The 50636-nt window shown below is 36.0% G+C and overlaps 9 protein-coding genes across 18 annotated transcripts in view; 7 read left to right on the top strand and 2 right to left on the bottom strand.

Moving 5' to 3' along the window:
* The first annotated feature begins 18792 nt into the window (after window positions 1-18792).
* LOC106344729 (trimethylguanosine synthase) lies at window positions 18793-24277 on the top strand. Its single transcript, XM_013784046.1, is given in 7 exon segments — window positions 18793-18830; window positions 18883-18910; window positions 18912-19031; window positions 19075-19166; window positions 19253-19332; window positions 19335-19374; window positions 24220-24277. Coding segments are annotated over 7 exon segments (456 nt in total).
* A 188-nt stretch (window positions 24278-24465) lies between these two features.
* On the top strand, window positions 24466-26800 carry LOC106295036 (N-acetyl-D-glucosamine kinase). Its single transcript, XM_013730797.1, has 7 exons — window positions 24466-25008; window positions 25173-25320; window positions 25411-25602; window positions 25831-25959; window positions 26129-26298; window positions 26387-26517; window positions 26593-26800. The coding sequence occupies exons 1-7, from the start codon at window positions 24783-24785 to the stop codon at window positions 26659-26661; spliced, it is 1065 nt and encodes a 354-aa protein (XP_013586251.1). The 5' UTR covers window positions 24466-24782; the 3' UTR covers window positions 26662-26800.
* LOC106295033 (WPP domain-associated protein-like) lies at window positions 26665-29599 on the bottom strand. 3 transcript variants are annotated; one of them, XM_013730792.1, is made up of 5 exons: window positions 29356-29599; window positions 27657-29219; window positions 27459-27585; window positions 27201-27302; window positions 26665-27112 (listed from the first exon to the last, which is right to left on the bottom strand). In XM_013730792.1, exons 2-5 carry the CDS (start codon window positions 29051-29053, stop codon window positions 27044-27046), a joined length of 1695 nt encoding a protein of 564 aa, XP_013586246.1. In that variant the 5' UTR covers window positions 29054-29219; window positions 29356-29599; the 3' UTR covers window positions 26665-27043. The 3 variants fall into 3 exon arrangements, with proteins under 3 accessions (XP_013586246.1, XP_013586248.1, XP_013586247.1); XM_013730794.1 differs by having other exon boundaries at window positions 27459-27576; XM_013730793.1 differs by having other exon boundaries at window positions 27657-29058.
* A 218-nt stretch (window positions 29600-29817) lies between these two features.
* Window positions 29818-32575, bottom strand: LOC106295035 (2-succinylbenzoate--CoA ligase, chloroplastic/peroxisomal). Its single transcript, XM_013730795.1, has 10 exons — window positions 32263-32575; window positions 32073-32145; window positions 31730-31901; window positions 31554-31652; window positions 31360-31457; window positions 31052-31245; window positions 30852-30979; window positions 30392-30762; window positions 30104-30309; window positions 29818-30027 (listed from the first exon to the last, which is right to left on the bottom strand). The coding sequence occupies exons 1-10, from the start codon at window positions 32460-32462 to the stop codon at window positions 29898-29900; spliced, it is 1671 nt and encodes a 556-aa protein (XP_013586249.1). The 5' UTR covers window positions 32463-32575; the 3' UTR covers window positions 29818-29897.
* Window positions 32576-33072: 497 nt separating this feature from the next.
* Window positions 33073-34912, top strand: LOC106292773. 6 transcript variants are annotated; one of them, XR_001260252.1, is made up of 4 exons: window positions 33073-33252; window positions 33361-34014; window positions 34103-34185; window positions 34428-34912. XR_001260252.1 is itself a non-coding variant. In XM_013728425.1 (4 exons), exons 2-4 carry the CDS (start codon window positions 33552-33554, stop codon window positions 34382-34384), a joined length of 402 nt encoding a protein of 133 aa, XP_013583879.1. In that variant the 5' UTR covers window positions 33073-33252; window positions 33361-33551; the 3' UTR covers window positions 34385-34912. The 6 variants fall into 6 exon arrangements, 1 of the variants encoding a protein (XP_013583879.1); XM_013728425.1 differs by having other exon boundaries at window positions 33361-33836; window positions 34351-34912; XR_001260250.1 differs by having other exon boundaries at window positions 33361-33789; window positions 34103-34912.
* Window positions 34913-36889: 1977 nt separating this feature from the next.
* On the top strand, window positions 36890-37470 carry LOC106293736. Its single transcript, XM_013729390.1, has one exon. The coding sequence runs from the start codon at window positions 36903-36905 to the stop codon at window positions 37386-37388; it is 486 nt and encodes a 161-aa protein (XP_013584844.1). The 5' UTR covers window positions 36890-36902; the 3' UTR covers window positions 37389-37470.
* A 2260-nt stretch (window positions 37471-39730) lies between these two features.
* On the top strand, window positions 39731-41933 carry LOC106343230 (ferredoxin--NADP reductase, root isozyme 2, chloroplastic). The gene is made up of 4 exons (XM_013782385.1): window positions 39731-39971; window positions 40263-40322; window positions 40575-40919; window positions 41014-41933. Exons 1-4 carry the CDS (start codon window positions 39948-39950, stop codon window positions 41731-41733), a joined length of 1149 nt encoding a protein of 382 aa, XP_013637839.1. The 5' UTR covers window positions 39731-39947; the 3' UTR covers window positions 41734-41933.
* Window positions 41934-42594: 661 nt separating this feature from the next.
* LOC106293364 (nuclear transcription factor Y subunit A-7) lies at window positions 42595-45183 on the top strand. Of its 2 annotated transcripts, none has more exons than XM_013729036.1 (7): window positions 42595-42667; window positions 42797-42861; window positions 43035-43150; window positions 43636-43728; window positions 43796-43960; window positions 44030-44252; window positions 45026-45183. In XM_013729036.1, the coding sequence occupies exons 2-6, from the start codon at window positions 42834-42836 to the stop codon at window positions 44177-44179; spliced, it is 552 nt and encodes a 183-aa protein (XP_013584490.1). In that variant the 5' UTR covers window positions 42595-42667; window positions 42797-42833; the 3' UTR covers window positions 44180-44252; window positions 45026-45183. The 2 variants fall into 2 exon arrangements, with proteins under 2 accessions (XP_013584490.1, XP_013584491.1); XM_013729037.1 differs by having other exon boundaries at window positions 42614-42663.
* A 4921-nt stretch (window positions 45184-50104) lies between these two features.
* The window catches only part of LOC106295996 (homeobox-leucine zipper protein ATHB-9), a 5155-nt gene continuing 4623 nt past the window's right edge, over window positions 50105-50636 (top strand). Inside the window, exons 1-2 of one of the 2 annotated variants that reach the window (XM_013732033.1) lie at window positions 50105-50120; window positions 50324-50589. In XM_013732033.1, coding sequence (XP_013587487.1) covers window positions 50372-50589 — 218 coding nt within the window. In that variant the 5' untranslated portion in view covers window positions 50105-50120; window positions 50324-50371. Of the gene's footprint in view, window positions 50121-50179; window positions 50590-50636 lie in introns of those variants that run through there. The other variant, XM_013732032.1, reaches the window with a different exon arrangement.

Here is a 50636-nt window from a genome sequence, read left to right as displayed (position 1 = left end):
ATAAACTTAGAAATGTGCTATTTTGGTCATTTTGGTTTTAGAGTGCTATTTTTGTGATATAAACTTAGAAATGTGCTATTTTGGAGATTTGCCCTATATTTAAATATTTATTTTGACATATAAATTAACATATTGTTTAAAACACACAAAATTATTTATACGATTTAATATGTTTCTTTAATATTTTTTTACAAATATTTTTTTTTGTTAAAAGTTAAAACAATAAGCTGACACATACATACATAGAGATATAAATAGACTAACTTTACTATTCTAAAAATTGTTGACAATAGAAAACATATACTCTTTCCGTTTAAAAATTATACATGTTTTAGTTTTTTTTCCACAAAGATTAATAAAAATATATTAAATTTCAATATTTAATGCATAATTTTCTGTGATTATCTATTTTCTATAATTTTAAGCTTATAAAAATTCAGAAAATGAAAATACAATTAATTTTCTTGAAATTTATAATTAATCATTATTAGTTGATAAAAGGTGTATTGAAAATTAAAAAATGAATCATTTTGAAACAAAATTTTTTTCTAGAATATGTATCTTTTTGAAACGGAGTGAGTATAGAAGAGAAAATTAAAATATGCTGGTGTTTGTAAACTAGGCAGCTTGACTCATCTCATATTTTCGAAAGTAGTCTTTTTTGGCTTTTCGTTTTCATATCTTGCAAGTAGTCTTGAATCAAGAAAACATCACTTGTAAGCAGTTTATGCTCTGTTTTTTTATGCCGACTACTAAGTGTAGACTACTTCGTAACCTCTGGGCAGTAAAGATCGAAATGCATGTGTCCTTCGTTCGTATTGGGTCCAAAGTTGTGAAGTGACTCGACCGTGTGTCCTTTCAGAGTGTAATTGGGTACGCAGTTCGGTCACATGGATTTTATTTAGCCACAGATCCAGAAATATATTTTATTGGAGGTATTAACAATTAAAAATAACTAGGAAACGAAGCCCGCATTCGCATATGGATTCTTTAGTAAAAACTTGGATTTTTAACGTTAAAACCCTTCAACTAAATTTGTTTTGGGTAAAAACTCTCAAACTAAATATTTAACGAAAAAACTCTCAAACTAACTTTATTTAATGAATTAAGCCCTATCAGGTCATAATTGCCATTACTACCGGTAAATTTTTAGTTTAAGGGTTTCTATGTTAAATAAACATAGTTGAGAGGGTTTACCACTAAAAATCAAAAAAAAATTCAAAATAATGCCATTATAAGGTAAAAGACTCATTTTCGAAAAAAGAAGAAAAAAACAAAGATATTTTCGTGAATAACTCGAACTTCTAGAGTGAATAGGTAAAAAAACAGTTTCAAAAAAAACATGGATTATTTTTTTGTTTGACTTGAAATTTTAGGTCATATTTGAAAAATCCCTTAATTAAAAATGGTAAAGACATCATCAACATCAAATTTCTTAACATAATATATTAATGTTTTGGATTCAGCTCACCCGGTTTGGTTCACAGAGTCAACATGAGTCTGTAATGCTGATGACAAAAAAAAAAAATATATATATATTAATGTTTTAGAATAAATAACAAAATTTAAAAAAAATCTAAAATGGGCTTGTGTAAAAAATAAGAACAAATATTACAGTGTCAAAACTTAAATTAAAAAAATTACAATTTAACATACTACATACAATGTATATATACATATAACATATAAGGTCCAAAATTAATCATCACTTTATTTGTTCTCTCACATTATTTCTCAATATTCATAGTTTCATTCTAATCTTTTCATCTCGTTCTTTTTCATCTACATGATAAATCTACACAAAATATTTTTTTTACTCCATAATCATTCAACAATGCTTCATTATTCAACACCACAATCTCAAAAAAATATTTTTATTTCGTATTTACATCCAAAGATTCTCCGGATCACTCCTCTGTGATCAAGACAACGCGTCTTATCCTCCATGCACATCTCGATCCAGCTTTGGTAACGAGGCTTTTTTTAAAACAAGACATGCCATGGTTTAGCTGGCTAATACATTTATTATCTTTGCGTAGTTTATTAGAAGCTTTGCCTTTCCTCTACTAAAATGGCCACCTTATATATAAGGATATTACAACTATTTTGTATTGAGTATGCTAAATTCTTCAAATACTATATGGCGATATCTATAATAAGTTTAAACGTTAATATGATATATCAAATAGAAATTCTATGATAATATGATAATTAGTCATCTAACATTAGTTATTAATGGTTAAGTAATATATTACCCATGTGGTATTGATATGTTTTTTGTATTATATTTAATGCTTTTATTTTGAGTAGTTTTAGCTTGCCAATAGTTTTATTGTCATTTGCAGTAGGTGAAGTACATCCACTATATATTGTTGATCTTGCAAATTATGCTTCGAGTAAAGTATGTCATATGTGTGGAGGAAAAGTGGGTCTGGTGGTCCATCCCGACATATCGAGAAACATTGGCATATTACTGATCAGATATCAGTCATAGGTGGTAACCACAATCAGTTTCACCATTATTTAAAAAGAGAGAGAGAGATTTGTAAAGAATGAATAGAGTGATTACATATTTAATAATATTAATTTTTTGGTGTGATAATTTAGTTATTTTAAAAATATATATATTTGCAATTTCATCTTTCCTAGATACTAAGGCACAAAGAGTGTTGGTCATGATATATAAAGAAAACCAGAAGAAGACTTAGGATAACTTATTACATTATGATTTAATCGCCATTTACAACCAATATTAAAACTTCGTTGTTCTTATAAAGTTTTATCAAGCTAACAACTATTTCAATTACATGTTTGAGAGCTACTATTATGTTTTACCAAATTCTTACCTCCACATTATAAACCTTAAGACCTAAACACTAAATCCAAAGGATAAACTTAAATCTTAAACCCAAACCCTTAACCTTAAACTTAGAAGATAAACCCTAAACTCTAACTTTTAATCATAAACCCAAAGGATACATATTAAATCCAAAAGATAAACCCTTAACCCAAACCCATACTATAAACACTAAAAACTAAACCTCAAATCTAAAGAATAACCTTAAGACCAAATGATAAACCGTAAAGCCTAAACAAAAATAATACAGACTATTCATATATCATTATTGTTAGTTGGTTTTTCGATTAATGTCGGGTATAATTAGAGACCCCAAACCAAATATTACACATGTAACAAAATATTATCTTCCCAGTATATAATTGAAAATGGATGTTAGCCGGTTAAAAGTTTCTAAACCCAATTGCATTACATATATTATTTTCTTTGAGTGAACCAACAAACATCACATTATCTACTCGAATAATCTTTGGGTTGAGATCTATATTTATAACAGATCACTGATCGAAAAAATCAACTAACAATATTGATTTTCGGATAACTAGTATACATTACTTAACATATTATATATGAAATATCTGTTAATCAAATGTATGTGTTATATCATTCAAGTTTAAAGAAGTATTGGTCGTACAATAAATGTGTTAACTGGATATTGTTTCTTTTATCCCTATAACGATTGTCGTGATTTATTGTTTAGGTTTATCCTTAAGATATAGATTTAATGTTCACCCTTTGGAATATGGTTTATCTTCGAGATAAGAGTTTAGTATTTATCCGTTGGGAGTAGGGTTCAGTGTTTATCCTTTGTGTTTAGTGTTTATCATATGAGTTTGGATTAATGGTTTAGGGTTTATCCCTTGGGTTTAGAGTTTATCTTTTGGAAATAGGGTTAAGCTTCACCTTTTTGAGTAGGATTTATCTTTGGGTTTAGTGTTTATCCTATGAGTTTAGTGTTTATCATAAGGATTTGAGTTTAGGTTTATCTTTTGGATTTAGGGTTTATCTTTTAAATTTAAAATTTAGGATTTAGAGTTTATCCTTGGATATAGAGTTAAGGTTAACCTTTTGGAGCATGGTTTATCTTTGGGTTTATGGTTTATTGTTTATCCATTGGGTTTAAAGTTTAGTATTTATCCTTTGGGATTAGGGTTTTGTATTTATCCCTTGGGTTTCATATGTGTGTTGGGTTTAGGGTTTATCCTTGGGATTTAAAGTTTAGGATTTTGGGTTTATCCTTTGGTTTGGAGTTTATCACATGAATTTGGTTTTAGGTTTAGGATTTCTTGTTTATGGTTTAGAGTTTATCTTATGGGTTTGGCTTTTTAGGGTTAATCATGATTTTAAGGTTTAGTGTTTATCATTTGGGTTTAGAGTTTACTCTTTGGTATAGTGTTAAGAAATTTCATTGGATTTTAGGTTTAAGATTTAGCGTGTAGAGATAATAATTGAGTTTAACATTCATTCATATAACTAACCGACCACTAACTTAAATATTCAATAACAGTTAGAAATAACTGAATAATTGGTATTACTATATCAGAATCGTCTAATCTTGATTGTTACACATTTATGTCTATCGTTTTAGTTTTAAATAGTTTCATCCTTATTTGATTTAGCACAATATGAATATATAAAAATTATATTTTTTATTATAGTTAATCGAATATGAATACATAAACAAACATGTGCAATACCACAAAATAATATTAACACACATTTTAGTATATGGCTACACTTTTCAATTTTGGATCCTTATTCGATTTAGCCGGCTATTTTTACTTTCTAATAAACAATAAAATACATATTGGTAAAGATAATATGTGTAGCACATGAAGTATCAGGCTGTGAGATAGCATAACCCTGAACGATATAAAATAATTTTGATTCAGTTGTGATTTTGTAGTAAAATCACTCGTTTTTTCTTTAAATTAAAATTTTGACAGGAGGCGAGAAACATGAAAAAAAAAAGAGAAATTGTTTTTCTAATAGTTTTGTGTTTGGGTCTAAACCCAAAGTTATATCTATACATACACAAATTATATATTACTTACAAAATCTTAATCAAATCATAATATATGTCTTAGTCTAAGTCTAGGCCCTAGATCTACCTTATCTATTTAGAGTAATTTAGCTCAACTAAAAATGTTGTCTAAGTCATTTTACACCTACTTTTCACTATTTACTTCAATTTTCCATCCTTGAATATGACATTTATTTGTGTATATTGAGCTAATTAACTATAAAAAAATTCATTCTTTCACTTCATTAGGGGCCAAACTGTTTACACTCTCTCTTTGTCCACGAGAATGTACACCGCGAGCAGGAAGTGGCACTCAATATAATGGAAAAGACAAAATGTGATCTATTATGTAATGGACTCTTGATGTTAATTGAAAATAATATATTTTAATTAAAAAAATCAAAAATACATCCAATCGAGAATCAAACAACCATTGCTCGGGGACACAGACAAATTTTTATTGGGGGTTAACACCAACTAAACCAATGAATATTTGGTTATTTAGCTAATAAAATTGTTTAATATTTGAAATTACTAGGGCAGCTGCCTCCCCCTCCCGCTAACGTAGTTTCATCCATATTTTATTCATTGTATTTTGACAATTCATGTTTTATCAAAGAGATTGTTTTCAATTAGTAAATATGGTTTCGGAACCAAATGAATTACGCAACTTACTTCAAAAATATTTGACGGCTGCATGAGAGTTTTAGCACTTTTAAACTTACACATGTACTTTGGACTAAAATATAAAACTATATAATATTGCCAGTAGTGCTTGATGTCAGTCGTCCTTTTCTTTTCTTCATATGGACATGAAGTCTAACAGTTTGGTTAGCATATTTTATAGTTTACTAGAGGGTTTTCCTGTTAAGGTGATCTTGATCCAGCCTAAAATGCATTGGTGATAATAGGAATGGTTGCAAACCAAAGAGTTCAAGTCTCCATATGCGCCAAGCTCGTGGTGGCAAATTGCGCAGATGTCATCCTCTTCGCTAGGGATGAGTTCTCTTCGGTTGCTTTGCAGGTCGTTTGATATCTATACTATTAAAGCATGATTTTATTTTGAAAATTTGGGTTTCTGCCCTTGAAATTTCATCATATTTACATGACAATAGGAATATCTTTATATTTATAGTATCATTAAAAATATATGAATTTAAGTAATTAAATAAAAATATTATCATTAAAAAATAAAATGTGTGAAAAATAATATTAAAATATGCAATGAAAAAAGATCATTAGAAAATAGATATAACAATTTAGAATAATTAAAATTAATACAATGGTGTAATTATACATATCACCATCTGTTTCAGCCATTTAGATTTGTGGTTAAAGACTTTTTTTGTCATCGGTTAAAGACTTTATTATGATGCGTTTTGTTTGATCAGTAACCATTTTAATATCATTGGTTTAGTGTACTATTGTATTGTATGGTTACTTAAAACCAATATGACCCGGTGTTGATTTTGTTTTCAATTTTTAACATACATGGTCTATGGGATCTATGTGCCAGAGGTTCACCACTACATAATTCACAAACAACCAATTTTTAACAGACATGATCTATGGTATATAGGGGATTCATAGGTTTCACAAAAAAAGAATGATGAATTAATGTAAAAAAAAATTGTTGGTCGAATCTTATAACCAGTAACTTGAACCATATAATTAATTTGCTCTATATTTTAATTACTTGAAACAAAATGATAATGATGCAATTTTATCGCCTCCTCATTTGAAATTATTGTCTCAAGTGAAAGTTTTCTATATTGTTATTGCTAATTATGAATCATTTACGCAGAAATTTACTCTTTAATATAATAAAAGTTTTGTGTATCTACTGCTTGGCAATAACTCATAGCTTTCTCATCAAGGCTTAGGAGTACTCTATACATACACTATGTTCTTCGCCAATAAAAACCACAAATACCATAAACCTACCAACCTAAATGCAGTGTTCTCAATTATAATCATATACTTAATACAGCCATATCATTCTATATACATTTTAAATGTGTCTATTCATTATTGTAGTTATAAGGAAAGTATATAGGTAATTGGTGACCCGTGCATTGATTATATTTCGTGATAAGGAAAGTATTTATGTAATAAACAGCACTAATTTTGGGATAATAATTTGTGAATATTTCTCTATTATTCTGATTTCCATATAATTGTAAAATATAAATATAAATATACAAAAATATAGCATATCTAACATGCATCTATGATTATAACGTAAACAATCAATAATTTTTAAATGTATATAATTATTTATGTAAAAACACATAATTATATAATTAAAAAAAATATTATTATAAATTATCTAAAGAGCGAACGCACACAAACTGGAATAAGGATTTGTGTTACCTGCAATTTGGACAGGGGGTAAGAGGTGGGTTCTCCATTCTGTTGATATGGCGATCCTTAGATTCAATCCGATGGTAAATTAGTAATTTGGAATAGGTATTGTATTTTGTTGGCTTATTATAAATTCCTACACTTACACTGTTTTTTGGAGGATTGACTGATATGAGCTTAGTTAACGGTTCCAGTGATGATTTCTAAACTGATTTGGAACATGTGAGAGAGGAAGTTTTAAGCTAAAAAACTGCGGAAGTAGAAGTTAAGTGTTTCCTTGCTTTGGTTTATTTTTAAAGAATGAATTTATTCTTTAGGAGTGAGGAACCGTATATATGTTGTTTCCTTACGTTTTTGGAAGAAGATAGTATTTAATTACTTGAATTTGACTTGACGTCTAGGTGATAAAATTATGCCCCCAATCACGTTTGTCAAGGCTTGAATAAATATGTAACTTTCAAAGACGTTAGTATTTGTTGTGATCCTAAATTTATGTTGGATAACATCATACCAAAAACATAACTGTCATTGAAATTACAACCGTTTGATAGAGGATTCAGACACAAGTTACTTGACAAAAATATCATATATTAGTCACATTCGTGAAAGAGTGATGGACCTTACAAAAAATCACTCGACTGCTAAACTAATACAGCCTACTATATATGTCCCCTTGGTCCACTTGTGTCACCTGCTAATCCATAGATAGGGAGACCTCTTCCAATAGGTTCTTCGTCTCCTGGTAACAAAGGAACCTCTTTTTGAAGCATCAAGAGTTGATATATGAGGTTTGGAAAAATCAGGTTTGTGTCCCAGTCTGTTTTGCGGGTCATCTCGACCACTTGGTCATACACAAGATGACCAAAGTTAATATTGTTGCGATTGGCAACAGCATAAAGAAGGCGGAGTCGGTTTTTGATCATTGAATCAGAGTCAGGACCTGGAAGCCAATTCAGCTCACAAACACGGTATAGAACTTGGAAGGGATTGGGCAAAGCATTGAGATCGAATCCCGTCCATCCAGAGCATTGGCCTCCAGTGAGGTGTGAGATGGCCTGATTCAGATCAACTTCTTTCCACTCAAAAGAGTGTTCGACAGATGGTGTCATCATCAATCGGTTGATCACCGAAGGGGTAAACTGGAACACATATCCCCGAATAGAGCACCCTCATCGTTGAAGGGTTTGTTTGAGATAAAATCTCTCACAACCCTAGGACAGAATGGATGCACATGCATCACAGTGTAAGACCATCCTATGCTATCGATAATCCTAAACACATCATCTAAAACGGGATCCTTAGGATCTAAAGAAACATGAACTACAAAGCCTCGGAGACAAAGATAACGATACCCGATAGCGCTTCCTCATTATGATGACGGCGAGAATATCCTCCGATGGTCGGAACGGTATTGGAGAATAACAGTCGGCTTCTTTGGAGACGATCGTTGAACGATATGAATGGAACTTGAGATCGGAAGTGATAGTGCTCTCCGAATGAATAATCGACCTCACTGAACCTCCGACGTCTAGATCGATCAGTAGAAGAATGACTTTGTTCAGTCATGGCGGATGAGATTTGATGAGAAGACAGTGGAGAGATAGAAGAGGAAGAGTCTCGAGTTTCCCTCGTTAAAAGGAAGAAGAAGCACTCAAACTTTCTGAATTGACGTGATTGACAAATTCTAGTGTCTTCCGGCTGTTGATTATATGTAATATGTCGGGCATAAATTTTTCAAAGTGTGTCTTTACTCTAGTGGTAGAGTAGCCCTCGTATATGATCCTGGACCAGGGTTCGAACTCTCCCACCAACATATTTTTAATTTTCGGCCATTTTCCATTTTTGGCTTCTAGTCTTAAGTATTCTAGGACCGAAAGAGCTAAGTGATATTGTAAACAATCAGAAAGAGTTAAGGTACTTAATGGTTTGGCGTTGTAGTTTTTAATATCCAATAACCAAAAAGTTCAGGACATGTAAAAAGTTCCCAAAATGAAAATATATAAATATTTATTGATAGAAAGTGAAATATTATTCTTTGAGTGATGAAGAATATTGTTGTAGACTTTGGCTCACAGGTTAGATAACCACTTCAAGAATGATTACTAACTTTGTTTCTCCGGATGAAGCTTTGTATGAGATCGATAGAGCTGTCACAGTAAAAGCGAGTAGCAGGGGTTGTGGCGAGAATCAGTTTACCTGTAGTCATGTAAGAATAAAAAGGTTAACGATGTGAATCAAATTCTATGATTTATAGTTTTTTGGTTTAATTCGTCTATCATGTTCTTATCAATTGTTCTATGAGCAGACAACATCTAGTTATATCCCTAAAACAATTAATAATTACTACCTTTTAATACTCTGGGATTGATGCTTGTAATGAGTACAAATATGTATTTCATTACTGTCTTGCTATGCAAGTCTCTAAACCAAGCAGACACATTGTCCATTAATGTCAAGCGGACCATTTTGGATCATCACGTACAGATACATAGTATAAAGGAAAATATGCTAATCATCACGTGCCATTAAAAATATCATAATAGAACAAGTAAATTGCTTAAAGAGATAAGAAAAACCATATAGTGAAAATTATATTCAAAGAAACAAAAAATCTCCAATGCACAAAAGTCTGAAGATTGAAATGGAAAGAAGGCAAAGTCATTAGGTAAACATAAAAACGGAACTTAAACTGCAGCAAAAACAATCACTACGTAAGAGGAAAGGTTGAAGCTATATTAGCCACTCTTGGAATGTTTGGCTTCATTTGATTCAAGACTCTCAGAGGCTTTTCTAACCCTATCACCCGCAGAATCTTCAAAGCCTCTGGAAGGACCGGATTCCTCACTTCCAGTCTTCAAGATATCATCGGACGTTACTGGAATAACGTCTTCTTCCAAGGGTGCTATAGGATGTGGAGCTTCTGGTGGGAGTATCTTTGTGACAGTTATGGTTTGAGTCTTCCCTGTCAAATTATGATCTGAGACTTTCACAATGAATTTGTGTGTCTGCCCTATTGTATCAAGTAAAGCATGTGGTACCGACACGCAATGGTCAGCTCCTACTCCCTCATTAGACTAACATTCAAGTAAAATATACGTGAGTTCAAATAATATGGAGCTATGTATAGACAGGTTTCAAATTACCTCAAAGTAACTGGCAATTAATTCTGATGCATGCTTTCCAGTCAACTCTTTGCCAGCATCACCAAGAATGACAAAACTGCTTGTTCACTCTTATCATAAACAGAAATCCTCGTGAGGTATCTGCAATGAGAGAAGATTAGCTATTAGTGCTGGCAAAAGGTAGATGAAACTGTGTATACAACACTTACTGAGCAACGCCTGTAACTTCACTTTTTCCACACTTCTTATTGTTACAAATCAGAGAGGTAAGCCCTTTGACTGCCTTACTATTACACTCATCGCATGAAATATAATACCAAGCAGAACCCTGGACAACATCATCTATAGTTGCTGTGCATTCAAACCAAGCAACCTTCCATAGTGAAAAATAAAATAAACTCCATTAATACCCAAGCATATCACAATGAATGTGAAAACAGAACAACTAATGTACCTTAGCAGTTTCCTGCTTGAAGTAGGAGAATAGTTCCTCTAGAGTCGATGTCTAAGGCTTAGTGACAACCTATGCATTAATCTTATTAGCAATATCTGAGTTGGAGCTCAGCCTGAGAAAAATGAGAAGCCAAAAGAATGTTAGAGCTGAAGTCGCATGAAATGCCAAAGCAGAAGTTGCATGAAAAATATAATTGAATACAAAAATGCCTACCATCCAAGATAATCCTTGCTAGGCTGGACATCGGTATCCATAAACACTCGAGATGATGCCATAGAAGTGAGAGCAAGGGTTCATGTTCAAAACACATGAATTGATTATTACCAACCAAATACGTAAACGATGAAACAATAGAATTCAAATGGTGTAACATGTTATATCACTGTCTCACCTAACAATAAAAAAAATGACTTAATACAGTTCAGTTTGAATTACCACAGCTAAGTTCTAAATATGAACACACCAACCAATTACGGTAAACGATGAGAAACAATAGAATTTAAATGGCCTAACATGGTATAACAATGTCTCATCTAATCTTAACAATATAATGAATTAATACAGTTGTTTAGTGAAATGCTAACCTCCAAGATGTTTAGGGGTTACTGTGGTGACCAAAAGAACGCTTGGAGTGCTTCCATACGATTTGAATTTCTGGCAGAAGTCGGACGCGGCCTTGTCCCATAGATAGAGCTTCATCACTGGTCCGCTGCATAAGTTTAAAATCATGTGTTAAGCATAACACACAAAGAATGTGTCTGACAATTGGACAAATTTACTCATGTGTCTGAACATGAACACATAGATGCCGCTTCTCTGCTATGTCAACTTCGTCAAGGACAGTATGGCCAGTGATAGTCTGCCCATTCACCAGCTTCATGTGGCCAACATAATCTGAGATAGAATAATTCAAAGGTCAACTTAAAGATTTAAGTATAATCACCAACAATAGTTCAACAATGCTTACCATAAAGGTCAACTTTGCGGTCACAGTTGGCCTGAAACTCCTCGTAGCTATGGAACCTGAACCTATCTTCGTGAATTGGAACCGGAGGGTTCTCAAGAGTCGATAAATCAGAATTCCAAGCGAATGTAACGGTGGCGCTATGATCAGTAACCCGATACTGAGCTTTGTTTTTGGAGCCGAAAAAATTGCTCAGTTTATAAACAGAACCTGGTGTCAGTTTATATGTCCCAACCCGTCCTGCTGGAACAAAACCTTGAATAACAGTTCCCTATAAATCATTTGAAATTGATGATTAATAGAAATATCTCAATCGAGAAATATTAAATAAGGATGAAGAGTAGTAAAATATTCGTAGATGAACCTCTTCGTCGATAAGGAGCATCTCCTGTCCAATGAGGATTTTCGTGTTTGGATTTCGAGCCTCCCAGAAATGAATCAGATGAAACCTCAAGTCGGCTTCGTGTGGGCGGAGTGAAACATTTCTGAAGAACATCACTTGGTCGCCATGCGCGAAGGAGAGAGCGGTAGAAGCGTTTGGTTTCATCAGAATGGCAGATGAAACAGCAGACTTCCCGTTAGGTTTCATCACAATGGCGTAGGAAGCGGTGGACTTCCCGTTTGCTCTCGCAGTCGCGGAGGAGGCGACGGTCTTCTTGTTGGTCTTGCGGTCGCTGAAGATTGAAGAGTTTCCTTTGGTTTCCATCGGGATGATTGTCTGAGAGAAGCTTTTCAATTTTAATCGAGACATAAGCTAAGAAAACAGATTTATAAATAGACAAATGGAGAGAAAGATGAAAAGAATCCATTGAATGAGTTCAAGCAAGGTTTGATTAGAGCAGTTAGTGGTGAAGGTATGCGTTGAAACGGATTTGGAGAGAAGAGTAATGGAAGATGTGGAAGTCGAAAGGTAAGAGAAGAACGGCGGAATCATCAAAGAGAGAAGAGAGAATGAGTTGACAAAGCTAAGAGAAGAAGCCTAAAACAAACTAAGGAAAGGTAAAAGAAGAAACCCAAAACAAAATACGAAGCCGAAATCAAGATTAATCAAAGATGACATGGATGATTGCTGCAATATTAGTGGTTAATTTTTCCATCTGATATGGATATGCTAAGAGAGCTTCATATTCCTCTTTTAATATTGTTAGATGTCGTCAAAAAAAAAATTCCTAAAAAGAAAAAAAAGATGGAAATGCCAAAATCGTAAATAGTGGCCCTCATAACGTTACGATCCAATTTCGGCAAAGGCCCATTTAACTCTAATTCCGGTTTTTCCCAAACCGGTCGAGATTTAAGGTTTTGTTTATAAAAAGCCAATTAATCCAAATAATACCGAAACCGAATGTTTCGATTTACGGGTGGAGCCATACACACACTGAAACAGAAGTTTGACTCTTTTGACTCACGAGCTAACAACAACACGACACCGATGAACGTCAAGAAACGATCGCGCTTGGAGAAAGGTCAGGTAACTATTAGGAGGATATACATTACATTCCGACTTAGGAGTATCTACGCTAGATTTACATATATATTAGTTGATAACTCCAAAGAGTCCTTATCTCTTACGGTTTACGTTCTTTACGTTGTATATATAAACAGAGCAATTGCTCAATGTAACATCAAGTTAATAGTTCACAATACAAATCTTCACCTTACATATACATTACATTTCGACTTAGGAGTATCTACGCTAGATTTACATATATCTATCTATCTTATTAAAACTCAAGTACAAATTAGGTTTGTTCGAAAACATGTATAGCAATTTTTTTTAAAAAAGTTTGTTTGAAAACATAGATTATAGTTTAAAAAAAAAGATTGTTTGGAAACATGGATTGCAGTTTAAAAAAAAAAAGATTTGTTTGGAAACATAGATTGTAGTTTTTAAAAAAAAAATTGTTCGGAAACATGGATAACAGTATATTAAGAGAAAAAAAAGTAATGGACTTATATTTTTAAGAAAATTTGAAAGTCCATTATATTGTGAGAACCTATCTATCTGGTACCGAATCGGGTTCGGTTCAGGTCTGTTTGGGTTTTAGGTTTCAGGTTTCTGGGGTCAAATATTTCAGCCTCATTCTAATATTTCTAAATTTCAGTCTAGATTCGCTTCGGATTTTTGCGGGTTCGATTCGAGTTCGGATAACCCATTTAAATTACTTTTAAAATTTTAAAATTCATTATATATTTATATACTTTAAATTTCTCAAAAACTATAAACAAAATAATATATTAAATATAAATTTGTATAGAATATGTCAGAATACCTAAACTTAACATATAAATTATTTTAGTTCAAATATTTGGATAGAGAATCAATCATTATTTTAAGTATTTTTGGTGTTTTACGTATACTTTTACTATTTTATATATTTACTATTGATTATTTGTATATATTTTCAAGTGTTTAAACTAGCTTAAAAGTATCATATATATTCTAGATGTTTTTATATATATTAAATCTAAATATAATTAATATATATAAGTATATAAATCTATTTCGGATGTATTCGGGTACCCGGAATACTTCGGTTCGGATCGTATTCAGTTTCGGTTCTCCAGAAACCAAAATTTTGAATAATTCGGATATTTAATCAATTTCGGTTTAGGTTTGGTACTACTTTTTTGGATCGAGATCGGATCGGTTCTTCAGATTCGAGTATTTTGCCTAGCCCTTATATTATTGACATGAAAAACAAATAGAAACATATTTTTGAAAAATATACCCGCGCGCGGGTCAAAGTCTAGTATTAGTTATAGATAACTCCAAAGAGTCCTTATCCCTTACGGTTTACGTTCTTTACGTTGTATATATAAACAGAGCAATTGCTCAATGTAACATCAAGTTAATAGTTCACAATACAAATCTTCACCTTATATGGTATCAGAGCAAATCAAATTCTGAATCAATTTTTTCATCGTCTTTTTAGAGAAGTTCTCTTAGTCATGTCTGACGGTGATGATTCTTCCGCAAGTAAGAGTTCATCGGCTCAAGTTGAGCAAAGTAAAAATGGTTCGTCAGCTCCTTATTCGCTACATGCATCAGACAATCCTGGTGCCCTAATAACATCTGTGATGTTTACGGGTGATAATTACAACGAGTGGTCCACAGAATTGACAAACGCACTCAAAGCCAAGCGAAACTTAGGGTTCATAGATGGATCAATACCTAAACCGTCTATAGACGATTCTAACTTTGAGTTGTGGTCGTCAGTTAACTTGATGATAGTAGGTTGGATTTGTTCGTCTATTGAAGCTAGAGTTCGATCAACTGTTACTTTTATATCAGATTCTCATAAGTTATGGGATAATCTCAAGAAAGGTTTTTCCGTGGGAAACAAAGTTCGTGTTCATCATCTGAAGGAGCAGCTTTCGTCTTGCAGACAAGAGGGTCAATTAGTGATGGAATACTATGGTCGTCTAGTTAAGATGTGGGAAGAGCTGGATATGTATAAATCAATTCCGGCTTGCTGTTGTAGTGCCGCGATTGAGTATGAGAAGGATCGTGAAGAGGAGAGAGTGCATCAGTTCGTTATCGGTCTTGATGAAGATCGGTTTGGTGTTGTCTCTCAAGGGATCATCGCCAGTGATTCCTTAATTGATTTGGGAGATGCTTATGCTAAGATAGTTCGTGAAGAAGAACGTCTCAACTCTACTAAAGAACGAGAAATCCAGCAGAATGCAGTTGGTTTTACTACCAAGAAAGAAACAGTGGACTCGTCTAACACATCTCAAACAAGACGTTCCACTCAGTGTTCTCATTGTGGTCGCAGTGGTCATGAAAAATCATACTGTTGGCAATTGGTAGGATTTCCAAACTGGTGGGAAGAGAGATCAACAAACAGAGGAGAAAACAGAGCTCCCAGAGGTCGTGGTCGTGGAGGTTCCAACAGAACTTCAAGTGCGAGAGTTAATAATGTTCAAGCTACAACCTCGAATTCATCATTATTTCTGGTGTTTACAGAGGAAAATTTGAGAGCACTTACACAGATGATCAATGAGAAAACAAAATCGTCTGATAAGTTATCTGGTAAGAAGAGACATGGTGATCTTATTCTTGATACAGGGGCGTCTCATCACATGGCAGGAGATGTCTCATTGTTAGAAGATGTTAAGATTATTCCGCCTTGTCTAGTTGGCTTCGCGGATGGCAATAGAACTTATGCTACTCATGTCGGCATATTCATTTTAACCACCAAAATAACACTGTCTAACGTGTTATACGTTCCAAATCTCAATTTCTCTCTCATCTCAATGTCGAAATTGCTTCATCAAACGAACTGTTTTGCACGTCTAACAGACATCATTTGTGTTTTACAGGATCGTTTCACGAGGATGCTGATTGGAGCAGGTGAAGAGCGAGATGGGGTTTACTTCTTCAAGGACGTCATGGCTGCACGAGTCTCCGTTTCTGATAAGTTTGTTCGTTCAGTTGATCACGACCGTTGGCATCAAAGGCTAGGGCATCCTTCGTTTTCAGTGTTGTCTTCTTTAAAGTTGTGTTCGCTTTCAAATAAATATGTTTCTCCACTTCCTTGTGATACTTGTTTTCGAGCAAAACAGACTAGAGAAGTTTTTTGTGACAGTTCTAATAAAACTAGAGATTTCTTTGAGCTTATACATTGTGATGTTTGGGGTCCTTATCGCACCAAAGCATCATCAGGTGCGGTTTACTTCCTAACTATAGTAGATGATTACTCACGTTCAGTATGGACATATCTACTTCTTGAAAAGTCTGAAGTTTGTATGGTTCTTCAGAACTTTGTTAAGATGGCATTGAAACAGTTCACTAAGGAGGTTAAGATGGTAAGGAGTGACAACGGTACGGAGTTTATGTGTCTCTCCTCTTACTTCCGGGAGAATGGAATACTTAATCAGAATTCTTGTGTTGCTATACCATAACAGAACGGTTGTGTTGAGAGGAAACATCGCCATATACTTAATGTAGCAAGAGCTCTGTTATTTCAAGCAAGTCTTCCTATAAAATTTTGGGGTGAAGCTATACTTACGGCATCACACCTTATCAATCGTACGCCATCATCTGTCCTTAACGGAAGGTCTCTATATGAACTACTTTATGGCGAGTCACCAAACTATGGTCATCTTAAAGTTTTCGGATGCTTGTGTTACGTGCATCTCAAGTTGAGAGATAAGAACAAATTCAGTCCAAGAAGTGCTAAGTGTATCTTTGTAGGCTATCCTTACAGTCAAAAGGGATGGAAGGTTTATGATCTTGAAAAGAAAGAGTTATTTATCTCAAGAGATGTCATCTTCCATGAAACAAAGTTCCCTTTAGCTTCCATCACAATTGTTAAGTCACCTGCATCTCCATCAATGTCTCAAATGCCTCCAGCGAGTGATGACGACTGGGAAATAACAAATGTCCCTACTTTCAGTGAAAGGGGGAGCTTAGAACAGTTCGATGGTTCTCCAGTTGTAGAAGAACAATCGCAAGCTCTACCTCAAGAACTAGAGTTGTCTGACCTAGTCATATCTCCAATAGATCAGCCGCTGTCACAATATCCGTCTCAAGAACCAGAGACTTCTGATCAAGCTGTTGCTCCAGATTCTGTTGCTATAACTGCACCTCTTGAATCTACTGAACAGTTAGGTAGAGGGCAAAGAACACGAGAACCGTCTACTAAACTTCGAGATTATGTAATGTACAACGCTCAATGTCCAAAAGAAACCCCTCTCGCTCACGCATCTACTCCATCAACGTCGTCGAGAAACAATCCAAGTAACACACCCTACCCGCTGGATAATTATATTACTGACATGAATTTTTCAGTATCACACAAGGCGTTTCTAGCTGCTGTTACTGCCGGTGTTGAGCCCAAACGATACTCTGATGCGATTAAAGAAAAGGTATGGAGGGACGCAATGAAACATGAGGTAGTTGCGCATGAAGAACTAGGCACATGGGACATTGCAACTTTACCTCCTGGCAAAAAGGCTATCAGTTCCAAGTGGGTTCATCGCATCAAGTACAATGCCAATGGAACGATCGAAAGACACAAATCTCGGCTGGTTGCGTGTGGAAACAGACAGGTTGAAGGTGATGATTATGAGGAAACGTTTGCACCTGTTGTAAAGATGTGTACTGTTCGTGGTCTCCTAGGCATTGCTGCAGCAAAAGGTTGGGAAGTCCATCAAATGGACGTACATAACGCCTTTCTTCATGGCGATCTTGAAGAAGTCTACATGAAATTACCACCTGGATTTACTCATTCTGATCCTAAGAAAGTTTGTCGTCTTCGCAAAGCGATCTGTGGTCTTAAGCAAGCACCAAGGTGTTGGTATGCCAAGTTATCTAACGCTTTGATCGAGTTTGGTTGTCTGCAGTCTTATGAAGACTACTCATTGTTCATGTATACAAAAGGCCAGAAAGAAGTACATGTGCTGGTATATGTTGATGATTTAGTCATCGCCAGTAATGATTTTGTGTTACTCGATCAGTTCAAGGAATATTTGAGTAAATGCTTTCGTATGAAAGATCTTGGTGAGCTCAAGTACTTCTTAGGTATTGAAGTTGCTAGAGCTCCTGAAGGAATATTCTTGTCTCAACGTAAATATGCGTTAGACATTGTCGCTGATTGTGGTCTACTAGGAGCCAAACCGACCTCTACTCCGCTTGAGCCTAACCATCATCTTGCAACTGATAAAGGCCCTTTGTTTTCGGATCCTAAACAATACTGACGCCTAGTTGGCTGTTTCGTGTATCTCTCCATCACGCGTCCTGAACTTGGATACTTTATTTATCTGTTGTCACAATTTATGAAAGCCCCTCATCAGGTTCATTGGAAAGCGGCTCTACGTGTTGTTCGTTTCTTGAAAGGAAGCCCTGGTCACGGAATTCTCCTGCGAGCAGACAGCAATCTTGAGCTTTCAGTGTATGTCGATGCGGATTGGAGCACCTGTCCGATTACACACTGTTCATTGAGTGCATATGTAGTTCTTTTTGGAGGATGTCCCATTTCGTGAAAAACTAAGAAACAAAAGACAATGTCGCATTCTTCTGCCGAAGCTGAGTATAGAGCGATGTCAGCAGCAACAAGAAGAGTCTGTTTGATTAATGGTTTTTGTAATAAATAGATGTTCTTCTGTTGTTGCTATAGACATTGCATCCTGTCAAGGTGGAACTGGCTATGAGCAACAAAATGGTGTATGGAGTTGGTGATCGTGTTGACTTTGTCGTTGGTGACTTCATCCAATTAGCTCCATCTATTTTGTCATTTTTATATGCCAATAAATATATATTGACTGGCCGTTTTGTTATTGTGCTAGGGAGATTTTTTGTTTCTAGCGCCACCATGGGGAGGACCAATGTATAACAAAGTTGAGACTTACACGATGGACATGCTCCAACCAATAGACGGGTAACTATTGATGGTAGATTTGTGTTCAAAATATACAGCTATTGAAGTACAACACCAGTTGGTTCTTTTGATCAAGTTTTGTGTAGGTACAAATTGTTTCAGATTGCTCAGTCCATTACACCTAACATGATAACGTTCCTACGAGGAAATGTTGATTTAGGGCAAGTGGAGAGCTCGCTTGGCTCTCGTCTCCACCTCTAGCTCTTGAGAGCACCATCAACCCAAATACACTAATTGGGTCTCTTAAATTTTATTTAATACTTTTTTTATTGAAAAAGTGGATTAAGAGACCGGATTAAGAGACCCATTAATTTTCGCGGTGCAATGCAAGTCTCTTATTCATGATTTCTTAAAAAAAAATTAATTAAACATAATTTTTTAAAAATTTTTATTATTAAACTTAAACTTAAAACATAGGAAAAAAGTACAATTGAAACATAGATTGTAAAAAGATACATAAAACATAAAAACAAAGCTTATCAAAATAAACGAGAATAATTTGAAAGAAACATCCGAGCTCAGTTGTTGTCTTCATCGGGTCCAAATTTACGCCACACATGTTCAACCAAATCAGCTTTCAGTTGTTCATGCATCTGTCTATCCCGAAGTTTAGTTCGAACACTCATCATATTGGCGATATTTGTAGGGATATCTGTAGAATACGTGAGATCGACATGTGAACTTCCGTTATCTTCTCCTGGTAGAAACTCTGAAAGATTAAATAGAGTGTATCCATCTCGTTCGTCTTCTACTATCATATTATGGAGTATGATACATGCTCTCATAATCTTCCCAATTTGACTTTATCCCAAAAAAGTGCCGGATTTTTAACAATGGCAAATCGAGCTTGCAAGACTCCAAAAGCAAGCTCGACATCTTTACGGACAGCTTCTTGACGTTGAGCAAATAAAACGGCTTTTGGCCCTTGTGGTATTGGAATAGATTGGATAAAAGTTGCCCATTTTGGGTAGATACCATCAGTGAGATAGTAAGCCAAATTATACTCTCTTCCGTTGACAGAGTAAATGACTTGCGGAGCTTGACCTTTTATTATGTCATCAAAAACAGGAGAGCGATCAAGAACATTGATATCATTTAAGGTACCTGGAGGTCCAAAAAATGCATGCCATATCCAGAGATCATATGAAGCAACCGCCTCTAAAACGATTGTTGGTTTTCCCGAACCACGACAATATTGCCCTTTCCAAGCGGTGGGACAATTCTTCCACTCCCAATGCATACAATCGATGCTTCCTATCATCCCGGGAAATCCACGATGATCTCCAATATCAAGTAGACGTTGAAGATCTGCTGGTGTTGGTCTTCTTAGGTACTCATCGCCGAACAAATAAATAATTCCTTCAACAAAATTTTCCAAACATGACCGAGTTGTAGTTTCACCTAGCCGGAGGTATTCGTCGACCGTATCAGCTGCACTACCATAAGGCAAGACACGAATGGCTGTTATACACTTTTGGAGTGATGAAAGACCAAGCCTTCCCAGACCATCTCTTCTTTGAGAAAAGAAGTGAACTTCGTTGGAGAGTCGATGAACAATGTGCATGAATAATCTCTTGTTCATTCTAAAACGTCGTCGAAAATAATGTTCAGGATACGTCGGAGTTTCACTGAAATAATCATTCCATAAACGTACATTGCCTTCTTCTCGATTTCTTTCTATATAAGCTCGTTTCTTTCTTCTTTTTCTCCGTTCTTTTTGTTCAACTTGAATGGTCAAATCTTCAAAGGCTTGATCAAACTGCTGATCAAAGACCTCATCAAATGCATCGTCAAACGTATCATCTACATTTGTTTGAGAAGAAGAAGCCATAATGATTAAAGAGTGAAGATGAGTTGTTTATTTAAGAGAGAAGATGACTTTGGTGTTTAAAATAGAGAGAAGATGGGTTGTTTATAAAGACGAGTCGAGAGGGATGATGAGTTTTGATTCTTACAAGTTGATAAAGAGAAGGTGAGTTTGGTTTGTTACAAGTCGAGAGAGAAGGTGAGTTTGGTGTGGTGACAACTCGATTGAGAAACTGATAATATATATAGACAGAAACATACAAGTCTACAAATCAACATATACAAGTCCGTGACATAAAACAAGCTTTTTGTGTTTGTTACAAGTGGTCTTTCAAAGCCCGTGAGCAAGTACAGAAAAAAAAAGTGGTCTTTGGAAGCCCGTGACACACAAGACACCAACGTCTTTTAGTCCGTGACATAAGCCAATGTCAATGCTCCCAGTACAAGACATAACGTGTGACCTGCAACAAAATGAGCATATTTATATTTAGAACAAGCATAATTATATTAACCAGAGGACAAGATAAAAAGATAACAGAACATAACAACAAGCACATTTATATTTAGAACAAGCATAATTATATTAACCAGAGAACAAGATAACAAGATAACAAAACATAACAACAAGCATAATTATATTAAACACGAGACAAGATAACAAGAACATAACAAGCACATTATACATAATGAGCAACACATGACCGAGAGTTACAATTTAACTAGAAATCAACTCATCTATGAGCTTCTTCTTCAGAACTTCTTCATACTCAGAACTTTTGTAACAAGACACTCAAGTAACTTCATCTTAGAGAGCCTTTCCTTGATTGCCAAATCCTCCCTCTTGATGGTCCACATAGACTGCAACTCAGACAGCTGTTTCCCCTCACCCATCGGCCTCTTCCCACGGGCCTTTGCTGCCTTAACCCCAGCTGGACGATACCTTCTGTTATCATCTTCAGCAGCAGCATTTACATTTACATGAGAGCTCGCTGAATGTGATCCATCCACACAGTTTCTCTTTTTGGAGCTGCAATCAGTTTTAGCTGTAGAGACTTCACACCACTTCTGGTCATTGCGAAGCTCATGCCAAGCATGTTCAAGTGTGAACCTCTTTTAATAGTTGGAGAAGAAGATTTCATGGGCTAATTTTACAACATCATTCTCGTTCATACCACTGGTTCTCTCTCTTGTAGCTGCTTCATACGCCCCACAGAACTTGGAAACTAGATCATTTAGCTTGTGCCAACGTTGCTTGCACTGAGATCCCTCTATTTTTTCACTACCAGCAACCTTGGGACTCGCGGAGAAGTATGCTGCGATTCGCTTCCAGAAAGCTATTGACCGTTGCTCATTCCCAACAACGGGGTCTTTGCTCGTGTTCAACCACGCACTTATAAGCACTATATCATCTGTTGGCGTCCAGGATCTTCGTTCCTTACGCTCTGTAGTAGCCTCGTCAACTTTTTTTGGACCTTCCGGTGATGGGAGTGGAACGGTATCTGATACGTTACCAAAGAACACTTTTTGTTGACTATTTAATAGATCAACAAAGTTTGCCGAGTTCTGAAATGGATTGAAATCCATTTCCGCAGTGAAAGAGAGAGGAGAAACAGGAGACAGAGGAGAAAGAGACACAGGAGACAGAGAGGAAAGAGGAGAAACATGAGACAGAGGAGAAACAGGAGACAGAGGAGAAAGAGACACGGCAGACAGAGGGGAAAGAGGAGAAACAGGAGACAGAGGAGAAACAGGAGAAAGAGACACGGGAGACAGAGGGGAAAGAGGAGACAGAGGAACCCACATTCAACTTTCGTATCTGGAAGAGGCACACAGAGGTTTCAATTTATTCAAGAGAGAGGGAGAAAAGAGAAACGCATTCAACGCACTCAACCAACAAGACTATCACCCACCCAACAAGACTATCTAAATTAAACATCTTTTTAAAGTCATAATCTCATCCATTTAAAACACAGCTGGAAAGAGGACATCCTATGTTCTGAGTTGACATAATTCTAACAACAAACAACAAACAATGCAACCATTTTTTCAACCACAACATCAATTCCATTAATTACCATTTCATTATAGACCAGAAGCTACACCATTTCCTCAGACGAAACTCTTAAACTAAAGCAACCATTTCATTTCAACGCAGATGAAAGAGTAACACTAACCTGTGTAGTTGCGTACTCCTTTGTCCGATGACCCTTGCTCGGCTCTCTTGATACATCCATCTAAATACACTAAGACCAAACATATCAAATTAGATTTCATCTAACCATCTGATGACACAAACACATAAGCATAGCAGAGAGGCAATAGACACAAACTATCACAACAACCAATGAAAATTGAAACCATCGATGCGGTAAAAAAATATAATTTGATCCATCCATCTAAGGTAACAACATACATAATCATTCATGACACAGGATCGAACACAGCAAACAAATAAAAAGTGTAAAACCTTGAAGAACATGAAACGATAAGTTTTACCTTTCCACTCCCCGACAGACACCGAGACAATGGTCCGTCACCGTCAATGAGAGCCACAGGGAGACAGAATCAGCAGACAAAACAAATAAAACATTAGATCAGACCAAGAACAATCATAATCTAAAACATGCAAAAACAACCAAACAACCCGTTTACCTTTTGATTTTAGGAGAGCCACAGATAGAGGGTTCCGTCGCCCTCGAAGAGAGCCACAGAGAGATAGATCACCGAAAAGAGAGAGAGAGGTAACAGACGAGATGATTCTGGAGAGAAGGCCAAAGCGATTACTCGACGAGAGGAATCGAGAGAGATAGAACGGCGAGGAGAGATAGATCACCGACGACAACCACCGAGAGAGATAGATCGGAGAAGGAGGAGCCACAGAGATAGATAGATCGGAGAAGGGAGGAGTCACCGATGAGAAGAAAAGAATCAAGAGAGACAGAGGTTTCGTAGAAGAGAGGAATCGAGACAGAGAGAAAACGAGAAGGTCGACACCATCTTCTCTCCACCCACTCTTGTTTTGACACATGTCAATAAGCGACGTCCCTTGCGGGCATGAAATAAGAGACGTGTTTTCCTCTTTTTTTTTTTTCATTTTTTTTTTCTGACAATTAGATGAAGAGACCCTAATTATATACTCCGTTAGTGGTGCTCTGAGGTACCACATTTTGTCAAAGGAAGAACACAATGAGAGCTCATTTATTTGCAAAACTTTTTACTTGACGATTTTCATATGTTGTGATTTTCGGATTGAAGAAAATTGTGTTGGAGGCAAATTGAAAGGCATAACGGCTTATTTTAGTTGAGAAATTGCAACTATATTGTCTCAGGAGGAACTATCTCATGTAATAGACACTTGGCCTGGGACTTGTTACAGAGACATAACTAGGAGCCTAAAAATCAAAATCACAACACTCTGTCTCTCTTCGTATGTACTTGAGACTTGGTTATTTATCTATAAAATTATCTTCCTGTGGGACTTGTGTGTAGTTCCTAGCTGCCACATTGCTATATTATTCCCACACCTAAACAAGCTTTTGAATAAAAATTGTCAAAAATATAGACTTATATTATTGAAAGGGATAATATTAGGTAAATTATAGAGTGAGATTAAATCTTGAACCTCAAATTAAATTTTCACGTGGATTTTCTAAGGTGATGTAATTGCTTTTTCATTGTCAAAGAATGAAAGATCTATCTATCCTTGGTTGAAAATCGAGGGGATCCCAATCTTTGATCTACCGATCGAAAGGCACTGACTTTCCGACAACCCATTTCTCCATCTTCCTTGATCTCTTCTGGGTTGGTGAAATGAGGAATCCGCATAGCAATGGAAACGTTCCGAAGCTGGAAGAAGCTGATGATGCAACGGAGGAGAACGGCTACGGAGATGGCGTAATCTTGGGCCTTGACGGTGGGGCCACCTCAACGGTCTGCGTCTGCGTGCCGTTTTTCCCGTACGGAGATCGTTTCCCGGAGCCTATTCCGATCCTCGGTCGAGCCGTCGCCGGTTGCACCAATCGCAATAGCGTAGGAGGTTCCCTCTTCTCTCCCTCCAATTTCGAAGGACCTTCCTGGCTTTTAATCCTATGGAATCGGGATCTTTAGTTGTCAATTCTATCTATTGGCTTTCATTGCAGCGACAAAATATGTTTGGTTTTATACTTGTGTGTTTGATTCTAGTCAGTACATTATCTACAGAGACTGCAGCGAAAGATTCACTAGAGCATGTTATTTCTGAGGCGCTTTCACAGTCCGGTTCAGATAAATCACATGTCCGCGGTGTTTGCTTAGGTGTTTCTGGTGTAAACCATCCCTCAGACCAGGGAATGGTTGAACATTGGATAAGGTGGTGTAAATAATCATATGGTTATAGGAGTTTCATGTGTTGATTATCTCCCTACCTTACTCTCTTCTCTTTATGTTGTTTTTATTTCAGGGACATGTTCCCTAGTCATGTCAAGGTATATGTTCAGAATGATGCTATTGTGGCTTTAGCTAGTGGGACGATGGGAAAGCTTCATGGATGTGTTTTGATAGCCGGTACTGGATGTATAGCCTATGGCTTTGATGAAGATGGCAGGGAGGCTAGAGCCTCTGGTGCTGGACCTATCTTAGGTGATTGGGGAAGGTATTTTCCTTTCCTTTCCTTTCCTTTGGTTTATTCCCAATACTAACATGGCAATGTCTCTGCTGTCACACTCTCCCATCCAGTGGAAAATGAAAGATGTTAGTCTTTTAGTTATACCTTTTATAAGGTTTCATAGATGCATGAGTCAGCTCGTGATGGAAGAAGCTAATAAGACTTTACCATTGGAATACACTTCTGTAACCAATGCGATTATGTGACTGTTTACAGTGGCTATGGGATATCTGCACAAGCCTTAACGGCGGTGATTAGAGCTCATGATGGCCGTGGTCCAGAAACGATGCTCACAAGTACCATCTTAAAAGCCCTTGGACTTTCCTCTCCTGATGAGCTCATCGGGTACCTTCTTTTCCAAATTAATGAAAACTGCTTTCTATAATTTCTTGGTACTGCATTCAGAATTCTTCATATATATGAAGATAGGTACGGTACTCCTTTTTATGAAAATCCCTTGGAACGGAAACACCACCAGATCCAGAATGGTAAAATCTAATGTTTCTTGATGTAGCTGGACTTACGCTGATCCATCTTGGGCACGTATCGCTGCTCTTGTTCCTCAAGTGGTATCTTGTGCAGAAGCTGGTGATGAAATTTCAGATAAGATCTTGGTTGATGCAGCTGATGATTTAGCTCTAAGTGTTAAAGCTGTTGTACAGAGACTTGGTTTATGTGGCAAAGGTGCTTTCACATATCAAACAGACTGTTTTTTTCCAAGTTTTTCTTTGCCACTCAGTTCCTTAATAGTGTCATATTGTTGTTGTTGCAGATGGGACAGGTTCTTTCCCGGTTGTAATGGTGGGCGGTGTCCTAAACGCTAATAGGAAATGGGACATTGGAAAAGAAGTCTCAAAGCGTATCAACGAACACTTTCCCGGCGCTCAGACTATCATACCAAAGGTTCAGCCTTTTACTTCTCATTCACTATCTCTCTCACAAGACTGAATAAGTAACAACTATTGATATGTTCTTCAGGTAGAGCCAGCTGTTGGAGCAGCATGGTTGGCCATGAACTTTTTAACTGTCAAAAACGATGTTTCTTGAATCTTTTTAGCACACGCCCCATAGTGATCAATTTTTACTCTTGTTGTGGTACATATGTCCAATAGCACATTAAAAATCTCATTGTCAAAGGCCAAATCTTGTTATTGTCAAGTTTCAGTTCTTGTTATTATTTGTGATCTCTTGAACATTCTTGAGATGCTCTAATGCTTTAGAATTGGAGGGTTATAGAAATTTCTTAAGACGATCCAAGAGAGGTACTATTTTGTGATCAACCTATGATTCACGGAGATATAAGAAAAACTATCTTCAACACTAATTCTTGCTATTGATCATCTCTCTGGTTACAAAGCATACCTACTAAACAACAGGGGTGAAATGAAACTTTGTAAAAAGAGATTACTTGATTAATACAAAGGCTTGGTCAGAATACCGATAATCTCTTTGAGTCTCTTCTCAATTCTCTCTGGACAAGCTTCAAGATCTCCATAATCTGCAAGAAATGAAAGATAGAAAAATGATGAAAGCTTACTATACAATGCAAGCTTCATAAAATTACTATAAGAGGTGGATCTGCTTACGCCAGGGTAATGCTTCAGAATTGGTGAGTAATGATCAAGAGCTATATATATTTTCTGACACAGGTCCAAGAGAGAGTCGATTTCATCACCCAGGAGATCAACCTACGATTCAAGTAGCACATAAAAAAGATTTTATCATTCTACTAGATGGCTGAAGAAAGGAAACAACTCACTCACTCTATTGCATGTCATTGTGAAGATAGGGCTCAAAGAAGCATTCTGTGAACGGTTGAAGATAGAGGAACAATAGAAACTCACCTCAGTCTCAGCCTTTTGGAGGTCACAAGTCTTCTTCTCCATTTGTTGCTTGTACATGGATTCTCTAATCTTGAGTTCATCAACTTCATCTATAAGATCATTTAATTGGCTCTGCATACTTTTCAACCTACAAATCAACAGATACTCTCAAATGCGTAGATGATTATGTCTAAAGAAAACTTTTAAGCAAACAGATACCTATAGTTAGTCTTTTTCGTCTTTTCTGCTACCAAACACTCGAAATCTTGACTCGACATAGCAAGACTCAGAACCGTAGATACAATCTGATCCTGAAGTAGTTTCTGCTCTGCTTGCGTTGATGATAATTTCAGCTCAGACTTCATTCTCTCCTTTTCGGTTATCTTCATATTCTTTCTAGCTAACCCAAGCTTCTGTCTCAACTCAGATATCTCCATAGCATAACCTTTTGTCTTTTCCAGATCGCGAGATGAGGCAACTCCCAGTTCTTTGCTTTGATCTTGAATCACTACTGCTTGCTGATCAACTTGAGATTGCAGATTGTTAACATGTTGACATACTATCTCTAGCTTCTCCCTCACTGTAGCCAAATCATTCTCCTTCTCCTTAACAAGACATTCAAGCGAGTGAATCTTTTCTTTCAGTATTCCTTTCTCAGCAATCTCCGATCCCAAAGCTCGTTCTCTTTCTGATACATTTATCTTCAGCTCTACAAGCTTTTCACCAGCTTCCTTCAAAGCTTCTTTGTACATTATCGCGCAGTACTCTTCTTCCATGCAGGACTCCACACAAGAGTCTTCAAGAGCAATCTTGCTTGCAGAGGCTTCTTCTCTCCTGATGCTATGCTCCAAAGTAGCCTCTTCTTTTGCACACTGAATCTGGTTCACAAACTCTCGCACAAAAGACCCATATACATCTTCATAGATAGATGCTTCAACATGGAAATCCTCAACGGCTGATTCAGGCTTCCTGACCGACTCTCGATGATGTGACACCTTCTCACCAGCCTCTGAAAGTGAATCTTTAAGCCGACTGTTTTCTAGAAGCATAAAATCTAATTCCCTCTTGGAATCAGCATTGTTCTTTCCTCTAAGCTTGGCATCTTCCAGTAGAACCTTGTCCAGCTTCGAAATGATATCAGGGATCTTCTTTTCAAAATCCTTGTCCTTGTTCAAAGAAGAAAGTGAAGGGCACTCCTCTAGTTTCAGACATCTTCGCTTAATGCTAAAATACTCTTCAGTCATCTCTTGCATTGTGCACTCATGCTCTCTTTTCAACCGATTCATCTGAGTCTTAAAATGGTTGATCAACTCTTCACGCGGCAACTGTCTTAAATACTCTAAATTCTCAGGCTTTGACGGGACAGATCCTATATTCTTACCAGAGACTTTACGTCGCAGTAGATCAGTAGTTCCTTCATGGTCCTCCAAAGTCTTAATGTCTCCCTTTTCATGACCCGAAAGCAACTTAGAAATCAACTCTAGTTCCCGGCGCAGACCAGCAATCTCTTTAGCCTTCTCAAGTACCAAACTTTTCTCACCACAAGATTCCGGCACCAACAATCTTTGTTCATACTCATCATCTTTACACACTGGACTCTCAACTGCATTTGGCATTCCACCTGTAACCGAATCTTGAAACAGTTAACCGGGGGTCATTCTCAAGAAAATCAACATCCGGATTCTGCTTGATTACACCATCAATAAGGACTGATTCATCATGATCATGAGAATCTGAACTACCACTATTCATAACCTCTGCATATCCATAAAGGAAAAACCCCTGAAACAGCAGTATGATATAGGGTTTAGAATAACCGGGAAAATCAATACCTTTACACCAACCGGGACAAATCAGAGATAGAAAATAAAACCTTGGATTAAAAAAAATAAAAAAAAAATTGGACAAAACGACTTACAAACTGAGCTGTGGTGTGTATGGGTGGGTTTCTTTTGCCGGAGAAGGGTGGTGGTGGGACCAAGATCTAAAGAGGTGGGGCTTCTTCTGAATAAAGAGCTATTAGGGTTTCTATTTCTTAAACGAGGAGAAACGCAAAGAAGATGGATCGACTTTTTAGCAAAATGCTTTGGGAAACGGAGCGGGAGAGAGGAGGAGAGTAAAGGACAAAGCTTTCTTTTTAGTGAATCAAGGAATCTCCATTTTTACGAAAATGCCCCTCCGCAGAAGTTATGGTAGGACTTGTTGTTGCACTGTGGACTGGAAGTGGTGTGAATGCTAACAGTTTATATCCGCCATGTTCATAAACTTAACCGGCTCCGGTAAACTATTAAACCAAGTTAGATTTGATCTGTTCGGTTTGGTTCTCGCTCATGAGTGGAGAGTGACCAGGAAAATAATGGGTTTAATGATCGAGCTATAATAACAAGAAGTTCAATTCTTTATTGAGAATATATTAACTCTTCTTGATCATACAAAATAAAGTTGTAGAATGTAATGTGGTCAGAGAGAGCTGGTCAAGATTTGGAAATGGGACATAGCTTCTCTTCGGACTTCATCTCTTTTCACTTTACCAGTTGTTGTCAACGGAAACTGTTTCTCCCATCTGACAAACCTCTTTGGAATCTTAAACCTGTCCACATTTCATACGTTTCATGAATCAACTGAGTACATACATATAACTGAAACAATGTCTCTAGATATTTTACCCGGTTAGATTCTGTGTTCTACAATGATGCTTTAGTGCCTCACTAGACAGTTCTGAATCCCGGTTGCGGTGGTTTTCAACATCAGACCATATCCAATTAACTTGTAAACGAACACAAGCAACGACCATCTCACCAAGACGAACATCCATGACGCCTATAACCACTGCAGACACAATCCCTGGATGCTCTAACAGAACAGCTTCGACCTGTACACATTATATAATGGATTCAATCACAAGTCAAAGGAAGTTCAAAATTCTGAGAAATTTCTTGTGTTGGAAGTTTAACCTCTTCAGGGTAAACATTCTCGCCACCAGTTTTGATTCGTCCACTGGACCGACCTATGAGCCACAAGTTACCAAACTCATCAATAGTCCCAATATCACCTGTGTCAAGCCAAGCTCCACTGCTGTTTTCTTGGACTACTTGATGACCATCCCAATAACCAAGCATTGTGTGTGGTCCGCGAGTTACAATTTTCCCAACCCTCAATGAATCTTCATCGAGCTTAACCCTCAGTTCGATATGAGGAGCAGGCTTTCCAACACATGTGCCTTGCTTTGGTCGACTAACCAAAGGATATGTCACTTTACAAGACTCTTGTGTTGTTGGATCATAGAGAGTCATGAAGGTAAGCGAAGAGCACGCTTCTGTCATCCCTTTAATACCAAACCAAAAATCCCCAAAGAGCTTAGCGTATAAAACGTCAATGAAAATAGTTGGACTTATAAAGATAACAATAACTCACCGTATGCTGAGAATATTTTAGCTCTTGGGAAGATTTTTGCGGCATCTTTTAGGAGTTCGGTTGATAAAGAACCTCCTCCATTCAGTATCTTTCTCACGCAGCTGTTTTGATCCCCATTTTTCGTAGTCCTTAGGGAACAAAAAAGTTTCAGCTTATTAACGGGTTTAAAGACTTAATACTTACTCATTTGTCTTGTTTACCTGTTGACAGAAACAAGATCAGCCATCATAGCTGGGACGGTGATGAAACAAGTCACACAGTGCTGTTCCATAACTTGGAGGGCTGTTTTAGCATCAAACTTTGGCAGCAGAACATGGCAAGCTCCGACCATGAGCATGGCCATGGCTGATGATAGACCGCCAATATGAACTAATGGTGATGTATGCAAATACACCTGCAGAAAAGAAAATCACACGATGAACAGAGAATTTTACAAGCTCCTACTTAAAGAAGTATATTCAGCGTTTTTAGCTGAAGACAAGAAGATAAATGGAGGTAAAAGGCGTACATCATCCTCACCGTAACCAACAACAGCAATCTTAGCTAGAGACTGCGTGATGAACGCCAAGTGGCTTATCGTCACACCTTTGGGTCGTCCCGTTGTACCTATTACCAAGAAGAAACAAAAAAAAAAAAAGATTAAGTGGGCTGAGGATGACTAAGGAGGAGAAACACAAGAAGCAAAACTCAACATGTGTGTACCAGAAGTGAAGCATATCACAACGGCATCATCAGGAGCCCAAGCGTATGTCGGTAAGGAATCAACCAGCACATTCTGTTTAAGCATCTCGGTTGTCAAAACTGCCCGGTAACCAATAAGGTCATTAGCATTAGCTCCTAACCGTTGAGTATTGAAGGTTTATATACACAAATCATACATTGGTTATGTTCACTTGCAAAATCGGTTGAGGTAGACTCCATCAACACACGCCATTTTAATGAAGGTACATCGATATTCTGTACGCCGATGAACCACGAGACACAGGCCTCATCGGTGACCAAGAGCACAGGTTCTACTAGCTGCATCGCCATTTTTGCTTCTTTCAAGCTCTAACCATTGGCACAAAAAAAACAAAAAAAGAGCTGTCAAGAACTCTCTTTCACACATAGAAAATCTACTAAAGAGATGTATGTAATAAACAGAAATGTGGAAAACAAGAGTTCTGGTTGATCATCATAGAAATTTCAGACAAAACTGGAGTTAAGAAAGTGATTACTGACCCATCTGTAGTTCAAAGGAGCAACTATTCCTCCAACCAATGCAACAGCCAATAGCCACTCCAAGAATAAATCACTGACAAAAGGAAAAGAAAAAACAGCCAAATTCAAATGAAAGTCAACGGAAAACAATGGCGGTCAACGACTGGAACCCAAAGAAATGAAAGCGTGTTAGATAAATCACGCATTTGACCTGTTCAGAGCAGCAATAGAGACGACGTCGCCGTTTCGGAGGCCTAGACGAACCAACCCTCCGGCGAGTCTCATTACGCCATCGACGAACTCCTGGCCGGTGCGCCTCCGTTGGCCGTATACTGTAACGACGGCGTTTCGTTTGACGGAGGATAGCCGAGTCAAACAATGACAGAGATGGGGACGAGAGTAATTAGCCATTTCGAATAACTGGCGATATCTCTTTTACCTCATCGGAGGTTTATTGGACTGTGTCAAGAAGAAGAAAAACAAAAGGGCGCGGGATTTGTCTTCTTCTTCTTCCATTGATGACGTGGCGGTATATGTCAATCGCATGGACGACCTCTCCTTATCTTATCTTGTAGTTGTAATAAAACATCTTAGTAATAAATCGCTGTTTAGTGAGTATTTGGGCCAAGTCCATTATAAATAGAATGGCTTTCTTATAAGACCGGACCGGATACCGAGTCGGTATAGCTACCGATTGACTGGTTGGACCGATTCAACCGGTCAAACCGGATTTTCTATTTTTAAGAATTAAATCTAGATAATTATATATTTACACCATATAGACCTAAAACAAAGTAATTCTTTTATTAACTACAAAAATAAACAATAAATGTAAATCTAGCTATATCTTATTATATAAAGAAGAGTTTTACTCTCTACTTAGAGAGCAAGTCATCGTCCACGTCAGAAATTCAGTTCACATACGCTTGACACGTGTTACAGTCCACTGAAACTCACCGTTTCATTTATTCGGAGGTGTTGTGGGCTCTTTAGTTGTTAAGCAATCTGTGTGGGCCCGAAGAAACAGAGTGTGTCTCTAACCCTAGGATTTCAAACGCGATTGTTCATCTTCTTTCTTACAATCTGAAAGGATGTCTGTTACAGATTCATCCTATTAAAGCCCTCCATTAATTCTCACCCATGATTTATCTTCAATGCAAGCTTCAATCCTGCAAGACTGTGTATCTGCATGTATAAAAAGGTTAGTCCTTTCTACTCGGGAAACCGTCTTTTCAATCCGTCAATACAACACTATGAACTTATGTTCTGAGATATGGCTAACGCTTCGATCTTTCACTCCGAATTACAGACCGGACGCTCCTCCTCCACCGTTCAAGTGCAGTTGCTCCGGTTCTGGGAGGCCATGAATATCATCCTCTCACTTAAGTTTATTGTATTACTTCCACCGTCTAAGAGCAGAACCGCTTCTGTTTTCTCTGGGTCGGCTTCTTATTGAAGAGGAAGCATATCAGCATATGAGGGAGAGAAAAAAACAGAGGGATGATGAATAATACGCGTAAGGGCTACGCCATCGTTGAAAATATAACGAAAATATCCATAGCCAGAGCTTCAGCCATTAATGGCGGCGGGAGGAATCACTTGGAGGCGGAGGGGAGAGAACTTTACTTGGCGCCTTGGCGGTGGTGGTGGTCGGAGTTGGTATATCTAACAGGCGCCTCCTTCTGTCAACTTCTCCATGACACCGAGCGGTTTCAGTTTATCAACAGCATAGGAAAAGGTCCTCTTGGTGCTCATGTCAAACATGTCATTGAAATCTTATTTGAGGTTTCGGCTTCCTCATTTCACCTTCTGTCTGCAATAATGTTATACTTCTCACATATGTAAAGTTGAATTTGATTTGGTTATCCTTTTCACCAGAGCAAATAAACGGAAGTTGTTATGTTATTATCCTTTCCAGAAAGGCTGTTTTGATGATTTGAGGAACTATCTATGACGGGAGAAAGTTCTCTTACGTTTGATTAAAGTTTCTTTACGTTTGATTAAAGTTTCTTTCTTTTTTTTTTTGAACAACAACAATGCTGTTGTCACAGGCTAAGCACGATGTCAACTATCCTGCTGGGGCTGCAGCTGTTGATCTGAACGTAGCTTACCGAATGTCATGGAGGATTTGCAGGTTTGCTTTTGTTTTATACAGTTGGTCTGGATAATGTTTACATAAGTGTTTGGTCACCTTAGATACAGTTGGTTTTGGTTGGACAAAATTGTCTCAAGTCGTGTGTTTATGTGAATATGTATGGTTTGGTTCTTGATTGTGTTTGAATTGTGCATGCCCTGAAAGCTTCAACACAGATATGGTTCCTACCAAGCACTGATTCAAAAGAGAATATTGTGTACCCTAACAACTTCAAACCTCAGGTCAAGGTTGTTGACAAGTTTAAATTTTTGCTCCACGACATAGACATTCCGAGAGACCTGCTTGACGTGTAGAATGAGCTGCTTAAGATTGGTCTGAAGCCAGTGATGAACACTACGCAAAGGAGAGCTGCTGCACAGATTCAAGGTGTACAGAACAAACCAATACATAAGAAGAAGAAACAAGAGATCAGCAAAATATGGCTTAACTAAAAAAAATATGGCAGCACTTCTCATATCAGATTTTGGGTCAGATATATGTCTGAAGAAATTTATTTGCGCATCTCATCATCGCCACACATATAGGATCCAATCTGAAGAGGATATCCTCGATAAGATACAAGCATAAAAGTACTACGGAAATTATAACTTCTGATTTTCTATGTTGATGTGAGCGTCTTCGTTTCCTTTAATGATTGTGTTGTGTACTAATGATCATAAGAATGTAAAATTGACAACAAATTCCAGCATGGCATACACAAAAAAATAACAAGAAACTATGTCAATACAAAAATAATATATATTTATTAAATTTTTACGGATTTTGAAATATAATCTTTTCTTTCCAAAAAAACTATATGAAATAATGAAATTTCAAAATATTAGTGAAATACATAATCTCTGCAAAATAGTTTGATATTTTTTCTCTAACAATTACGTAATATAGTTTGCCAATGATTTGAAAAGAGAAAATGCAAAATTGTTGTTGATTTCCTAAAATTTAAAGTCTTTTAAACATTATTTACTAAATCAAGTAAAAAAACTCAAAGAATATTTTTTAAAAAAATATATAACTCTAAAAGCATATCAAACTGTTACGATTCTATCATGCTTTTCTGAGATGAGAAAGTAAATTATCTTATTTTCTAAATAAGCAGAGAGTAACACCTGAAGCAATTTTACATGTTTTCGCTCCTAAGGGAATACTTTTAGAAAGAAGCTGATTACAAACATATGATTTCAAATTATTCACATATGTAAAAAAATAATTATGTACATTAGTTGCATTACATGAGTTTTAATGTTAGTTGTATAGTAGAAAATTTATTACACAATCCGAATAATTTATAGGACAAAACATATTACCAGATTTATGTTCGTCAAAAAGATAATTTTTTTTTATAATAATTCTTCTATGTCTTTTTCTTCAACATATATATATTGTAATGTGCACATTTGAAACCAATTACTATATATTATAAAACTAAACATTTGAAACTAAAATAAATATTAAAAATATAATGCTATTTATCAAAGAATAGTGAAAGTTACTGTCATTTTAACTCAAAAAAATATTTATTCTTATGATCCCATAATTCTTTTATTATTTGTCTGTTTATAATATTTTTTAATTTATAATAATTTTTAAATACTTCATAATTAGTATAAAATAACTTTTATTATAATTCCCTCCCGTAGGGCGGGCCGATCCTAGTATACGATAAAGTGAATACTATGTAAACTGAAATCGATAGAACCAAATGCTTGACCATTCAGATTACCGTATTTATTTATTCTTACAATTAAAATTCCAATTTTTATAAATTTGGCAAAATAAGAATAGTATATGAGATCTACAAATATTTTTGTACATCATTTCTTATGAAATAAAATTTTAAAACTAATTAAATAGTGATAGTCAAACATTGATTTTGAAATACTAATTAAACTCTAATAACAACTGAAATACATTAATTATATGTTAATATTTTAGAACCGGATTTTGAAGTTAACCCAGGTCACCGGGTTTACCGGTTTTTTGCCAGTTTTACCGGTTTTGTTCAAATATGGGTTTCAAACCGAATCAGACTCGACTTCTTCAACGAGTCACGGTCGGACCGGTTCGACCGGCCGGTCCGGTCCAGTTTTCAAAACCATGCTTATAAGACTGATATAACCCATAAGTACATTCATCTTGCGTGAAAATCTTTTAAGTTTTGAGTCTCTAATTGCCCTTTCGAATAAAGACTTATTCAACAAAACAAAAGGAGAGGTTTATTTCTTGCTTTATAGAAAGAGAAACCTTGGATACCACTCAACTAGAAATGCTTATTTTCTGGTCTATACGACCCTTGGTGCCATTTCGTTTTCTCAAAATCTTAGTATTAAACCATACTCATTGTAGCTATTTTCTTTTAACATATCGCGATAATACTCTCTTGATAATATATAATCTGACACTTTCCGTACTTTAATTCGTTAAAATTCCCGTAAATTTAGGGCCAATCTCCGACAAAGAAATTCACGAGAAATTTTATTTTAAAACCGAATTCAGACAAAAAGCACGAGAGTCGAGAGACACTACTGTTCTTAGTCGACGACCTGCTGTAATAAATAAAAAACATTTGCAAACGATAGGCCGTTTGCTTGTTCACGGGATTGTTACTTTTTAAAACGGCACCGTCTCTTCTGAAGCGTATACTTTGTACTACAGTATTTTCTCATCATATAAATAGCAGCATTCGTTCACTTCACGGGATGGACTTTGTACCTTGCTGCAACTCTCTCCAAAAGCACAAAAAAATGGCTTCACAAAGAGCCGCTGTGTTTCCACCACCGCTAATCTCATTCGTGATCATATTCATTATCTTAGAATCAACGACGACGGCTGATGCTAGAGAATTACGACCGGCGGATCACGGACTAGAGTACTACTACGAGCCAAGCGAATCATCATCGGAAATGACGTCCTTCTTCGGACCCCCTTCTTGGAACGAGCTGAATTCGACACCGTCGCCGTCTGGCTCGATATTGCCTAGTGCGGTGAAATCTCCAGTAGTGACGTCGGCACCAAAAGACCGGGGGGATGATGGTCACGTGATGAATCACGTGCTGGTTGTGGGGAGCTTCGTGTGTGGAGTCACCGGCGTGGCTTTGATGGTCGCTTCGGCTCTCATTTATTTTCGTCCAAAATTACAAGATTCGTCTGTTACTTGTGATCAGATTCATAATGATACCAAGTAGACGATTTCATTTTTTTGTTGTTGTTGTTGTCTATAGTTTTCTGAAATTGATTCTAAAAAATAAAGTGATTCTCAAAAATAAAGATGTTTTGTCTACGTACACCTTGTTGTTCTTATTAATGTGAATCGTAATTAATGTAGAAAGCAAACATCTTTATTAGGTTGGTCTGTTCCGTACCAAGAAGAACAAGAAAGAAATAGTACATAATTTGGTTCGGTTTTAATTGAAGATAATAATAATATACAATTAATTATTCTTACTCAATGAAAATATAATTAATTAACAAAAGGTGTGATAAGCATGAAAAACAAGTATACCTCTTAATTTCATGCTCGTAATCTCTAAGTCTCGCAAACTGCTCATTCGTTTCAGCTTGGAGTTTATCAAAGATCATTCGCCTAGCAACTTGCGACTGTGGAGGTGAGATGATGATGTTGTACCTCCTCTTCATTTCATCTTTGATTTCAGGAGCACTCATTTCTGGATCGCGCCTAATGTCTTCTAAAAATAGATCAGCTATCACAGGACTCTTGATCTGTTTACACCTTCCCACAGGATGACACTGATGCTCGTCCTCATAGGTTTTCACCATCCACTTCCCGATTGGATTCTCCACTGAGCAGTAGATGCGCCACCCGCAATCTTTCTCATCACACCTTGCACCAAGCTTAGTCTTCTCCCATCTATCAAAGACAACATTTCTCCTTGTCTTCAGAATGTATCTGATCACATTCTCCTTAAACTCCTCTCCAGTACTGAATAGCTGCCTCAGACTGAAAACACCATCAAGCACATTTCTTTTAACCAGCCTCTCAGCTTGTTCTTCTTCATCACCAGATGAGTCATCAGTGGCAGGGTAAACCTCATCTTCATCTGGAATTTGTTCTTCATAATCCACATCTTCTAAAATATCTATCTCCTCCTCAACTACCTCAACCTCATCATCAGACTCTGAATTTTCAGACCAACCTGCCTCAAAATCTACACTATCATCATCTGAAGCTTCGACCCCATATGTTGGATCTTCAACTTCATCATCACTCCCATGCTCACCACCTTCATGAATCGGTTCAATGGCCATCTCTTCATGTACACTATTTTCTCTAGCCTCTTCAATACCATACTTTTCAATATATATGTCGACCTCCTTATACCATCGACCTGCTGTTTCCAGTTTCTTCTTGTTTTTCTCCACATTTTCCCACAACGGCTTTCTATCTTCAATATTTTCATATGGGAGCTTGAACCATACTTTCCCAGTAACGATATTTCTCTCAGTCAACTTTGACACCAAGGATGTGAAGACACAATTATAATCCACCTCAAACATTGTGACCTCTCCATCTACGTAATCTACAATCGCTTCTTTCTTTTCAAATTTTCCAGAGTGATAACATTTTACTTTCATCACCAAATCCTCGTCACTGTGTTTAAAAGTCCAAAAAAAGCACCATTAATATACATATAAAACATAAAGCCGACAAGAAGACCACATGAGGACCACAACTTGACAATAAACAAGCATAAACACAATAAACTAACATACAAAACCCCTATTATCCTTAAAAACTCAGACAACAACCCGACACCACAATCCTTAAAAACTGAGACATTAACAACCAATTGAAACTATAAAGTTTTGATATGAAGCAATTACCTCATCTCAACGAGAATTCTCTTTATTCTTCTTCCTTGATTTGTTTAGTAACCACACAAGATTTCACAACCTTAGTTTTTCTCAGTGATTTGCATCCAAACCCTAATTTCTCATATGTCTGGTTTCGTGAGAAAAGAAGAGGAAGAGTTGAAGAAACAGATCGGGTCGGGTGGGTTATTTATGTTTGGGCCGGATTAGAATTATAGAAATATTGGGTAGACGGGTCGGGTTACAATCTGTCTTAACGGGATAATTAACAGCGTTTAGTTTCCGACATCCACGTGTCCATCGCCGGTTACTCTATTTAACTTAATGATGTTGATTACATAACGTCATTAACTTGGGGGATGTGGTCATGCGTAACATATAGTTCGTGTAGTTAAACATGCATTAATATAGTTGGCATGGTTAGCCATGTGATGGCCAATACTTGATGTAGCTAGCTTTCATTTTTCCTAGATTAAAACTATGGTTTTATATTTTATTGATATACATTGCATTTTTTTTTAAAACGGAAGCATGATTCCAAAACGGAATCGTAAGCTTCCAACAGGTTTTTAAAGAGAATATTTTAGAAACGTTTTGGAAGCGAGATTCCGCAAGCTTCCACAAGGTTCCGATTCCGATTCCGGTTCCGAAGCGGGAAGCGGACGTCCGATGAAGCTTCCGTGCAACGTAGGATAAGCGTCAGTTGGAGCCCTGGAGGAGTCCAAAAGAGGGAGAGGAAAGGAGGAAGGGTTGGCCTTTGAGGAGATTCAAAGGATCGTGTAGCCTTATTACTCTATTTATAAATAAACCCCTTATTCCCCCATGATCAAAGGATCATCATACTAGTGCCCCCCGCCTTCCATTATTGATTCCGAAGAAACTTATCATCACCCTCCTCTCTCCGATCCATAACAATGTCTCACTCTGCTGTTTCTCAGGTCAGAAAGTTTTAGTCAACGTTTGGTTTTCTGAATCCTCTGTTTGTTTTAGGGATTTGATCCGAGCTAATGCACTTAAACTTGTCTTGTCTTGTCTTGTCTGTTTGCGGAGTAAACGAGAGAAGCTTTTGATTTAATTGTTCTGGGGGGTTTTATGATCTTTAACCTGCTTTTGTTTTCCTCCTCCATTAACGAATTTATTTTGTCGGGAAAACGAAGCACAAAAGTTGTTTCATTTCATATCATATCAGGAGAGAGTTTTAATCCCATGTATCTTTCATTTCACTACAGGCTGCTGCTGTCTCTGTTTCAATCGGTAACGAACGCTCTCTTACAAGATCTGTCTTCAAGGTGGATCCCTCCTTTCTCTCTCTCCTTACAGCTTCCTATTTTCTCTAGTGTTCACAAAACAAAACAAAAAGCTCTCACAAGGTTAACCCATGACCTGTATTTGTACACAGAATCTTTGGATTCTATATTGTCTTTCCCCTAGTCGTGTCCAGTCACATTCCTTGAGATTATGTTTGCTTAATTTTTCTCATTTCATCTGAGTTTGATCTTAAACCCTCGTTTGCTTGTGTTGTGTCGCTTTTCATCCTGCAGCATAACAATAGCATCAGCTTCAACACCAAGCCATGGTCATCTTCCTTGGCGTTGACCCAGAAAACAAGTACCATAAGAGATGCAAAACGGTACTCGAACACAACAATATGCATGTCGGTCCAACAAGCAAGTAGCTCCAAGGTTAATGTCTCTCCTATAGAGTTGGAAGACCCCACTGATCCTCCTTTGAACTTGTACAAACCCAAAGATTCTTACACAGCTAAGATTGTCTCCGTGGAGCGAGTCGTTGGCCCCAAAGCTCCAGGAGAAACTTGTCATATCGTGATCGATCATGAAGGCAACCTTCCTTACTGGGAAGGACAGAGTTACGGTGTCATCCCTCCCGTAAGTCAGTCACCTCCCTTTCGTGCCATTACATTGGTTCTCATTGTCTTCAAAATTATCTATTAACGAACTGGATTTTTTTGGCGCGTCGTAGGGTGAGAACCCGAAGAAACCAGGAGCTCCACACAATGTGCGCCTTTACTCTATTGCATCAACGAGGTATGGAGACTTCTTTGACGGTAAAACAGCGAGTTTGTGTGTACGCAGAGCTGTTTACTACGACCCCGAGACTGGTAAAGAAGACCCTTCAAAGAACGGAGTCTGCAGCAACTTCCTATGTGATTCAAAACCCGGAGACAAGATTCAAATCACAGGTCCATCCGGGAAAGTAATGCTATTACCAGAGAACGATCCAAACGCGACGCACATAATGGTAGCCACGGGAACAGGAGTGGCTCCATACAGAGGCTACCTACGTCGACTGTTCATGGAAAACGTCCCAAACTACAAATTTGGCGGCTTAGCCTGGCTCTTCTTAGGCGTGGCCAACACCGACAGCCTTCTCTACGATGATGAGTTCAGCAAGTACTTGAAAGACCACCCGGATAACTTTAGGTTCGACAAGGCGTTGAGCAGAGAAGAGAAGAACAAGAAAGGTGGGAAGATGTACGTGCAGGACAAGATTGAAGAGTATAGCGATGAGATCTTCAAGCTTCTGGATAACGGAGCTCATATTTACTTTTGTGGGCTTAAAGGAATGATGCCTGGGATTCAAGATACGCTTAAACGAGTTGCGGAGGAGAGAGGTGAGAGCTGGGACGCCAAGCTTTCTCAGCTCAGGAAGAACAAGCAGTGGCACGTGGAAGTGTATTAAGCTTTCTATTTTCACTTGTTTTATTGGGATTTGTTTTTGATTTGGTTTAAGCTTCTTGATAATATACCGTAGTTGAATTGATGTGGTTTGAGTTTTCAAACATGATTGATAATTGTTGCTTTGAGAAGAAATATTCTTCGGGATATTCTCAGAGAACCAACTATGTGATGACATGAGTCATCAAGAATAATCTTATCTTAGCTTTGCATGTGCTGCCATAAACCCCAACCAAACGTTTTATAGTATATTACAAAGATATTCGAACCGGTCGAACCAAGAAAAAATGTACCTAATTTTTTTGTATAATTTTTATATAACCATGCAATTGTTGGAATACTGAAATTTTTGTTGTGATTTATAGACTGTTTTGGTCTTAAACACACAAATAAGCTGACACGATTCGAATTCGAATTTGGTTTGGTGTACATATATCGAGTGTGTGCATGAAGAAACCAAACCAAACCGAGATTTTGTTTCTTGTCTCTGGAATTCGAACAAAAGAGAAACGGTTCGCTTTCGATGACTCACAATGGGAAAATAATATTTTAATTGGGGTAGCTGGTAGAGGTAGTAGACCCGTAGAAAGCCGTGGACTAAATCAGACAGCGAGCTATTTGGGGCAGAGACATTAAGATTAAGATCTGCCCGTAATCTACTACGTGTCTCTCATTCTCCACTTGTACGCTCGATATTGCGTCGTCCGAATCGACTATTGCAAACCTTGCTGTTTTCCAACTTCCTGAAGCAGAAAGACGGCATCATGTTTGTGACTGATGTAGAAGGACGCTCTGAAGTGTGAGGTGTGAAATTGCGGAATAACTTGCGGAAGGGAAGAAAACGACACTCGCTCCTTTTTCTGTTGATTATTTCTTCTCTTTGTTTTCTTTTTCTTCTCGGAGACTTTGAAGAAGAGACACATTGAAAATTGCAGTAGGTACTTTTTTTTAATGATTTTCTTGGTTATGGATTTGTGGGATTTTGATAATTCTGATTCATGATTAGTTGCTTTACCATGCCATGCACTTACTGTTTTGATGTTTTCTTCCTTCTTTGGAACTTTCAGAGTTGTGTTTTTGGACATTTAAAGCTGCTCATGAGTCATGGCTTCTTCAGTCCATGATCTTTCTGGTTCTGCCCTCTCTCTCTTTAATTCATTTCATGTTTATGCTGCTCTTATTCCAAGTTAAGCTTTCTGAAAAATAGATTATAACACTAACTTGCTCCCTAGTTCTCATGTTCATGTGCCTCTCACTGATTCTTGGTAGTGCTCTCTTGGTTAAGTTTGGTGTATTCTTGTCCAGATAAAATAGAAACTCATGACAAACAAGAACATAAAGATTTTCAATTCCAAATCCAACCACCAATTCCTCCAGGAAGAAACTCTGCAGTCTACTCGGAACAGCTTCCTCACTCCATGGTAAAACATCTCTCAGTGACCAAGGCCCATTAGAACTTTATGTTTGGTTTAGTTTAGTTTTTTGAAACTCTTTTATCTGTGTAAAATAAATAAATGTTTATTAAGTCTCTCTTTATAACTGCTAATGAGTTTCATCTAATAGTTAATATGTGAAATGTTCGATTCCCTTCTAATTTGAAGCCAACATAGCCTTAGACCTTCTAGTTGACAAGTTGTAGTGTGGCTACTTCTTGGCAGGCCGGCCCAGATTTTGGGGACTATAGAAAGTAAGACATGTATTAAAATTTTGTTATTAACAATTTGAAGGGTTATGTTTACGCATATCAATTCCTGAAAGCTTTAAACCCCAAAAATTCCTAAAAGTTTTAGTGGTCATAGGTCAATGTTTCACTCTGCTCTGCTTGTTGTGACCATTTACTATATCACTCTCTGCATTCTCACACAATATACAACTAGTAACAGATTTGTTCATTATTACATTGAAGGCACCTGGACACTACCCATATCCAGATCCTTACTACAGAAGTATCTTTGCACCAAACCCACAAGCGTATCCACCACGACCTTATGAAACCGGGGTATATGGTATATTACAACGATTTCTTGATTTGGATCATGTTAACAGCATTTTTCACATCATTTCAGCTACATGCACATTTAATGGGAGTCCAGCAACAATGTGTGCCTTTACCATCTGATGCAGTCGAGGAACCTGTTTTTGTCAACGCAAAGCAATACCACGGTATACTGAGACGTAGGCAATCCAGAGCAAAGCTTGAATCCCAGAATAAAGTTGTCAAGTCGCGTAAGGTATGAATACTCCGCATTTTGTTATGTTTCCTTGGAGTTGGGTGGTGAATCTTGAGTGTCTATTCGCAGCCGTATCTGCATGAGTCTCGTCATTTGCATGCGATAAGACGACCTAGAGGATGCGGCGGTCGGTTTCTCAATGCCAAGAAGGAAGAGGAGCATCACGAAGGCAATCATGTTGAAGAAAAGTCCATGGCTGCTCCTGGTGGTACGTCTTGAGAGAATGACATATACACGTAGCGGTGTGGCTCTGTTTGGTCTCTCAGCTCATCGGTGTCTTTAGTGTTATGAAATACAAGAACAAGACTTAGGTTCACACCCGGTGAACCTTTAAATTCACCTCTCTTTCTATGACCAATCAAATTGCCATGTAGATAATTAATTAAAAAATATTAAACTTAGTTAAAAATAACTAAAAAAACAGAATAATGCCAATTTTAATGCCGATGACGCCGTTACTTAAACTGTAAACCTTAAATTTTAAATTCTAAACCCTAAACCTTAAATTCTAAACCCAAACCCTAAACCCTAAACCCTATACCCAAATCCTATACCCTAAACCCAAATTATATACCCTAAACTCAAATTGTATACCCTAAACCCAAACAATAAACCCTAAACCATAAACCCTAAACCCAAACCATAAACCCAAATCTTAGACCCTAAACCCAAACCTTATAGCATCTAGGTTTAGGGTTTGGGTTTGGGTTTAGGGTTTACGGTTTGGGTTTTAAGTCTAAGATTTAGGTTTAGGGTATACGGTTTGGGTTTAGGGTCTAGGATTTGGGTTTAGAATATACAGTTTGGTTTTAGGGTTTAGGATTTGGGTTTAGGGTATAGAGTTTGGGTTTTAGAATTACGGTTTAGGGTTAAAAAATTAAGATTTCGGGTTTACGGTTTAGATGGCGGTGTCAGCGTTGTTAAAATTAGCATTATTATTTTTAGTTATTTTAAAATAAATTTAATATTTTTTAATTAATTATCTACGTGACAATTTGATTGGTTCTAGAATGAGAGGTGAATTTAAAAGTTCACCCTATGGGGTGAACCTAAGTTTTGTTAGAAATACAAATCTTTGTAGAAATCAATAGGAGGATCTTGGGAGCAATTTACAATTAGATAAAGTGGGCCTTGACTTGTGATTAAAAATAAAGCCCACGAGTGACGAAAATAAAATAAACAATGTCATCTTGAAGTTTTTGGTTAAGAAACAGTGCTACTGATATTGTTTTCTTGTAAGAAATTTTTGTAATTAACGAAGAATCCACGAAAACGAGTGACAAAGTTGGTTTTGGGACAACGAGCGTGGTAATATCCTACTTTCGAGTGCGAGGTAGAAAGACTCCATAGATTTTCCATCTCTGTTGAATCATATACTATATATGTGAATAGTAACTTATAGTTAGACTACAATAATATGCTACTAACTATGCAGTGTGCTTCTGTGCGTTTACCGTAACCACAAAAATAGAGATGGTCAAGTATTATTATGATGCAATGGAAAAAGCAATCGTTGACTTTGAGATCAACATCATCATTCACAGAGGTTTTATTTGACATTCGTAAGTGGGAATATATTTTGAAAAATAACGATTTTTTTTTTTTTTTTTGTAAACTGGCTTTCATATAAATAACGATTTTCTTCTTTCACAAATATTCTTCTTATCATAAGATCATCCAAAACCCTTTTTCATATTACTAATACAAACGCAAAATGTGTTCTTCTCTGACTGCGTTTATTGATTTTAAAGTTGATATAATATTTTTCAACTAAAGTAAGATATAATATTCTTTTTCAACTGGTAACACAAAAGATCATGTCTAGTACTTTTGGTTCTTGACATGTCGTGAGTTCTAATAAGAGAACCTCAACCTATGTTGCTTTTTAGTGGCGCGAGATATACCATCGTACGTAAAGTATGCTAGTAGTTAATTATAGTCTGTTTAGGAAGACTTTATTAAGAAAGAGCTTTTACTAACGCCATTGAATGTTTATAATTTTTAGTAATTTATTTGATTAAGAATAACTTTATTGCTAAGTATTGTAGATGTTCAATACAAATTAAATTGCAGAAGATGGGGTAAAGTGTGTATATCTGCGACTGCCATGTAGAAAATCGAAGCGCATGCACAAAGTAAGAACTCATGATGAGACCTCACATGACCTTCTTCACCCCTTTATTATTTACAACATTTTCGTATTTATTGTTTTCTTTTTTTTTTAAGATACCCTTTTATCTAGATGTTTATATATAGTTTTAATATTTGCTTATAGAAATTAGTTTTATCGCCTTGCTTATTATTATTCAGATAAATACAACTCGTTTCTCACTTCGTCAGTTTGCTTCTTTTTCCCTTCTCGTAGTTTCTAATTTCTTTAGTTACAATGTTTTAACATTAATTCATTGGTAGTATTTTAATCAGTATATAATCGCACTTTTTTGGCACCATAAAATAATAGGTAAAAGTAAAACATACAAGTTTTTCTTTTTTTTTTTTTGTTAACCAAAACATACAAGTTAATACATATTTATTTATCGATTAATTATTTACATGTATATTCTCGACATTATTCCCCCGTTTTAAATAGACAAACAACATGAAATTGATGATGTCGTTTTCGCCAAGATAGCAAGAAATATTTAGTAACGAGACATTTGGTGTTTGGTCGCATATGTTGATGGATGTATCATGTTTAGCTTTTTTCGTGCGTGTTGTATGATCTCGTAAGGTGTGAGAGCTAACTTTCTTACGCAGCCGGAGACATTGGTGGATGAGCAACCATATGCATAAAAATGAGTTTAGTCTGAATTATTACTTTTAATGTATAATTTAATGACTTAACTAATGATTTGTTATTGTCCATGATTTTAAAATGTCACGATATTATAATTTATCACATTTTCGTGATTTTACACTGAATCATCATCTGTTATATATTATGTATGTTCGGCTTATTTGTGTTTGAAGCTATATAGATAATGTTTTGTAATTCTTTTGTGTCATAGTTTTTAAGATATAAACTATTGATAACATATGATAATTAATGGTTATTGCTGTGTTGTTAAAGTTTAAGAAGCTGTGACTTTTTCAAACGCTTTCAATACTACTCGAACTTTTTCAATTCACAATTACAAAAATTGTAATAAATGCTTATTGTTGTGTTGTTAATATTTAAGAAGCTGTCGATTTTAAATTGAAATTGTGCAATAATAATCTGGTTGTTAAATTTTAATCTAAAATATATAACCAATAATAAAAAGATGAAACAAAGCTAGAAATAATTAATACATTAATTGTCAATATGAATAGTGAAATTAAATAATTTCTAATATAAATTTAAATTTTGTAACTTATTTAATAATTTAAATTTTAAAAACACTAAATTAAAATTATTATTTATATATATATATAAATATTAGTCTGCACAAATTATGGATTCTCATCTAATTATAACTAGCAGTAATTCTTTTAACAGTAAATTTTACGAAATTGAATATAAATTTAGCATATAGCAAATCTCTATAATATTATTTGAGAAGTCAGTTTCTTACGTGTTGCGTTCACGTTAATTCTTACAATGACTATTTACAGAGGTACCCTTAATGAATTAAGCTATTATTTCAAATTACCATTATTAAAAATATTTAATAATTTATTCCATTTAAATTTTAGTTTCCTTTTTATATTTGGTTAAATAACATATATAATAAAAAAGAAATATTCATATAATAAAAACGAAAATAATATTTACAAAAACAAAAATAGTTTATTCCAATTTACATTTTAAATTTCAGTGTCCTTTTTATTTTTTTCTAAATAACATATATAATAAAAAGGAAATGTTCATATATTAAAAATGAAAAAACTATTTACAAAAAGGAAAGACAAGGTATTATATGAAAAGATATTTATAATGTGATTTCATAAAAAAATAAGTTCACACAAAAAACAGTTTTGATGTTAAAAAAGATAACCTCTCTTTAAAACATAATATTAAAGAACATAATATATATTAATTAATAAAAATATTTTATTTATGTCAGTCATTTTCATTTTCTTAAATTTTTTCAAAAGATAATTTAAATAACATATACTAAAATATCATTGATGAACTAAAAATATTTTATAATTGATACAATTGCGATGCTTATTCAATTTTACATAATTTCTTTTTGTTAAACTTTTAACTATGAATTTTTAAAATTTTACAAATCTACAAATATCAAATTATACGAAAGAATTTACAGAAATATATATATATATTTAAGATAAAAGCTGAACTAATGAAATAAATAAAATCAAATTTAGTTTAACTAGAATCAAAAGTAATTGTGATTCGAATTGAAAAAATATGTGCACAAATGAGTAATTTAAACAAACTATATTTTTAGGTCCAAGACCAAAATATAAATGTAAAAAATAAAACTTTATCAAAATATTAATCTATATTAGCACAAAAATTATTACGGTTAAACGTGGATAATTATATACAATTCAATATACCAAAGTAATTTCATGCTTATAACGTTAATTTAAGAAATTTCACGCTTCTCACGCGCGTAGTGACACCACGTACTTCTCATGCATCATCAAAAACCGTATAGATGAAATGTACAAGCATCATTGTGGAAATGATGTACATGCACATACAAATGGTACATACATACATCATCTTAGGACAAGAGAGAGCAAGAAGACAGAGAAAATTTGATGCTATGTCTGGGTAGGCCAGTGGCACAGAGCTTAAAGATGAGAGCTTTATTTCCCCAAGTTAGCAAATTACCCAATTTCGTCAAAAATTCCGTTTCTTCTGACAACAGCACTTTCGTCTTTGCGATTGGAAAACGCTACAAATTTCGTTATTGCTTCTAGTGATTACCAAGCAGCATTTTAGAGGGAGGGATTATTATTATTAAGTATTTGAAGAGACAAGTCTTGCGTGTTGGCTTTTCTCATCTATTAGTGTTTAGCCTTCCACTCCTACTTCTTGATTAAATGCTAATTTCTATTTAGTCTGAATGCATCTATAAGTTACTTTCAATCTTTCTTCTTCTTCTTTGTTTTGTCGACATCTACTTAATTATAATCAACATCAGGAATAATGATGACAGAAACATATTGATACGGAGAATTAAGTGTTCTTCCAACTATTTTCTTCTTCTATGGAACAACAGTGTCTTCTTCCATTTTCACTTGACAGACGTAATGTGTAAGAATTTTTTTTTTTTTGAATAAAAATGTGTAAGAATTTTTCTAGAAACGGTTAAAATCCTTCACTTCTTATGGTTAAATAATTACAGTAGTAAACTTTTTTTTATGTCAGATAAATATAAAATAAATGATAATTAATGGATCATTTATCGAATTCAATATCTACCAGTAAATTAATTTACAGTCGGTATATCCTCGTATATATTCAATTATTGTTTAACTAATGCGAGAAAATGATACATATAAATGAATAAACCCAAAAAATGGACACAAAATTTCAGGAAAATTGATCAATTGACTATGTTCACAAATAAAGAAAGAGACTTTTATACTGAAAGTCGAATCTATATTTTATATTACTTAATGTTATAAAAATACAGTGTATATAAAATAATTCCTGTTCTAAATTTTGTTGTTGACAAACTCATAAGTTTAAACCTAATCAGAATGACAATATAAAAATCTAGTTATATATAAAAATAATTTAATGCCGTTTGATCCAATGATATCTTCACCTCTCCAAACCCCTGGTCAGAGCGAAATCATTCACCGGTTAGTAAAATTATCAACTAACTAGTGTTAGTGCATATTACCACATTCAAAGTGTATATCAATTTTATTGCTAATGATAGTTACTATACTCATTTTAAAAAGCCAAAAATATAAACAGGGACAAAAAAAAAAGATTTTTGATCAACAGAATCAAAACTTTTAAGTAAAAATTAGAAGTTTTTTTTTCCCTCAATAGGTTTAACGCTTTTAAAGTTTTAACTTTTAAACCAATTCAACCTACCGAGCGTTGTAAAATTTCACCTTTTTCTTTTAACAATAAATAAAAAACAATTTACCCCGTTTTAGTGCGTCTTGTTGTGTTCTTGCTTGTCCTCTCCTTCTCGGAAAATCTTTACTTTACTTTTTCAGCATTTTCCTCTCTCTCTCTCTCTCTTACAAAGAATCTCGAGACTAGTGTCTCTCTCTCTCTCTCTACTACATATCTCCCTTCCCTCTGGTCTTTTTTCCACTTTCCATCTTCTTCTCTCTCTTCCCCAACCATTCTCTCATGAACTTCATACAAAGCTCTCTCCACTCAGAGGGCTTACCCGTTTGAACCAATCCTTTAAAAGGTTTCGATTTTTATCCTCTCTCTCCCTCTCTTTCTCTTTTAAGCTCTGTTGTGTGAATTTTGGACTTGAAAACATGATGGCTCACTCCATGGACGATAGAGACTCTCCTGAGAAAGGATTTGACTCCGGCAAGTACGTGAGATACACGCCTGAGCAAGTCGAAGCTCTCGAGAGAGTTTACGCCGAGTGCCCTAAACCTAGCTCTCTCCGTAGACAGCAACTCATTCGAGAATGCCCCATTCTCTGCAACATCGAGCCTCGACAGATCAAAGTCTGGTTCCAGAATCGCAGGTCAAAATTTAAAACACAACAACAATCTTTTATTAAAAATTGTACTT

Source organism: Brassica oleracea, chromosome C5, assembly GCF_000695525.1.
Source record: "Brassica oleracea var. oleracea cultivar TO1000 chromosome C5, BOL, whole genome shotgun sequence".
NCBI lineage: Eukaryota > Viridiplantae > Streptophyta > Magnoliopsida > Brassicales > Brassicaceae > Brassica > Brassica oleracea.
Note: the sequence above shows the minus strand (reverse complement) of the source record. Positions and strands in the feature narration are given on the sequence as shown.

Bases quoted from the DNA above. Each gene is read 5' to 3' on its own strand.
- LOC106295036 (XM_013730797.1), top strand. From the start codon at position 24,783: ATGAGGAATCCGCATAGCAATGGAAACGTTCCGAAGCTGGAAGAAGCT. The intron at 25,009-25,172 runs GTTCCCTCTTCT...CATTATCTACAG, and splicing joins CAATCGCAATAGCGTAGGAG to AGACTGCAGCGAAAGATTCA. The intron at 26,299-26,386 runs GTGCTTTCACAT...TTGTTGTTGCAG, and splicing joins ACTTGGTTTATGTGGCAAAG to ATGGGACAGGTTCTTTCCCG.
- LOC106343230 (XM_013782385.1), top strand. From the start codon at position 39,948: ATGTCTCACTCTGCTGTTTCTCAG. The intron at 40,323-40,574 runs GTGGATCCCTCC...TTCATCCTGCAG, and splicing joins TTACAAGATCTGTCTTCAAG to CATAACAATAGCATCAGCTT. The intron at 40,920-41,013 runs GTAAGTCAGTCA...GGCGCGTCGTAG, and splicing joins GTTACGGTGTCATCCCTCCC to GGTGAGAACCCGAAGAAACC.
- LOC106292773 (XM_013728425.1), top strand. From the start codon at position 33,552: ATGATGAATAATACGCGTAAGGGCTACGCCATCGTTGAAAATATAACG. The intron at 33,837-34,102 runs GTTTCGGCTTCC...CTGTTGTCACAG, and splicing joins TCATTGAAATCTTATTTGAG to GCTAAGCACGATGTCAACTA. The intron at 34,186-34,350 runs GTTTGCTTTTGT...ATGCCCTGAAAG, and splicing joins ATGTCATGGAGGATTTGCAG to CTTCAACACAGATATGGTTC.
- LOC106295035 (XM_013730795.1), bottom strand. From the start codon at position 32,462: ATGGCTAATTACTCTCGTCCCCATCTCTGTCATTGTTTGACTCGGCTA. The intron at 31,653-31,729 runs GTATGATTTGTG...GTTACCGGGCAG, and splicing joins TGCAAGTGAACATAACCAAT to TTTTGACAACCGAGATGCTT. The intron at 31,246-31,359 runs GTACGCCTTTTA...TCTTTTCTGCAG, and splicing joins TTGGTTACGGTGAGGATGAT to GTGTATTTGCATACATCACC.
- LOC106293364 (XM_013729036.1), top strand. From the start codon at position 42,834: ATGGCTTCTTCAGTCCATGATCTTTCTG. The intron at 43,729-43,795 runs GTATATGGTATA...ACATCATTTCAG, and splicing joins CACGACCTTATGAAACCGGG to CTACATGCACATTTAATGGG. The intron at 43,961-44,029 runs GTATGAATACTC...GTCTATTCGCAG, and splicing joins AAGTTGTCAAGTCGCGTAAG to CCGTATCTGCATGAGTCTCG.
- LOC106293736 (XM_013729390.1), top strand. From the start codon at position 36,903: ATGGACTTTGTACCTTGCTGCAACTCTCTCCAAAAGCACAAAAAAATG.
- LOC106295033 (XM_013730792.1), bottom strand. From the start codon at position 29,053: ATGCCAAATGCAGTTGAGAGTCCAGTGTGTAAAGATGATGAGTATGAA. The intron at 27,586-27,656 runs GTATCTGTTTGC...GTTGATTTGTAG, and splicing joins ACGAAAAAGACTAACTATAG to GTTGAAAAGTATGCAGAGCC. The intron at 27,113-27,200 runs GTAAGCAGATCC...CATTTCTTGCAG, and splicing joins TTCTGAAGCATTACCCTGGC to ATTATGGAGATCTTGAAGCT.